At 46.3% G+C, this 69,744-nt stretch overlaps 6 protein-coding genes and 3 long non-coding RNA genes across 11 annotated transcripts in view; 4 read left to right on the top strand and 5 right to left on the bottom strand.

Moving 5' to 3' along the window:
- LOC133926391 (serine/arginine-rich splicing factor RSZ21A) overlaps positions 1-1,765 on the bottom strand; it is a 3,686-nt gene extending 1,921 nt beyond the window's left edge. For both annotated transcript variants that reach the window (XR_009911090.1, XM_062372320.1), the window contains exons 1-4: positions 1,615-1,765; positions 1,246-1,347; positions 532-620; positions 1-108 (exon numbers count right to left, since the gene is read on the bottom strand). The exon at positions 1-108 is cut by the window's left edge and continues 133 nt beyond it. Coding sequence is in view for 1 of the 2 variants with exons in the window: in XM_062372320.1 (XP_062228304.1) it covers positions 1-108; positions 532-620; positions 1,246-1,334 (286 nt within the window). In the remaining variant the exon portion in view is untranslated. The remainder of the gene's footprint in view (positions 109-531; positions 621-1,245; positions 1,348-1,614) is intronic.
- A 5,834-nt stretch (positions 1,766-7,599) lies between these two features.
- Positions 7,600-9,428, top strand: LOC133926390 (UDP-glycosyltransferase 73B4-like). Its single transcript, XM_062372319.1, has one exon. The coding sequence runs from the start codon at positions 7,703-7,705 to the stop codon at positions 9,182-9,184; it is 1,482 nt and encodes a 493-aa protein (XP_062228303.1). The 5' UTR covers positions 7,600-7,702; the 3' UTR covers positions 9,185-9,428.
- Positions 9,429-21,761: 12,333 nt separating this feature from the next.
- On the top strand, positions 21,762-22,766 carry LOC133926047 (uncharacterized). The gene is made up of 2 exons (XM_062371782.1): positions 21,762-22,085; positions 22,197-22,766. Exons 1-2 carry the CDS (start codon positions 21,780-21,782, stop codon positions 22,764-22,766), a joined length of 876 nt encoding a protein of 291 aa, XP_062227766.1. The 5' UTR covers positions 21,762-21,779.
- A 2,510-nt stretch (positions 22,767-25,276) lies between these two features.
- On the top strand, positions 25,277-28,977 carry LOC133926389 (uncharacterized). 2 transcript variants are annotated; one of them, XR_009911089.1, is made up of 3 exons: positions 25,277-25,962; positions 27,975-28,186; positions 28,258-28,977. It is a non-coding gene; the product is annotated as an uncharacterized LOC133926389 (long non-coding RNA). The 2 variants fall into 2 exon arrangements; XR_009911088.1 differs by having other exon boundaries at positions 25,281-25,962; positions 28,261-28,977.
- A 4,458-nt stretch (positions 28,978-33,435) lies between these two features.
- LOC133925791 (putative RING-H2 finger protein ATL49) lies at positions 33,436-35,052 on the bottom strand. Its single transcript, XM_062371543.1, has one exon. It carries the CDS (start codon positions 34,877-34,879, stop codon positions 33,611-33,613), a length of 1,269 nt encoding a protein of 422 aa, XP_062227527.1. The 5' UTR covers positions 34,880-35,052; the 3' UTR covers positions 33,436-33,610.
- A 16,968-nt stretch (positions 35,053-52,020) lies between these two features.
- LOC133926387 (UDP-glucuronate 4-epimerase 1-like) lies at positions 52,021-53,711 on the top strand. Its single transcript, XM_062372316.1, has one exon. The coding sequence runs from the start codon at positions 52,377-52,379 to the stop codon at positions 53,697-53,699; it is 1,323 nt and encodes a 440-aa protein (XP_062228300.1). The 5' UTR covers positions 52,021-52,376; the 3' UTR covers positions 53,700-53,711.
- A 272-nt stretch (positions 53,712-53,983) lies between these two features.
- LOC133926388 (uncharacterized) lies at positions 53,984-55,814 on the bottom strand. The gene is made up of 5 exons (XM_062372318.1): positions 55,324-55,814; positions 55,075-55,210; positions 54,806-54,897; positions 54,366-54,489; positions 53,984-54,277 (listed from the first exon to the last, which is right to left on the bottom strand). Exons 1-5 carry the CDS (start codon positions 55,773-55,775, stop codon positions 54,182-54,184), a joined length of 900 nt encoding a protein of 299 aa, XP_062228302.1. The 5' UTR covers positions 55,776-55,814; the 3' UTR covers positions 53,984-54,181.
- A 418-nt stretch (positions 55,815-56,232) lies between these two features.
- On the bottom strand, positions 56,233-57,117 carry LOC133925790 (uncharacterized). The gene is made up of 3 exons (XR_009911012.1): positions 56,921-57,117; positions 56,699-56,845; positions 56,233-56,567 (listed from the first exon to the last, which is right to left on the bottom strand). It is a non-coding gene; the product is annotated as an uncharacterized LOC133925790 (long non-coding RNA).
- Positions 57,118-57,876: 759 nt separating this feature from the next.
- On the bottom strand, positions 57,877-59,866 carry LOC133925862 (uncharacterized). Its single transcript, XR_009911021.1, has 4 exons — positions 59,618-59,866; positions 59,243-59,408; positions 59,056-59,151; positions 57,877-57,969 (listed from the first exon to the last, which is right to left on the bottom strand). It is a non-coding gene; the product is annotated as an uncharacterized LOC133925862 (long non-coding RNA).
- Positions 59,867-69,744: the final 9,878 nt, after the last annotated feature.

Below are 69,744 nucleotides of genomic sequence, written 5' to 3'. Positions count from 1 at the left end.
CAGTCTCTCCACACTCATAACACTTTGACTCCGACCCACCATACCGATCACGACCACCACGGCCACTGCTGGCAGTACGAGATAGCTCAACTCTCCATCCATTCTTGCCTACAAAAATATAATGCAAAACATTACAATTAGATTTACAATGACTAAAACACCTATACAGGACTGTAGACATGCCAGTATAGAAGGTGACAATACACTAAGGACGGCAGGAATGTAATCCCAAAAGGTAGAAAAGATGCTACCACAGAAGATCCAAGTAAATTGAATTAAACAGCCATAATTTTAATGTTTCCAATTTCCCTACAGCTACAATGAGCAGCATCTGTTGGCAAAATATAGGCAACTGTGACCTAAACCCAAAATGATATTTCTATATATCATAAACTCTGAATGTAACTTAATAGCAATTCAGATATATTGTCCCAATTTCTTTACCCAAAAAAAAGTGAGACTGAAGAGAATGCCATATACATCTGATACAACATGCTGAGAAAGCCAGAACGGTTTAACATGTTCACATACCATCTAGATCACGGATTGCATCCTGAGCATCCCTCTTGTCATCAAAATCAATGAATGCAAAACCAGGTGGTTTCCGAGCAACCCAAACACTGCTTCCACGAAATATAAGAAAACTTGTCAGAATCATCAGCATCAAGCAGCATACATCGATGCCAAAGGTAAACATATGCACTCAATGATGACTCCATTGTTTAGAACATAACAATGACTAAGCATTCTGGAGACACTTCAGAGCCCAGGACAGCAAATCATTTGGTGTTCAGAAAATTCCCATGCCTTTTGCAATTGACATCCAAATCATTTGAACCTAAGCTAATATAAGATGTATCCTCAGTGCATTTGACAAGACTGTCATGCAAGGTCCATCGAAAAAGAAAGTCACACAACCAAAGGATGGCAGGATTATGGGAAATACTGCATAAGCAGAGCTGATATTCACATGAGTACATTAATGAAGCGATATAGTACAAAACAGCATCAATACCAAGGCAATAGAAGTGGGGATGTGCAACACACTCTGTAACTCGCTCGCTACTGAAATGCTGAGCAGTGCTCATATATAACCAAAACATGGCACGCACAAGTTCAATCATAAAATCAGTTACATTTTACTTTGCCCTTTTGCTTCTCACCCAAAAGGACGCGCATGCACATACACACATGAAGTTCTGCAAAAAGCAGACGCAATCACACAGAATCGATACCAGCACTGACCTCCGAAGAACTCCGAACGTGCGGAACTCGTCCTCGAGCTCCCGAGCCGTCACACGGGGATCCAGGTTGCCAACGTACAACCGAGCCATCGCAGGCGATCACCTACAAATCATTCGCAACATAGCGACACCGACACCAATCAGATTTCCGCGAAGCCAGCGAGAACGTTCAGATCAACGAGAGCGACACGCAAAATCACGCGACGAATCGCTCTAACCCAGTCGAAAACCAGCAGATCTAAAGCTCGAAACCAAGCCAGCACGCGAAACTCGACGCGGCGGGCACGAACCCACCAGATCTAGGGTTTACGAACAGATCAAAAAGATGAGGGGCCCGGGGGCGGAGGCCGAGAGGAGATCGGTCGCTCACCTTCTCCGATCCGCCGCCTCCAGGGGCTCGACGGCGGTGAGGTGCGAAGTGGTGGAGGATACGGCGGCGATGGGTGAACCGATCGGGAGGAGGCGCAGCGCTACACGGAGGGCGAGAGGGTGAGACGAGATCACGATAATATATCGGGTTGGGGTTGGAAACTAGAAGACGTTGAGGTGGGGCCGGTTGTTCTAGAAACCGCGCGGTTTTTGTGGGCTGGGCTCATAGTAGGCCCATTGAGTTGGGCTATCGATCCAAGAAGTTTTACATTTTTATATTTTAATTTTTTAAATTAATAATTTTAGACGGTCGTTTGAAAAATAGTAACTATATGTGTTATGTTTATTTTTTAAAACATGTGCCCATTGAAACGGTAATAATAATACATCACCTTTTTAACCAGCGACAGACATCTATTCATACTATTTTTCAAATAGACGTTTAAAATTATTAAATTTGAAATTTTAAAATATAAAAAAAAAAATCTCAATCTAGCAGAGGGCTGCACTTGGGCCCGTAGTTGGACTATTTAGTTCGGCTATTGTTGGAGGGTGAACTTCTCAAACGGGAATTCGGAGGGACTCTTTTTGAGATTCGATCAGGGATGGTTCTGAATCTACCTCGTACGTGAATTAATGAGAGTAAATGAGATGCAGGCGGGATGGATGATCGGATGCTAGAGAAAATAAATGTTCGAGGGATTCAGACAGGTTTGGACCGCACGGAGCGTAATACCCTACTCATGTGTGTGTGCTATTATTGCTCTGAAAATGCCTCTCTCTGGATCTTCGTGTGTCCTGACTTCGTTAGCTTGTCTGAGCCTGTTGAACTTCTTCAACTTGTTTTCCTCTTCTTGAACTTGTTCAACCTGTTCTCCTCCGGGGTGCGCTCCCCTTCTTATATCCCGTCGGGACGGCCTGACGTGCTCAGAAAGGAGGGCATGAGTCTCAAGACGCCATAAATGGAAAGCAACCATCATGGGCTGCAGCTTGATGTTACGGGGGTTGAAAATACGTCCCCGACCGGTCTTGTCGTCATCATGCCACTTTTTAGCGGGTGCAGCAGGGGGGCCCACCGGGTAGCCACCGAGCAACCCCGCGTGCCCAGTAGGGCGGCAGGCGATATGCCTCGAGCCTAGCGACGATATCCCCAAGCCGCGCCGGATGACACGCGATGGGACCCGTCGCATTAAATGCCCCACGCGCCCCTGACGAGAGTTGGCAGGGACTGACAACAGGCGTGGGGGAGTAGTTGGAAGTGACAGGCTGTGCCCCCTCTTAAATGCAGCATCGGGCCTTTAACCAATTGACACCTCACCGCTGGGCCCTTCTAGGGTCTACCGACAAAGGTCTTCTCAAGTCCTCGGGGAACTGTGGGTGTTCGGGGACCACTGTTTATAGCCCCGAGCGCCCTCTCCCGGATATGCCTTCACTCGGATCATCGGAGAACTGTGGGTGCTCGGGAACCACTGTTCATGACCCCAAGCGCCCTCTCCCGGATATGCCTTCGCTCGGATCATCAGGGAACTATGGGTGCTCGGGGACCACTGTTCATGGCCCCGAGCGCCCTCTCCCGGAATTGTGTCTTCTCGGCCCTTCGGGGAATTCGGGTACTCGGGGACCACTGTTTATGACCCCGAGAGCCCTCTCCCGGAACTTGTACTTCTTGGATCCTCAGGGAACTCGGGTACTCAGGGACCACTGTTCATGGCCCCGAGCGCCCTCTTCCAGAACTTGTACTTCTTGGGTACTCGGGGACCAGTGTTCATGGCCCCGAACGCTCTCTCCCGGAACTTGTACTTCTTGGGTCCTCGGGGAACTCGGGTACTCGGGGACCACTATTCATGACCCCGAGCACCCCTCCCGGAACTGGGTCTTCTCGAACCTCGGGGAGATATTCCCCGAGGGATAGTGCCACGTGGCATTCTGCTGTCCTGGCCTCGGAACTCGAGGACCCCTGGTTCCTATGTCACCGACAGCTATCCTTCCAGCTGAGCGCTGGACGTTCCGGGCTAGGCTGGTGGGCCCAATTTTCAATTGGGTGGTAAGTAGTTTGTTTGGTTTTTTTTTTTTTGAGAAGTTCATTTTGTCTTTCTTAACTGTTACTTGAGTCTATTTTTTTTTCTTTTCAACCACAAAACTAGATATTGTTGCTGTCTCAACTATCTAAATAGGATTCTTTTCCTCCTCACGTGATTTTGATCATGGGTTTGTCCTATGTGGCTCACGTGTGACAGTAGCCGTCCACATGTTAGATGATACATGGCATGAGTACGGGGGGCAATGGGCATAGGCCTGAGAGCACCATGGATTGGGTGCGCGTGCCCACATGCTAGCGATTCGACTCCTATGCATCACGCGCACGGTGAGTTGACCAATGGCTCGGATGGGCGCATGAGCAGCCGATGGAGGTCGACAGCGATGGCGCACTTGTTTCAGCCACTGATACCCATTCGGCGAGGGAAGGCACTCAGGCTCAATTGCTCTGGGTTAGGGCATCTCTAGGGCAAGGCAACGAGCATGGAGGTAGGAAGAGCGCGCGTGGTTGCTAGAGATGGGCCATCGACGGTGCATAGAGGTGAAGAGAAAGGCGGCTCGGCATAGAAGCTATTCGGTGAGCTAGGGTTCAAATTGAAGATATGGGGAGCGAGTTAGTGTCTACTAGATGGTGTATTCTAAGTGGATTGGAGTAAGAAAGGCCAGCGGTGGCGGCAAAGTCTGTCGGGTGTCTGACGTGGCTGTGGCAAAGGAAAGGGATCGAGTTCAATTGGGCTCGATTCGAGCTAAAGCTAGGTGCGCGAGTAAGTGGCTCGGGGATCGATGCTTGCTAGGGTTGAGCTCGCGGTGGCGCATGGTTGGCAGCGGAGGTGGTGACACAACGCCGGCGTAGCTCGATGAATGATGGCATAAATTGGAGATGCAACAAGCTAGATAGAGCCTAGGAGATGGTGGAGAAGAGGGGAATTGGATGGAGCCCTTACCGATGAGAAGAAATCGGGCTCAGTGACAGCAGCAGCCAGATTTAGGCATCTCGGCTTCGGCCAAAATTAGGCTCGGGGAAGGAAAAAAACGGGACCGGTGAGTTACTAGGAGCACGACAGTGTGCTTGGTTAGGGCAACGGAGCATCGGGGAGGGAGTGACAATGGTAGTCGAAGGTAGAGAAGAAGAAGTAGAGGCATAGGTTGTGGCAGGTGGCGATGAGCTGGGCGTCGACGGAGGCGTTGAACGGGCTTGCGAGGTGCGCGCCACTCTGGCGGAGGAAGGGGAAGTTGAGGCACACAGAGGCATATGACGAGGAGGAGGGCGGTAGAGGCGAGAACTGCAAGAAGGAGGTGGTGGTGGCTCAGTGGATCCACGCCGCCTTTGCTCTCTACCTGCCACGCCGATTTCGCACTGCATTGCCACTATCAAGTTGCCCGCTAACCGCTCTAGCGCCCTTGTCCTCGCTCCCCAACTATCGAAGCACCGTCGTCATTGAAGTCTCGAGGTCACCGCCACCCTCACTCGTCGAGAGCCACCTTGCCCTCTCTTCGACCTCCCTGTTGCTCGAGATGAGATCCTCGTCCGGCCCTGATGCTCCCCGCCACTTGCTGTCGACTTTCAAGGCCAGGGATGATGTCTCCGCCCAACTCCGGCGACGCTATCGTCATGTTCGAGCCCCTTCGCCGTCTCAGTGGTCGCCGTATGTCTTAATCAATCCGAGCTGTTAGATCAAAAACCCGTGGGCAAGATTAGATTTAGAACTTACACTTTTAGCAACCAATCATGAGTCATCACATGTCCTTCATAATTCCAGTCAGCTGGTTGTTCAGTCATTATCCACCTCGGTCTCACATGGCTGCCACGTGTTAGGCACCTCAGGCTCAGAACCCAGTCGGTATTACACAATTGTCGTCATGTAGGACCAAATCATCATCAAAACTAGTTAATGAGGTAAAATTACACCGATTTGAATAGTTAAAAAAGGTGAGATATATGTTTTTACGATTTAGTGAGATAAATAGACTCGAACAATAGTTAAGAAAGACAATATGAACTTTTTTCTTTTTTTTTTCTGATCACTCAATTTTTCAAAACTTGATCTTGCATGATCAAAAGTTTCAGCCATGATAAAGCAGATTTTCTCCGTGCCAACGAAGTCTGACGTTGAAATTCGATGGATGTACGGTACAAAAATATAAAGGACATGACTCTTCGATGGATGTACGGTACAAAATTTTCTAGGGCATGACTTTACTCAGTCGTATGGAAGTAAAAAAAAATCAGTCGACAACAACAGCCGTGCAGGATGGAAATCGCACGTACGGACTTCCTCGCGACACGTTCTGTCTTCGCCTAGCTGCGACGCACGCCTCTCGTCAAATTCATTTCCCCGCACCGCCCTCCTCCAAGTCTCCGGCGCTGGCTTCCGCCGCCAGATCTGCCACCGACAGCTGCCTCGCTAACTCGGCAGTGCTAAGCCGTCTATTTGATGTCCCCACCTGGCCCCTGCCCACCGCCGGTCCCTCGTAGCTGCGGAGCCAACCTACCGCCACGGCCGTCCCTCCAAGGTAACGTTTGTTTTTTATTCTAAGTAGTAAGTGATCCACGTTAATAGGATAGGTAGTCTAGCTGTAATATTTTATTATAATAATTTTGATTAAAAATTAGTCGAGGTTAGTATCATTTACTTAAAAACATATCAAATAAAAAATAAAAATTATGTTAGTGAAAAAAAATTATTTATGTTCTAAATTTATATCGAATTGTATACACGTATTAATTCAATTTGTATACGTTTTGATCAATCGACAAAATCACATGTCAGGTATAGTCATTCCAATCAAAATCCGAACAAATTTATCTTACTTGTGTGTTATGTTTTGCATGCTGTCTGCTTGATGTGACGAACTTAAGCTACACGATGCTTCTTAATCTATTATTTTTGTAATTTTTTTGAAAAATTTCATTATTTTTATTATGAATTTTATCTATTAATTAATTGTATTCTACATGAACTCTTTATTTAGGTATTTAATTTTTATAATAATTTGATTTTTTATAAAACTATATTTGATATGGATTCTTATTTTTCTATTCTAACCCAATTATAATAATTATTAATTATATTTTATTTGGACTCTTTATTTAGATATTTTGCATCCTAAACCGTATGAAAATAGAATTGCTAAATTTTCATAATTAGGTGTTTATTAATCGTATTTGATATAAGACTCTCTGGATTAATTTAAACCATTAGATGTTCGTAATAATGAGTAATCTAGATTATTTTTTTTTTGAATAAAATAATAATTTTGTGACCTTGAGAACGAACATAGTGACTTATTTTTTCCCTAAATAATAATATAATAGATAAATTTTATATTCTAGCCCCAAAAGCAAAAGAAAAAACAAACTATCACAATCTAAAAATTGATCCTTACAATACAAAGCTAAATTATACTACAAAATCCTCCAACCCATAATATAATGTGAAAAAACTTCTTCACATAATCCAAATTATAACAATCTATAAAAAAAAAAAACAACAATCTATAGAAAAACAAACCGAGGCTAAGCTCTACACCCACCCAAACCCCAAAATATAACCTCCTCGTCGGTGGGTTGCTTACAAAGTCGTGGTTCAACTGACCATAAGGCATTCCGAAATATCTAGCGTTGTTCATCTGATAACCATGTTATAGAAGTTCACCTGCTAATTCACGTGCGCGAGCTGATAAACTCACATCCTCTTCTGGCAGACCCTCTTTTCCTTTTTTAAATTTCTTTCCCTCCATTGCCTTTCAATTTTTGAAAACTTTTTAACAAACTTTTCTGTTAAAACTTTTGAGAAAACGTTTAACTTAAATTTTTGAGAAACATATTTTTTTTAGAAAATAATTAGCTCAAATATTTTAAGAAAAAAATAAGGAGAAAAAGCTAACGACGTCTCGTCATTATTACAGCAAACTGCCGGACAGGGCAGTACACCTAACTACCTGTGTGGCTATAACCCGCACACAGAACACCGTACAAGCCACGTGATCCACGAGCGCGCACGGTCATAGCAAGTCTCGTCACCGCACCAGCTCTCGCCTCCTCGATCGCCATGGCCGTCGCCGCAGCCGACGCGCGCGAGGTGCTTCCTGGCGCGGGGCGCGACCACGTGGTGGTCTTCCCGCTCATGGCCAAGGGCCACACGCTCCCGCTCCTCCACTTCGCCGCGGCGCTCGCCGTGCACCATGGGGACGAACTCCGCGTTACGGTCCTCACCACCCCGGGAAACGTCGCCTTCGTGCGCCGCCGCCTCCCGGCGCCCGTCCGCATCGTCGCGCTCCCGTTCCCCGCGCACCCGGAGCTGCCGGCTGGCGTCGAGTCCACCGACGCGCTCCCCTCGCGGTCGCTATTACCGGCGTTCCTGCGCGCCACGGCGCTGCTCCGGGAGCCCTTCGCGGGGTACCTGGCCTCCCTCCCCTCTCCGCCGCTCGCACTCGTCTCCGACTTCTTCCTCGGGTTCACGCAGCGCGTGGCGAGCGAGGCCGGCGTCCGCCGAATCACGTTCCACGGCATGTCGGCCTTCTCCCTGGCCCTCTGCTTCTCCCTCGCGATCAAAACGCCTCCGGCCGCGAGCGTCCACGACGGCGTCCCCTTCCGCGTGCCGGGATTCCCGGAGAGCGTCACGATCACAGCGGACGAGGTCCCGCAAGCTGTGGCGCAGGCGGCCGACGTCGACGACCCGGTGACCCGGTTCTTGGCCGACGAGGTCCGCGACTGGGACTACCGCAGCTGGGGCGTCCTGGTGAACAGCTTCGCAGCGCTAGACGCGGACTACGCCGCGATCCTCGAGTCGTTCTATCTCCCCGGGGCGCGCGCCTGGCTCGTCGGCCCGCTGTTCCTCGCCGCCGCCGAGTCGTCCGAGGGCGACGACGACCCGGAAGGCTGCCTCCCGTGGCTCGACGAGCGGGCGGGGCGTCCCGGGTCGGTGGTGTACGTATCCTTCGGCACGGAGGTCCACGTCAGCGCCGCGCAGCTCGACGAGCTCGCGCGAGGGCTGGTGGACTCCGGCCACGCCTTCCTCTGGGGCGTGCGGTCCAACGCGTGGGCGCCACCGGTGGACCCGGGGTCCGACGGTAAGATTGTCAGGGGGTGGGTCCCGCAGCGCCGCGTGCTGGCGCACCCGGCTGTGGGAGGGTTTGTGAGCCACTGCGGCTGGAACTCAGTGCTGGAGAGCCTCGCCGCCGGCCGGCCGATGCTGGAGTGGCCCGTGATGGCCGAGCAGGCCGCGAACGCGAAGCACGTGGCTGACATCATCGGCGCCGGCTTCCGCGTGGGGACGAAGACCAGCGGCTCAACGGCCGCGGCGGAGGCGCTAGTCGGCAGGGCGCAGGTGGCGGAGAAGGTCCGGGAGCTCATGGACGGCGGCGAGGCGGGGCGGAGGATGCGCGCCAGGGCCGAGCACGTCCGGCAGGCGGCGCGGGCAGCTGTTGGCGAGGGCGGGACGTCGCGGCTGGCGCTGCGGCAGCTGGTGGATGAGCTGCAGAGCAGCCACGACGGCGGCGACGGCCGGCGGAGCGATCAACAGTACGAGTAATGCCAGTAGCAATCGTCAAACGTGTCGATGGCGCGGCAGGGCCCATGCATGGGCGAGGGCGATGGAGATTTCGCATGAGCCCACAGGCCACAGCCACAGATCACTGGCGCAGTTCAAATCGTTTGTTGTTTTTTTCCATGGGCGTAGCCGGGCAGAGGGTTACCTATTTATATTAAAATAAGTGAGTTGCTAATTTTCCATGGAAACAAGTATATATTTTACTCGATAACAACAACAGTTAAATAAAGATCTAGCGACTGACAAAAAAATTGATTTATAAGTGAATAATATTTTTCTCAGTAGGAATATATATAATTTCGTAATGTATGACAAAAAAATTGATTTATAAGTGAATAATATTTTTCTCAGTAGGAATATATATAATTTCGTAATGTATAACATAAAAAAACCTCTGACTGAGTATAAATAAAACGATAGACACACGATCGGATGAATAACACGTCGAGTGAAACAAAACTATGATTTTAATCAATTGAAACATAGTAAATCTGTAAAAATAAAAAGTAAAGCCTAGACAAGCGAAATACAAACGACAACAAGGTTTTGGGAAAAAAATCTCTCAGGATGAAGTGAGCAAAATGCCAAGCTCCCCATTGCAGCATCCTCCACTTTTCTCTTGGCCATCGGCTGTTGTGGCGACATCTTCAAGGATGGATCCATAACAAAATTTTCGTTATGATGGTGACGATGAAGACGATGATGGACGGTATGATGGCGACGAGAGATAGCATAACGCGTCAATTTTCGTCTTCGTCCACTTCCTTCTCGGTCACATCCCGTCTCGCGCCGTTGTCGTCGACAACACCGAGGTCGCCCACATCATCCACCTCTGCGCACTCCGCTGAAGCAGCCCAGACTGCTCCTATCAACCCCTATGGCGAAGGCGTCCCCATTCTCCTCTATATCTACCAGGCCGTTCACCTCCTCAACAGTGCCGCTCCAAGCTTCGATGGCGTCTGCGGTCGTGCGTGCCACGTCGCTGGCGCCGACGCCAACCGCTGCCTCCACACCGAACCACGGTGTGGCGGACATCGACTACGCGAAGGGCGACCGCGCGGCCATCTCGCCAACCACTGCCTTGAGCGTATCACAGTCCCTACCGTCATGGTTGGGCGTTGTGAAGCACGACGACATCAAAGTCGAGGCGCCCGCCAACCGTTTGACGAAACGCTCCGACTCCGACTTCTCTGTCTCGGTCGGCGACAGCGAGCAGGATGCAGCGCATCTCGTCGTGGAACTCCACGCGGTCGACAGCGCCGCTGTGGTCGGGGTCGAACTGCTTGAAGTCAGCATCGTGGTGTGCGACGACCTCGGCAGGGAGCGAGAGGAACTCGGCGCGGAACATGACGATGTCGCCGTTGGCGTCCAGCGCCGCAAAGCGCGCGTCCACGTCGTCAAGGCGTGGGATCTCCCCGCAGTGTTCCCCATCGGCACCACGACGGCGGTGAAGCGGTTGCAGAAGGCCATGGGAGTGGCATGTCCACCGGCACTGCGGGCACGAGCCGCGGTGCAGCTGCACGCGGAGGAGCGGTGGGTCGTGTCCGTGGGGCCCTACGAGCACCACTCCAAGCAATCCGGCAAGATGGACGGCTATGGCGTGGTCTTCCGCAGCCCACTCGCGCACGCGCGGCCTGATCGGTGGCCTCCACCACGACGGCCTGCTCAGCCAGTTGTAGTGCGCGTGCCGCTTGGCACCGGGGGAAACTCGTCTCATGATGATGCGGTGCGGGGGAACCTCGTCGACTGGGTCTTTCTTCCACCGGTGATCTACTCGACAATGCCGTTCGACGTCAACGACAGCTGGTCGGGCTCCGCGACCGTGTTCCTGGACAGCACGCCGGCCATCATGTACACCAACATCAACAACTAGGATCGGCAGGTGCAGAACATGGCGTACAAGGACCTCTATAACCGAAAGCAAATTCTATAGAACTGAGTTTTATGAAAGACCTTATTCTTTATGATGACATGTGTATTCACTCTATTTCTCAGCCCAACTGTTAGATCAAAAGATGTTTAGCTGAATGAGGATCTTACGGAGATATTTCGTAAGAATGTCCTATATACTTTGCTTCTTACGGAGATATTTCGTAAGAATGTCCTATATAATATAATTTGCTTCCTCTCTGACCCTTACCTCCGGGAGTGGGTCAAGCCGGACTACAACCTCATCATCGCGTCGGGGCCTAGGATGAACACCGCGTTCAAGAACGGTAACGATGACAACAGTGACTACGCCAATCAGAACTCTCTCCATGCTATGCTAGATATCTCAGTATCTAGTAGCATGGACTCCGATGATAGCTCCTCAGTTGAGCTGCCAGTAGAGTCAGACCACAATGTGGAGTGGAGGAATCTGATCAGATGGCTAATATCTAGGAGAAAGAAGTCCATGTATAGAGCAGTTACATCCCCTCGAAGATCCAAGAGCAGAGGGCTTAAAGGCTATCTGGAGACGATCTGGAGCAGTAAGATTACTTCCAACGGTTTCTCTTCGGGGACAAAGATCCTGTCGTGAAGGGATTTTCGTTCTCTTCAACGTTCCAACAGTTTCCCTTCACGATTCCCGTTACGAAGGGATTCTCAAGATCATTTCCTTCAGAACGGGATTCTCTCTCCTTTCCTTTCGCGATTCCCCTCGAAGGGAAGCTATTGGAGATGAGAGAAAATAAAAGGAATGGGAACGGAGAAGTGAACCGAGAAAAGAACGAAATGAAGGGAATATGGTTGGAGATGGTCTAAGAACCAAATGGACTATAGTGCCATTGCTCTAGAGATCCTTCTTGAGATCAGTAAGTGGAGACCACCATGGAGAAGCTTTGACTACGATTAGCTTTGTGCTGCAACTGACAGATTCAGTTCAGAAAATTTGATCGCGAAGGGAGGGCATGATGAGGCATACAAAGGACAGCTTGCTGATGGACTCTTTGTGGCAGTGAAGAGGTTAACAAAAGGCGGTAACAAAGAGGGCATGATTAGTGATTTCTTATCTGAGTTTGGAATAATAGCCCATGTTAACCACCCAAACACAACACAACTCTTGGGGTTCAATGTGGAAAAGGGCTTGCACTTGGGGTCCGTTTGGATTCTTTGCCAGGCCAGGCTATTGCCTAGCTAGCCTTGATGGGCAAGGATAGCTATTTGGTAGCAGTCTGCAAAACTTGCTTTGCCAGACAAACTTTCCTCCGTGGGCAAGGAAAAGGTTGCTAGGCCCGGTGAGCAATTCGGCTCTCCCGCGTTGGCAAGGCAAGCACGCGGGCGAGCGAAAAGCGAGCGAGCGATGGGGAAAAAATGGCGCGAGCGCCCAGCTCACCACCCTCAAGTCCTGTTTACCACCAGCAGTGACCGTGCATCCAATCCAACCCAATCCACTCGAGGAGAAGGCTACTCTGTTCATCACTCAATGCTGGTAACTTTCCCCTCAACATGCTCTCTCCCATCTGTTCTCCCTTTCTTCCTCTCTAAATTATCTCTCCGAATACAGATATGGTCCTCTTCACTTCCCCTTCTAAGCTCCTGATCTCTGTGCTTGCTGCTCCATTGAAGGTAATTTCAATTCCTATTTTTCCTTGCAATTATCTATGGAATTGATACAAAGATTCATTTCTTTTTCTACAACTGATTCGTTCCTTTGGATCAATTTCTATTTTCCCTCGCGATTGGCTATTTCTGTTTGCTACGGCTTTATGATTGGTCCCTCCTTTTCTTCATGGTGGAGTGATGCTTATATAATTTGGGAGTTCCTGTGTTCAAAAATTATAATTGCTTATTTGAGGTAGCAATTGAAATCTTGTTGGATGCTAATCGTAATTGATTGCACTTATTAATTTTGGTAGTTTGATTTCCTTAGTAGAGTTCATAAGCTGTTTGGTAGTTTGATTTCCTTCATAGAATGCAATTGATTTTCACCGATCAGAATGTGTAAAAGAGGTCCAGCTAGGCTCTGCACTTACACATCACGCTGTTGGAGTACTCGGTTGCATCCTTTCAACTCTTGCGCGTGTAGTATGTTGACTGCACTTGTTTTTTTTGTTTCAATTCATGCACCGGTAAGTTAGTTTCAATTCATACTAGACAAACAATTGAAAATAGTTGTTATCACGAGCTTTGTTCCTAGATCAGTGATTGGGGAAATTGTTGTAGTTGTTTGCAAGTAACTTCAATTTGAGACTTTTCTTTCCTCTTGACTGTTTATTGTTCATCTAGATGGACAACACATTGGAATTGAACAGAAAATTGGCTTTTATGGTTGCATGTATGGTGGCATATTGGGCAGTAATCACTTATCTGCATAATAAAAGTAGTCCAGTAAGGTACTCTATTTTGGAGAGGAATAGACACCGAATGAAATACCTTGAGAGATTGTACTATGGTCAGGATTCAGATTGTGTTAATCTTCTTAGAATGAGCAAACATGTATTCTTCAAACTATGCACCAAGTTTCATTCTATGGATGCATTTCGGGATACATGGCATTGCACGGTTGAGGAACAAGTTGCCATGTTTCTTCAAACGGTAGGCCATAAGAAAAAGAACAGGGACATAAAGTTTCATTTCACAAGGTTCGCTGAAACTGTTAGTAGATATTTCAATGAAGTTTTGTATGCTATTGGCCAACTTGGACCTGAGATGTTGAGACATAAATCAACAGATGTACCCTCCAAAATTAGAAACAACCCAAGATTCTACCCATATTTTGAGGTATGCTTCACCCTTTCTAAAGAGAACATGCATAACTGATTTAGTAATAAATAAATTTATAAGCCTTGTTGATTTGTACAATCTAGGATTTTATTGGTGCTATTGATGGAACCGATATACCCTGCAATGTTCCAACAAGAATGGCAGATCGTTTCCATGGTAGAAAGCCCTTCACAACCCAAAATATGCTAGTAGATGTGGACTTTGATTTAATGTTTACTTATGTGAGTGCTGGTTAGGAAGGATCAGCACTACCAATCCATTCACGTAAATGGTAACGAACTTGACTGTATGGTGGCAAAAACCCCGGCATTGCTGCATATCCAGCATCCGCAAGATAATACTTACCTAGCATAAGTTTTAAAAACATCAATCATGATTTGTTGTATCATGAAAATGCATCAAAAGGTGTAGGCAAACCTTCTGGAACACGGAGCCCCATACCCCACAAGAACTTTTCAACTTGTGAGAGAGCATTTGGTACTTTGAAGAACCGATTCAAGGTCCTCATGAGTAGACCCTTGTCGGTGACACAGGAACCAGGGGTCCCCGAGTCCCGAGGCCAGATCAGCAGGTTGCCACGTGGCGCCCTCCTGCGGGGGTCATCTCCGCGAGGTACGAGAAGACAACGTGGAACATTGAGCATCTGCGCTAGTTCTATCCCTAGGTGGACATGTTTGTGCTCGGCCCAACCAGACCGGGGGTCCCCCCGCCTAAGTTGGCCGGGGACTACCACCAACCATATAAGTCACCCAATCTTGTACAAAATTATCAATACATATTCTCATTTTCCAGTTCTTATTTCAAATTTTATTTCAAATCTTTTCTCTGGAATCCATATGTTTAATCTGTCTGGTGAGATGCTCGATTGCGCGAGAAAAACACGCTCTCTCATTTTTCCCGTTGATAAAAGAATCCCGACGGTATGCGCGCAGGCAGTTGCCGCTGACCTAAGTCTGTTGTGGTAGGCTGTGGTGTCCGGTGCCATGGCAGTACCCCGAGCATCACCGAGCCTCTGGGATTCTCCGATAATCCTACCGCTTGAGCAAAGAGTGGTCGGGACCGCCTAGACCCCAGGGGTGGGCTGTCGGTGCTCGGTCTGGTCAGTCCTTCTAGGGCGCCACCGAACTATATGACCTCTTGGTTATGTCTCTGTCTGTATACTTCACCGGTCCGGGTATTCGAGAGGTATCGGGAAAAAATGAGAGCAGTCTATAATGAGTACCGCACTAACAGAGCGCACCAAACAAAGAATCTTTTCCTATTTTCTAAAGCTTACAGATCAACAATCAAGAATAAAGTAGCCCGACTGCAAGGGCCTCAGTGCCCAGGGCGCTGCTCGAGCCTATGGGGTCCTCGGGCAGTCCTACCACTCGGGCATGAGTGGTCAGGACCGCCTAGCCCCTGGCTCCCTCTCATACTTTCCAGTGCTCGGGCATTCCGTACGAGGGAACCAAGTTCCCGGATACCCCGAGCTCGGAGCGCGCACCCCTCCTGGATCGGTCGGCCGAAGGCTGACAGCTGTCCGGTGAGTGGCTAAAGTCATACAAACTTACATTCTTACTTACTCCGTAAACTATTGTCCCCGAGTTATCCTCGGGACCCTCGCATTCTAATCTGTTCGGCGAGATGGTCTCCTCACGCACAAAACCCTGCCCACATGCTCGCTTTTTCCGGAACGACAGAAACAAACAGTAGTCAGGTGTACCGTACGAACAACGATATTTGACCGAAGTCCTTCATGGTGATCGTGGTGTTCGGCCAGATTGGCAGTACCCTGGGCACTACCGAGCCTCTGGGGTTCTCGGGTAATCCTACCACTTGAGCAAAAAATGGTCGGGACCACCTAGACCCTGGGGGCGAGCTGTCGGTGCTCGGTCTGGTCCGTCCTAGCCTAGACACCACCAAACTGTGGGGACTCTTGGTCGTATTTCCGCCCGCACGTGTCTCCGATCTGCTTGTTTGAGAGGTCACAAAGTGAAAAAATGTTCACTGGTCGTGGCGTGCTCCGTACTGGATCGACCTATCTCCCGAGCAAGGAAGTTCGTACCTTTGTCTCTTGACTTAGCAGTTGCGGACTCGCGAGGGCTCGGGGGCTGAACGCTTGGATTGGTCCGACTACTCGTGCGATGAGTGGTCGGGGCGACTACACTCTCGGGAAGGAAGGTCGGGCTTGGTCCGGCTAAGTACTTCTCGGGGCATCAAGTGAAAAACAAAAGACAACATAAAAACCAACATCAAGACAAACATTGGAGTTGCGATCCCGAAGAAAGGATTCTATTTTATTAAAAAAGAACCATTCGGAGGGGATCACTCCCATATTTACACAGTCAAAAAAACAAAAGCCTAATCTAAGTCAGTGAGCTATGAAGGCGGCGAGGAGGCTTCGCTGTTGCTGTCGCTGCTCGGTTCCATCGGCGGATCCCGCGTGAAGCATGCCGCCACCTCGGCGGCGACGCCCTGGATAGCCTCCCGGGCGGCCCCTTCCTCGGCCTCGACCACCCCCTGCCGGACCGGCTCCAGCGAGAAGGTGGGGTCTCGGCTTCGGTAGCAGGCAAGGACGTGCTCGGCCACCGCTTGGGTCAGAGCACGCCCCTCCCAGGATGCCAACTCCCGCACAGCCCGGGGAAGAGCCTTCAGGCGCCGGCTGATCTCCTCGAAGCCAAGGGCGAGGTGGCCGATGGTCTCTTGGTCCATCCCCTTCTCGCCCATGTTGACTCGCCCGAGCCCGGCCACTCTCACGGACCTCCGTGCTTGACGAAGGATGTCTCGCATCATCAGCTTCACGTTGGCCCGCTCGGCGATGACGGTCTCGAGCTCGTCCTTCGCGATCTGCAGCCGCTCCTCAAGGCTAATACCCTCGATCGCGCTGGTCGCCGGGGCTTCGGCTTGTCCCCGCTTCACCTACTCAGCAAGGGCAGCAAGGGCCCGCTCCCGGGCGACCAGCTCGGCCTCCCATTTGGCGATCTGCTCCTCCTGAGCAGTAAGGGCCACTGACGCCGAGGCAGCCTCCGCTTCAGGCCGAGTAATCTGCTCCTCCCGGGCGTCCTGAGCCGTCGCTGTGATTTCGACGCCAGTCTCGTGGATCGTGACCTCTTCCTCCCGACGGTGGACTTCGGTGCGACCCCGCTCGAGCTCGTCGTTCCGGCGGGCTAAGTCTGCCCGGGCGGTCTCCGTAGACTTCTCGCGCTGGCCGATGGCCTCCTCCCGAGCACGGACCAACCGCTCCCGAGCAAGGAGCTCCGCGGCCCGTCGCCGCGACGCCTGCTCCAAGCAGCTGGCCTCCTCCTGCGCGGCGACAGCCTCGTCGCGCACCTCCTCCAGGGCCTCCCGTTCCTCAGCCACGCGCGCATTGCCCTCTCGTGGGTTGCGCGGGCTGAGGCAATGCGGGCCTCCAGGAGCCGGCCAACCTCTTCTAGGCGCCCCCTCTCCTCGACGAGGGCGGCACGGTCCCTCTCGAGCTCTGCTCGCTCCGCCGCCACGGCCGCCTCCAGTCGCTCTATCACCTCCCAGGCGCTTCCAAGCACGTCCGGGAGGGGTTCTGCGGCCTGGTTGGACGACGGTCGGGCGCTGGGTCCCCTACGAGCCCTCTTAGCAGAGGCGCTAGGGTCTCCGATGGTTGCCACATCGGCACCGCCCTCGCTGTGGCCACTTGGCCCGCCCTCGAAGTGCTCGGGGCGGGCTCTGCCGGCGTCGGCTGCTCGGGCACGGCCGCTGCCCTCGGCTCAGGGCAGGGCGGCGCCTGCAACTCCGGTTCGGCCGGCGCGCTTGGCTCAGGCGTGAGCGCGCTCGGCTCGGGGGCGGGAGCCAGCCTCGGCACGTCTGGTCGCCTCTGGTCTCCAGCGGGGTCCTTGGGCAGCCTAAAAACAGAAAATGTTAGTACCCTAACTTACATCCGGGCAAACACTCTCGGAGATGAAAAGGCTTACGTAGATTTCGGTCCGCGGTATTGCCATCGGGACTCTGGAATCTTGAATTCCAGGCCCTGCGGCTTCGGCCCGGGGTCCGCTTTCCTCCTCTTTGGCGGGGGGCTCTATCCCTCGGGCCGTTGAGGGGTCGCCGTGGAGCCTGCCTCCGGCGGCAGGTCGTCCCGGGCGCTCGCTGTGGCGCCGCCGGCCCGACCTTGGTCTTCGGGCTCCCGCGCCCTGGACATGGCCTCCATCGCGGACTCCGCGCCCGACGACTGGCCGCCCCGGCCTCCCTCCTTCGCACCGCCCACCGCCGGCCGCTGCTGTGGAGGCGACGACGATGACGAGGACGACGGTTGGGGCACGAACGACTGGGGGCGTTTTCCTTTGTCCCCCGGGGCAACCGCTCCGCTACCGGTGGTGCCTCTCCCGCCGGCCTGATGGCTGCTGCCTGCGACAGCCCCACGGCCGGCCTGCGGCCTGCTGCCCGCGGTGTCCCTGCCGCCAGCCTGCGGCCTACCCCCCGTGGCGTCCCCGCCGCCGGTCCTCTACGCGCCACCCGTCTCCTCATCTACCCCGGGAATCTGGATAGTCCCGGGGTTCCGACGCTCCGGACCGTCGACCAGACCCTGGGTGTCGAACTCGGGCAGCGTCGCTTGCAGCGCCACCCGGCCCGGGTCCGCGCAGAGCGCCAACTGCTCCCGGGGCAGGACCGCCCGGGTGAGGTCTTCCACACCGGTCACCACCCGTAGCAGGGCCTTTAGCGCTCCCTCATCCAGGTTCTCGTCCTCGCCGATCTAGGTCCTAGTAATGTCGTTGGGGCCCGTGTACATCCAGGCGAACCGGACCCGTTCCCACAGGGGCGCCAGGCGGCGGCGCAGATAGTCCGCCACCACCATCACCGACGTTAGCCTCGCCCAGCGCAGGTCATCGATGCGGTTCAGTACCGCCCGCATCCTCACGTCCTTCGCCGGGGCCGCCTCCCAGATCGGCCTGTGGGGCTTCGCCGCCATCTCCGGTAGCGTAAGGCGGTCGTAGGGGCTGACGTCGACGTAGACCCAGTCGCGCCGCCAGTCCTCCCACTTGCTCTGCAGTATCTACAGGATGTATAGCTCCGTCAGCCCGTCCCGCAGCCGGAAGTTGCAGCAGCCGATGACGTGCACGTCGGATGATCCCCGCTTCTTCACGGCCGGCCGCAGGACGAAGAAGTGGCGGAACAACGCCACCGACGGCGGCACTCCCACGAATATTTTGCAGAAGTGCGCGAAGATGGCCAGAATGACCACTGAGTCTGGACTCAGATGGACCAACTGGATGCCGAACGTGTCCAGGACTTGGAGGAAGAACGTCGAGAACGGCGGCACCAGCCCGGCCGCGATGAAAGAAACGAAGACGACGATGCGCTCCGGCCGGTCCATGATGGGCGGGAAGCTTGCCGGCCTCACCACCGATGCCTCCCGCTGGCCTTCGGGCACCATCAGTTTACGGACCTTCTCCGCCCCCTCCTCGTTGACAATCCTTGACTCCGGCAGCACGCTGTCGGGCCCCTTGTCACAGCGGCTGCTTCCTGCCTTCGGCATTTTGTCGAGTGTGGGGAGTGTGCTGGAATAGGTTGGGAAGGAGAGCGCTGCGGGCCGAATGGAGGGCGAGATCTCTCGAGCGCAAGGAAGAAGAAGGAAGCAAGAGTATTGATCACAAGAATGGCGTAAAGGGGCAACGGTTCACTCCCCTCTCCTTTTTATAGCCTGGGGATTACAAACGACGCCTGCCGCGGCGCATTCGGCGAGACGAATTTCCTTATTCGGCATGGGCGCTAGGCAAATCTCCCTCGATCCGTGCGGTTGCCAGACGCACTATCCTCGATCTACGCGGTTGCCACGGGCGCCGCCCGCCTCGTTATCACGCGCCTCAGGAGTTGGATGGACACGCGTCCGCTCGGTTCCCCACTGGGCCGTACCAGAAGCCTGGGCCAGAAAGACCAGCGCCTAAAAACAGGCCACGTAGCTTCGGTGCTGGGATCGGCCTCGATGAAGATGAGGGTCCCATCCGCAGTCTCTGAGCCATCGCGTGCTAATGGGCCTGGGGGCTACTGTCGGTGACACAGGAACTAGGGGTCCCCGAGTCCTGAGGCCAGATCAGCAGGTTGCCACGTGGCGCCCTCCTGCGGGGATCATCTTCGCGAGGTACAAGAAGACTAAGTCCTGGGAGAGGGTGCTTGGGGCCATGAACAGTGGTCCTCGAGTACCCGAGTTCTCCGATGACCCGAGAAGACTAAGTGCTGGGAAGAGAGTGCTCGGGGCTACGAACAGTGGCCCCCGAGCACTCAAGTTCCCCGACAACGAGACAAGCCGAGTACCGGGAAGAGGGAGCTCGGAGCTACGAACAGTGGCCCCCGAGCACCCGAGACCCCCGAGGACCCAAGGGAAGTCAGTTCCGGGAGAGAGTGCTCGGGGCTGTGAACAGTGGCCCCCGAGCACTCGGTTCCCCGAGGACCCAAACAGTCAGTTCCGGGAGAGAGTTCTCGGGGCCGCGAACAGTAGCCCCCGAGCACTCGGTTCCCCGAGGACCAAGAAAGGGTATATCCGAGAGAGAGTGCTCGGTGCTGTGAACAGTGCCCCCCGAGCACTCAGTTCCCCGAGGGCCTAAGAAGTCCTTCGCCAGTGGCCCCCACAGAGGTCCAGCGGTGAGGTGTCAACCAGTGAAAGGCCCGATGCTGAATTTAAGAGAGCGCGTGGCCTGTCACCTCCAACTGCTCCTCCACGCTTGCTGTTAGTCCCTGCCATGGCCTGGCAGGGAGGCGTGGAGATATTTAATGCATGGGTCCCATCGCGGGACATCCGGTGCGCCTCGGGATAACATCGCGAAGCCCAAGGCGCCCTGCCTGCCGCCCTGCTGTGTCAGGCCTGCTCTGACCGGGTGGGCGCGCCGGGCTGCTCGGTGGCTGCCCGGTGGGCCCTCCCCGCGACACCCGTTGAAGAACGGCATGATGACCTACAAGACCGGACGAGGGAGCGCGTTTTCAGTCCTCCCCGTCACCTCGCGCAGCAGCCCATGATGGTTGCTTTCCATTTATGGCGCCTTGGAGCTCGCGCCATCCCTTTCTGGGTACGCTACCGTCCCGGCGACTATAAAGGCGGGGTGGGCTCCCCGGAGAAGACAAGTGGGTTGAAGTGAGGCAAGACAGAGGTTCAGTACAAGCACAGAAACTCAGATCGTCAAAGAACAAGGAGCACAAAGCTCTAGACTAGACAAATATTCTTGTAACCCAGCAAGTACTTAGAGAGACATTCTCAGAGCATTTATAGCATACACACAGGAGTAGGGTGTTACGCTTAGTGCGGCCCGAACCTGTCTAAAAACCTCCTGAGCATTTACTCCTTTCTGCATCCGATCCTTCCATTCCACCTGCATCGCATTTACGCCTATTTATTTCACCCGCAAAACGGATTCAAAATCATCCCCCCGGCCGAATCTCAAAGGGGATCCCTCTGGATCCCTGCTTGAGGAGTTCACCCTTCGACAACCCTACTACCCTTTTCCAACACAAGTCAAGGTTGTCATAGTATGCTGCATACTTCACAATTGGATTTTGCAAAATGGGGGACCTGATCGGTTTGTATACTCTGAGGAACTATGGAGGCAGCTATATCCCCGCTCAAACCATTTTTGTCAAGACACTAGAACAGAACAAAGGCAGATGGCTCAACTTAGGGATAGTATTGCAAATAGAATGTTTGACAATAGGCACTTGGTTATTAGAGATAATGCCTAAGATTTTTCTTGTTTGGGCTGTACGTGTCTTTATTGTATCAGCAACGTAAGACTATTATTGTGGTACTATTTGACTTGTAACAGTTTTGAGACCAATGTATGCCTTTTATTCATTGAAATTTGATGATGTTTAACTATGAGTCATTGTACTGTTCTTATTATTCAAGCAATTTTTGATTGGTCGAGTGCAAAAGATGGCTGGGAACAATGTGATATGGCAGCCCCAAGAAGTGGAAGATCTCCTTCTCTACTACAAAGAGAAAATCCAAGTGTCAGGGAAGGCTCTGGTGTTAAGGGAGGTGCATCATGAGGAGCGTGCTCGAAGAGTTAATCAAAAGTATGCTACAAACTTCACAGGGAAACAAGTTTACTACAAGTACCAGAAGTTGAAGGGAGAATGGAATGTTATTTTGGAGGCAAAGTCTGCTAGCGGTACTAGTTTTGATGATGTCCAGAAGAAGATAATCCATGATGAAATAGAGGTTGTGAAGATGAAATCTGTAAGTATGCATGCCTAAAATGTTTTCTTAGCTATAAGTTTTTTAATATACTGTTTATGTGTCCTAATATATTGTTCTTACCATAATCTGTAAGTTTTTTTTCTAATGTAGAAAGGTGACAAGAGAGCTAGGTTCTACAATGTTCCAATTCCCTTGTATGATGAGATGGAGTTTGTCTTCATGGGAAAACATGCAACTGGAGAGTTTAGTGTGCTTCAAGCACCTTTTGATCACCCACCAAGACATGATGATGATGATCTCATTGGCAATGGAAGACCAACTCAAGAACAAGTGCATCTGGACATTGATCCTTCTCAGCACTATGATTCTGATACTCTCCCAGATTCTGATAGTCCTAGCTCAGTTGGTTCTAAGCGCCAGTCTGAAGATAAGGAGAGAAAAGGAAAACGTGGCAAGCATGATTATGCAATGATTCAAGACATCACTGGTGCTATGAACAACATGTTGGATACTATGCGCTTCACTCATGTCACAGACCCAAATGAGCGTATATACAAGGCCATTGATGACAAGCAGGAGTATCCTTTGCTAGTGCGACTTGATTTGCAGACTTACCTTGCTCAAAATGGTAACATTGCTAGCATGTTGAAGGGGCGGCCAGAGGAAGTTATCAAGCAGTGGTTGGCACAGTGGGTCATGGATCGTTATCCTACTAACTAGTTTAAGCCCTTCGTATAAGTAGTGACTAACTAATTTATGCTTTAAGCAGTCCATGGAAGCATGGTTTGAAGAGCCATGCATGGTATTTGTGTATTTTGGCTATATGAAAATGTGTAGGCATTTTGCATATTTTGACCATACAAAACTATACATGGCATACTGTGTATTTTGGTCGTATGAAACTTATATATGGCATACTATGTATTTTGGCCGGATGAAACCATATAGGGTACACCGTGTATTTTGGCACAAATCTATCTGTCATAAAGCTTGTCATGGTTCTTAAGGTTATCTTTTTTTTTTCAATTTGAAGCGTTTATAGCATGTATCTATGGCTTGGTATGGTACAATTTTCAAGCTTATACTTCAGTTAAATGGATGGAGGGTAATCTCACCCATAAGGCAAAGTGGTGAGTGTATCTCTCTGGGCAAGGGTTCCAAACAACCAGTTCATCAATCTTGCTAGCAAAAGCAAATTTTCAGCAAGGATACCAAACGTCTCCTTGCTCATATTAGCAAAAGAACCAAACGAACACCTTGCTATACCTAGCCTTGCCTGATAAGGCTAGTTTGCCTGTATAATCAAGGCAAGAGGGAGCAAAGGATCCAAACGGACCATTAGTTCTGCAGTTCTCACCTTATGGAAGCCTGGCTTCTGTGCTGCATGGTACGAAGGAACCCCCGGAAGTGGAAAGTCAGGTTCTACATTGCACTTGGAATTGTTGAAGGGATGCTTTATCTACACGAAGGCTGTCATCGCCATATAATTCACAAAGACATCAAGGCTTCTAATATCCGTTTAACTGAAGACTCCAATCTTATTCCTAATGAGTACATGGCAAATGGTAGCTCAGCTTAGTGGAAAGGCGTCTCCGACGACGTCATCCAGTGGCACTCCATCGCCCAGCACGGCTGCAACTGGGTCGGCATTGACTACCTCATCTTTAACATGGGATCCTGGTGCAATAGGAGCTTCATGATTGCTGAGTTGCAAGACGTTCCATGGGATCCGAGCGGCGTAGCGACGACGGCTTGGGGGGTAAGGCGCGATTCAAGGGGAGGGGAATGTCAAGGGCTGCCCCTACTGGGCTAGCACCTTCTCGCACAGGCTGGCACCCATCGGGCTGACTGGGCTCAGGAGTACATAAGGGGTAGCACGACAAGCGAAAAGGAATCGAACAACAAAATAGACTTGAACCGGCTTCTTCTCCTACCTTGGCTCTTCTTCTACCTTGGATACTCCGACTCCCTTCCGAGTTTCTTCTCCTCTGCTCCTCTTCTTCTAGTAGACCAGACCACTTAGTCTCCTTTGTTCTATTCTCTCCTTACCACTTCTATCCAGTTGTCTAGGCTTGATTTGGTGGAGGCGGTATTCGTACTGAGCTTGAGTAATTTACTGTTCATGCGTTGGATTATTGTTTGATCGAGTGAAGTTTGTGACACATCCATAGTAAAAATTACTCAATTGTTACTATTTAGCGAATTTGAGTGGGGCATGTGTCCCCAGTCAGCCCTTACCTGGACCCGCCCTAGACATCTCTTTATCATGCTTGCATTCTTTCAACATTCCCCATCTAGCAAGGAACTAAAGATCGATAATGGCTTCATTCCAAAGAAGTAGAGTGCCTCCCTGTATCTATTAGTCAAGTGATGCACGAAACTATTTAGATGAGAGCCCCTCATGTAAATTGTTATTGCTCCCTGCTTGCTGATTGATAAGAACACTTGAAACGCCTTGAGTCAGCTAGGTCACCATTGGAGCAGCCACAACCTTCAAGTCCACGACACCTTCGCTAGCTAGATCATTAAGGGTTTGTCCATCTGGAGGTGGTGGTTGTTGGTGTTGTAGTATAGGACGCGCCGTGGTGGTGAAGAGGTCCTCCACCCCTCACACTTTAGTGATTGCGGAGAGGGAGTGGTCGACATGATCTGAACCAGGTCAGCATCCGCTCGCGCTTGCCCTAGCTTTGGGGTCAGGTCAGGTGACACTTGGGCCAACGCGCTCTCTGAAGTGTGTATGACACCTTCATCTACCGTAAGGGTAGAAGTAGCTTCCAAGGGTGGCGTGATGCAACCTATCGATGTCAAAGAGTTGGCCATAGCGGATGCTACAATCCCAACTGTTAATCTTGGTAGGTGCTGCTACCTAGCATGGGAGGATGCTGACAGGTGCCGATGGTGATGACGATCCCACGAGTTTAGATTTGGGAGAGGATGATGGGGAACGACCCATGGCGATACATTGATAAGTTCTAATGAATCCTTGAGCCAACAAGGATATGGAAGAAGATGTTAAGAGGCAAGGGAAATTTTGTGATATTGAAGGATGCGGAATGGAATCTTCTATATCTAAATGCCGTCGCATTGGGAGCTTCCCAGGATATCCACATCATCAATTGCCTTGGTAACCGTTCGATCTGAGCAACGGTAGCTAAATGCCGTCCGATTTAGAGCTATCGCGCTCAGGGCTCAGCCCTTTCTAGAAATCGCCCACTAATAGAAGATCCATCCTCGCTCGCTCGCTCGCAAGTAGATATCCTGATCTCTCTTCCGTCCGCCTGAAACACCATTTATTGGCCTCTGCACACCTCACCGCAACCGCCACCACCGCCTGTTGGTGAAGCCCATCGCCTTCCTTGAGCACCATACATCCGGCTCTACGCACCTCGCCGCCACTGCCGCTGTCATCGATTGGTGAAGCCCGGGAAGCCTCTCCATGGAGGAATACTGGCCATCGGATCTGCTCCATGCGCCGGGTCCTTCGAGAGGCGTCGAGTCCCCCGCTCGCCCCCTCCTCCCGCTCCTCCACCACGGCCTTGCCCGCTCCACCATCCATCAGTCTCTCACCTCCATCCCCGTCCATCCCGACGGGATCCCATCCACCTCCTTCCTGTGGCTGCCCCACTCTCCGCCGCCACTGCTGGCCCCTGATCCCGTCGGGCGTTGGACGGCATCCTGGTCGCCCACGGTGCCGGTGCTCTCATGTCCTCGCTCGACACGGAGCACATGGCACTAAGCACCCGCGACAACGGACACCGGGTTGTTTTGTTAACCATCTTCGACAAGACTCCCATCTCTAGGGTCACGCATCTGCCCCTGACTCTCAGCTCTGATGTCGGGTTGTCGAGCTGCAGCCTCCCCGGCCTTCCCACGAGCTCATCGAGCACGTGCAGAGGAGCAACAGAGTGCCACTGAGGTATATTTTGAGGATTTTCAGTTTCTCTCTACAATCTTTGCTTCAAATTGGTGTTCTTCTTTGTCAAGTCCAAATCTTTCTTTCTCTCCATTCAATTCATAATAGATTTCCACTTGATCTTCTTTGTTCCAGTCCTATTTTCATTCTGTATCCTCGATAAATTAATTAATCTATGTGCCCATTCAGCTAGCACCTTCACACATGCATCACAAACAGAACATTTTGTTTTAATCATATATGCTATTCCCGCCGCATCGTGCGGGGATTTGGAGGGCCCTGCGCGGTCGCAGACTCTGAACATGCTCATATACGAGGCATGCTCTGTATCTCTTTGCCCCATGGAGGGCAGCGGAAGCTTGCGGGTGGCGTCCAACGCTTGGTTATAGAAGATTCAACACTAGGATATATATCCTTAGGCCCTGTTTGTTTCAGCTTCGGATTCTGACTTTCAGCTTTTATAATCCGAAGCTGAAACAAACAGGCAGCTTTTGGTTATAGCTTTTTAAAATCTGCTGGTTGGATTGTGATAATCTGAGAAGCTGGTTTTTCTCAGCTTTTGATAGATTGTGAAAGTCCATTTTACTAAACTGTCCATTAAATTTTTTTAGAATCTACAGTCTAAAAGCTTTTCACAATCCAGCTTTTCACAATCCAGCTTTTAACAATTCAGCTTTTATAAGCTGCTTTTCAGAATCTCTAGCTGAAACAAACAGGCCCTTACAGCGTCCGATGTTTATACCTGAATTCTCCTAGGCACAATATAATATATCATATTACCACCAAAAAATTATTGATAATTGAGTATCGTTTGTTCTTTTGGCCCTTATGCTCTAGCTCTGTGGGGTCATCAATTTTTTATTAGCCACTTGTAATTTCATAATATATAATTACTTTGTTGACACTCATCTAATTTTTATTTAATTTTATCCCTTTTTCTTCTTTCTCTTGCTCATGTTAATATCTAGCTACCTCACTTCTCCCGTTCTTCAAACACATTACACCTCCACGGTAATCTAACTATGGTAGATTGCGCTATTGTTTGTCTTTGTCAGCTGCCTCCATATGTTGTCCTACCTCCATTGTCTGTTTTTCTCCTCTGGATTATCTCCTTGTGTTTAGGTGAAACTCTAGCTTGGTTTACACCAAGCTCTCGTCGTAGCACTTCTATCTGGACATCATGCATCCGAATTTTGGCTCTTCCAACTTTATTATTAATTTTCACCATGGAATATGTAGAATATACCAGTGACATGACTTTATTAAAAATTAAATTCAAAATTTTATTTAAATTTGGTCACCTTAAAGTTTTCTTTTTTCTTTCTTTTGTTTGTACGCATGATAATTATGCACGCCAACAGATAGGAGAAGTGCCATATTCATTTGCTCCATATTTACAATCTATATATATGTGTGTCTCAGTACGTCATAGGTTCATGTTTAGTTTCCCATGTTCTTAATTTCAGCTCATTTTATATCAATCTAATGCGTTCTTAGAATGTGTAGCTCTCCCTATCTCTAACTTGTAACATAGCAAGACTGCAAAATGAAATTGAGATATTACTTTGCTAGATGATCTTTATTGTTAGTTTGTTACTATCTAAGTATATGTTTTAGGCTTTCATGCATCTTTCAGACTAGAAACAACAAATTCGTACCTCTACCCATTTTTGTTGTGCATATAATTTTCTATTGTTCCTTTTGTAAATCAGCTTTGGTAAAGTTGCCTTTTAGGGAATGGGATCATGTTTGTTAGGATAGGCTAGATGGAGGCTTTAAGTGCTGATCTTCTTCTCTTGACAATTGGATTGGAAGGTTTATTCTTCTGAACTATTCATATAGCTCTACGATAAGATACAACAAATTAAGTTGCTGTTTCTATATCAGCCATCAACCGGTACGACGTAAATGTTCAAGAACATTTCTATAAGCTGTTGATAATCGATTGTTTTGTTCCTGACCTTTAATGTTACAGAGAAAATAAGTGTGTACTTATCATGCCATTCTGATTGCAGTATATCTAATGGTATAGTCGAGTTGTCCATCGTCAGGAGGCTTCACACCATATCCGATCTCCTCTCACACACAGATGCTCCGTCCATCCTTGCAACGGGATGTTATCCCAAGCGCACGGCGCAGCTACCCCCTATGGTAGCCGTCTCCAAGCTAGAGCCCTTTGTCAGGCTTCCATTTGACAGAAGACATCGTATAGCCTTCACCAAAAGAGGTAGTTTGTTTCCCCTAGCAGATTGACTAATGGAAGTCTACTACTCTTTAACTCTAATCTTTCTCGGACAGTAGCCTCGGATTGGAGCTCTCCATTATGCCCGACTGCCTGCTGCACCTCCTGCTTTGTGCTACCTATTAGTAGGTTTGTTATTATCTTCCATTCAGTTAAATGCTTGATGATATCCAGATAAAATGGGGTGTGCTTCTTTGAGATGTTTGATGTAGGCAAAATCAGCAAGCTGCCTTTCCCAAGAATCAAACAGATGTCTCAACTATGACCGAGCCAAGATATGAATCAGAATCATTCCAAAGCATTAATTTATAGTCAACATGGAGACAAACTAAAATATGGATCAACTCTATTTCTGTTTACATCATCACTAAATTTTCGTCTGTCTCAATTTTCTTCTTCGTTTATGTTGTGTTTTTCATAGCATGGACACCTGATCAATCCTACAAACATATCGTTCCAACTCGGATTGCATTCACGACTTTGGTTTTTGTTCAAAAGCCTACAATTATCTTGGATTATATGTATACAGAGATATTCAGTTCAGACTTGCAGGTGTGCAATCCACAGACTATTGTCTGGACTAATCTACAATGTTATTTCCGTCTCGGTGATCTTAGCATAAATCTATTGGTACATTAAGAGATTGTGTGCAAAGGGTACATTACAGTATTTATTTGGGATGTATGATTCTTCAGAAATTGTAGGACATTACATTACGGTATTTAGAATTCCTGTAATTCCTACGATCTCCAATATTATGAGAACTGTACTTAGAATTACGGTAATGTCCCTTGATAACTTTCTATCCGGCTTGCTCTCCTTGGATTGATGCATTTTTACTTTTGTATTTATTCCATTGGGGTTACAATGCAGTAGCCGAGCTAATAAAAAATTCACCCTGTACACTATTACCTTATGCTTTTTTATATAAATATGTTACACGTATCCTTCAGAAAAGGAAATATAGGTTAATTGATGCCAAAGGTTGTAAGTTTTCATAGTACTTTATCTTGATCACCATTATATAATACAGTACAAATGAAACGAAAGCCATAAAAAATAAAGTTTGCTAGACTATCTCCAACCTCACAGTTGGAAGGGATTAACGGATTCAGGTTGTAAACTTTGAACCAACATATTTCTATCCTGCAAATTGATAGGGTTGAGAGGAAACATATAGCTTAACATAATGATATCCTTTTTTTTAATTGTGTAATTTAACATTCTCACAAGTCACAAGCGTACATAAATTATCATATCACGTCACACTAAATCGATGGTTTTCCCCTCTGATATAAGCTTCATGTTAAGTTTCAGTTCTGTTTGTAGAGTACACTTCTACAAGAAGATCAACATAAAATCACGGTCACAAGGGACATGTTTGGATCCATCTCTCACCTAAAGCTGCCAGGCAAATAAAAAGTAGCTCACTTCGGCAACATCTCATGGATACAAGTTAGCAAGGAAAACATTTACTTCATTATCCTTGACAATGTCAAACAAGGGTTACATAATCCTTGCATATGACACTCCAAGGGTTACACAATACAAGAGAAAAGTGTAGAAAATGGGTTATCTGAAATATTAACATTCTCACAAATAGATTATAGACTTATTACACACTCCTGTCTCAGTGATTGGTCATACGGCACATCAATGATGCGCTATTTTCTAGTATACATCTAGACGTGGCATGGCAACGGTTGGCGACCAAGGATTGTTGAGTGTTAGAGCTAGGAGTGGGGAGGATGACGATATATATGGCAGCATGGAGGGAGAGGATGACCAGTTTTTAACTGTCAGATCTTGATCCAACGCTCACAATTGTGACCAGTTTTCAACTCAAAATCCGGTAATAAGTGGGTTAACTTGGATCACTCAACTCTGAACATTGGGTGATTCAGTCTGAACCGCGGCCAAAGGTGCAGATCGAGAGCAAAAGGCGTAAGCCTCCACGCCGACACAAATTGTTCATGTGTGATGCCTGCGATTCTGCCCTGCCATTTGGGGATTTGGTCAAAGGGGTGGTTAGTTAGGCAGCGCATGCACAGATCAGAAGGAACTGAGCTAGCTAGTGAGCTGAGATGAAGTGAGATTGCCTGGGTGGGGACAGCATGCACGGGGCAGTCCACAGGGTTGGTTGCTGCAGATAAACTACCTGCAAAAAAGAACAGTAGCCATGAGTTGCAGACCCATGCGACCATGAGTTCATCATCACTGTTACGATTCAGATCCAAAAACGAGTGTCGATCATTTGCTTCGTTTCTTTTGAGATCTTCTGGAAAGGAGCTGAATTGCAAGGTCATGGAGCAACTCTCCAGAAGAAAAGATCAAGCAGCGATTGATGGGATCTTGGAGAGAAAAAAACTATATCCTTCTGAAAAGCTTGTGTGCATGGCTTTTTCCAATGAAATTGAAGACTAATAGTATTTCACTGTTTTGGCTGTTAGAAACTAGCACAGACAGATTAAAGTTGAACTCTCTGACTTATCATTGCATTTGTTGATTATTATTCCCCAACTACTCATATGCTACTAACAGGACTAGTTTCCAATCTTTTAAGCTACTACTGTGTGACTAATTTTCTGCTTGGCCCAGACCCTTTTCTTTCCTCCTCCACCTGTCTCCATGAACTTCCTCTGCTATTTGCATGGAGCATGCTTGCTCGCCTGCCTGCCTACCTTTCTCAACCTTGCCATCTACTCAAGATGATGTTGCTTGCTCCTAAACACGGTCAATTCTTATCCAACTTTTGTGCCGCTTGACCGGTCGCATTCACCTTTTACTCGCCGGATTTGTGAACCTAATGATGCATGCAGCATGGGCACTCCTGAACCCAGGTTAAAAAGAAGAACAAAAACTAGAGGAAAGAACTAAAAAAATGTCAGCTTTTCTATAGCTGCGTGGTCCTATACTCGGTCAAAAATTGACTCACCAGTTTCCAGCGTGCATTTTTCTCCTTTTCTGTTCATAAGAAATACAGTGCATGCTCAAATACCTCATCTGTTGCACACTTCACTTGAAAAGATCGGACGCATCGTTTTTAACTTGTCAGTTATTCACAATACGTAAGCATTGGTGTAAGGTCATGAAATTGCTGTCACATAAATCTAGTTCGATGGAGTGCGCGTGAAAATTTTCATATTCCTACTGAAACTGAACTGTTTCGTCTGCGGTTCCTAAATCTAAGAGCCTGTTTATTTTTTATTATGATTCTAACAATCCAGATTATGATTCTCTCAACTTAAAATCTAGATTTTTAAAATTTAAATTGTACAATCTAAAATAAACAACACTAAATTATTATAATCTCCCTTCTCTTTCCCCCTACCCTATAGACTCTCTCACCACGCGAACGGCGGCATGACTATGAGGGCTTAGTAGCAAAATGGATTCGCAGCATCTTACTGTGCAAACAGTCGGTGACAGCGCTACTTGGACTGGCCGGACTCCATGGACTGCGGCGAGGGTGACCTCGAGCTACAAGTTACGGGAAACGGCGGGATCAAGCTCTACGACATCGCGACAAGATAAGGAAACTATCTACGGTGGTCACGGTGTTGATTGACGGTCAGAGAGGGCAGGCGACGGCGACCGGCATTAATGAAAAGGAGGCCCATGGTGTGGCGGTGGTACAACGGCTAATCGTCGACATGAAGCTAACTTACATCTTCCCTAGGACCTACTAGTGCTCAATTAACATAGAGGAAGGGAGCTCTAACCTCGGATGCGAAGGACCAACAACAATGGTTGATGATGGCGGCGCGATGAGGGACTCTGAAATCCGACGAGCTCATGGCTTCACTGCACATACAGATGGAACAAGGAGAATGAGAGGAACACATAGAAGCGTCGAGCGCGAGGAATTGGACAGAGACATGATGCTTATCGGGATTGATTGGGAGATGACACAAATGAGAAAAATTGAAGAAGTGCTCGAGTTTAAGGAGAGGGCGACAAGGAGAACTCTCCCAGGTGGATCTTGGCGGCCGGCGGCCAGTGGAGTAGCACCGGCAATGGCAATGGCGGGCGGTGGCGCCTGGTTTCGACCTCTGCTATGACGGCTCGACCGAGTGGCAGCAAGAGCGAACGAAGAGAGCGGAGAGAGAGAGAAGAGAAAAGAAGTGAAACGGTACGTTTATAATGTCTTTGGTGGGTAAATATAAGCCATAATCTATAATCTAGAATTCAGAATCACCTTCTCCTTGATTATGGCATAATCTGCCTTCAGATTGTGGAATCTGGATTGTAGAATCGGTCTGTTTGTTTTTGATTTTGATTCATAATAAAAAACAAGCATGAGACCCAAAAGAGTTTATATATTTTTCCCCAAAATTGCATGTGATTTTGGTAATTTGCAAGATTTATGGCGGCACAAATGCTAAACATTCTAGCAGTTGCACACTGTACATTGTCCACATTATAGATTACTGGTACAACAGATGTAGACAAAGTGCAACTACTATTGCAACGGCATGTAAAACAAAATGGGTAGTATAAGCCTGCAGAGTCCACTCCACTACCAAGATTTTTGCTGCTGCTGCCAGAAGAACAGCTCATGAATGGAACAAAGCAACGTGGGGAGATGAGGATTTGAGACGCCCATCCGGCTTCCTCTCACCTTCTCATCACATGCATCAGCAGTTCAGGCACGGCAGCACCTGAGGCAGGCAGTTGCAAGTCAAACCACAAATGTGCCAGCACCACTAAAATGCTAATTATGCCGATGATCCATGGCCCAGTGATTAACCTCACTTTCTTACCAGGGACATGACATCTTTGTTTCTCTTATGGGACAGGCCTGCACTTTGTTTGTCTGCATTCACCAGTCTTTGCAAGAGTTTGAGAGTTGGGCTGTTCATTTGTCCTTCCTCTCTAAAAGAAAAAAAAATTGTCCTTCCTCTCTAAAAGAAAAAACTGCCCACTGTCCTAATTTTCATCAGTACCATTTTGAAATGATGAGTAAGACCCTTTTTTTTTTCTTAAATAACTCATTTGACTCTGATTATTTCGATCAGGGGGTAGCTCCATTTTTCCTTTTTTTTTAACTGAACCGACAGGAGAGTTGCAATTTTTCCTTTTTAAAACAGACAAGGTTTGTAGTTTTGTATTGTTTCAAATCCATCACTATCTGCCTGACAAATCTAAAAAACCACGCTTCTTTTGCTCATGAGTGGCTTCCAAGTTCCTCCAACTCTGCTGAAATTGCAAAGCAAATCAACCGAAAACGAGGGTTCCTCTGCAAAGTGTGGTGTGGATCACACCAATGAAATTCATGTCACTTCCTTCACACAAATTTCTTGATTTGAAATCACTATAATCAATCTGAGAAATAAAACGAAAAGAGAGGAGAGATCAAACAAGAAAAAAAAAACAATCTTGTGTGTTCAGTGTGCAAACTATATGCGATCAAGAATGGCCTCCCTGCCTCCCGCCGGCATCCCATTGCAGCGCCGCCCTCGCGAACGACGGCCGCTCCTCCGCGACAGACGGCACGCCGTTGTCGCCGCAGCTTCCTGCCACCTCTACGTCCCAGCTCTCCTCGCTCCCGCGGTGCTTCTTGCACCCGGCGGCCATCGACGGCCACCGGAACGACAGCGCGCGCCTCTCGGCGGCCAATTCTGCTGTCCGGCGACCATTATCCTCTCTCTTGGAGGCCGAGACCATCCAGATCTTGGACGTGGAGAAGCTGTCCTTGTTCAGGCTCGCGGCGCCGTCGCTGCACCGTCCGGCGTCCGCTGACGCGGCGGCCTCCGTCACCGCCGTCTCCCACGCGCCCTTGTTGGAGCCCCCGAAGTCGCACGCCGACAGCGCGAGGCGGCGGCGCGACCTCGAGCTCGCGGGCCTCCTCTTGGGCGTCGTCTTGACGGCGACGCGGAGCGCGGCGTGCTCGTCCATGACGTATTCGTAGGATCCCATGGACAGGCACCTCCTCTGTCCAAGACTTCCCCTGTCATTGCCATTGCTGCTACTTGTGCAATGGACTGCAAGGTCCCCAGCATTAACATTGCCGTCCACGCACCTGAGCTTGCCAAGCTTCACCTCGACGATCTCCTCTGCCTTCGGTGACTCCTCGTTGTCTCTATCTCCCGGATCACTGCCGTCCCCGACGACCGTCTCGGGAAGGCTCTCGGACTCGAGCATGAGCAGGATCGGGCTGGACGCCATCTTGTGGTCGGCCTCGGCGAGGATGCTGCCGCGGCAGAGCGGGCAGGTGGAGTGCGACAGCAGCCAGGCGTCGATGCAGGCCACGTGGAACGCGTGGCCGCACGTCGGCAGAAGCCGGAGCTTGTCGTCCATGGTGAACTCGCAGAGGCACACCGCGCAGTCGAACGGGTCCTTGCGTCGCCCCGCGACGGCGCGGTAGGGGAAGACGGGCAGCGCGTCGATGAAGGCCTGGTCGACGCCGGCGTCGTGGAGGTGGAACAGCTGACCGAGCTGGCCCTGAAACGGCGTCGGGCTGCCGTCGCCGGCCGCGTCCCCGACGCGGCGCCGGCGCCGCCGGGCCCGCCGCAGCCGCAGGAGGTACTGCACCAGCAGGTTGAGCAGGCCGGAGATGAAGAAGACCATCGCCAGGATGGCGATGAGGAGGATCCCCGGGCTTAGCTTCCTCTCGATGGTGCTTGCTATGGAACCCCCGTGCGGCGGCGGCGGCGGCGCTGCACCAGAAGCGTTCATTCTTGTGGCCCCAATTGCTAACACCTCCACCAACGCGACGGCAACAACGACGACCAAGAAAGAAGAAAAGGAGGCATTTTTATGTGTGAGGCCGGCGACGGTGTGGAATGGAGAGGGCGTTTCGGCCTTTGTTTGGAAGGGTTGGTGATGGCGAATGCAACTCTGCACGTCGTTTGCACGTACGGCTTACTTGTCTTATGATTTTTTTTCGTCGACTCTTTTAATATTTTTGATATAAATAAATAAATCAAATATTCATATAAACTTATTTAATTGTAGTCAATAGTCATTGACGGGCGATATGATGCAACAGAGTGGCAGAACGGTGACGGTTAAGGTTTAGGAGATCCAACGATGAGGTCAGTGGAAGTCTCGAACGGCGCCAGAAAATGTAGCGAGGTACCAGAATTAAGAAAGGCATGGCCCTCCAACCTACCGGCTAGTAGCATGGGAGCAGTGAATGGTTGTTGACCTCGGAATAGCTATGCTGGACCGCCGGAGCTAGCAAAAAGTAGCCATTCCGGCGAAAATGGATGATGGGCTCCGGCCTTTCGTGGGTCAGTCACCCTGTTGGCCTGTTCTATCATGTCCTGTGGGAGTGAACAAAGCTAACTGACGCTCGAGATGTTGTTCCATGGTCGCCGGCCTCGCCGCCGTCGCGCGTCGCGCTACCAACCAGCCACCGCTGTCTTTAACGCACCAACTAACCTTTGTGATAGAATTTTCGTTCTCTTTAACATATCAACGACTTTCCTTTGTAACAAAGGATTCTCAAAGTTATTCCCTCTAAAATGAGATTTTCTCTTCTTTCGTTTTACAAATTCCTTAAAAAATTTGTTAAAGATGATAAAAAATAAAAAAAATAAGAACAGAAAAAAGAATCAGGAAAGAAACAAAACGACGAGAAAATATTTAGGGATGACATAAAACACCAGCCACTACCCTACATAAAGGTAGAGGTGGGTCTAGTGGCGGATCCGGAGCAAGAAGGGGCTCTCTTTTCTTCTTTTCCTCCTTTTTTTTTTACTCTTTTCTTCTTACTCTTCCATGCATTTTTAGGAGGGGGGAGGAGCGGCCTCCCTCCTGAATCCGCCGCTGGGTGGATCTCTAGCAAAATTTATCTCGATGGATCTTATAGATTGATTCAAGTGCTGCCATGGGCTGAGAGCATCAAGACAACACCAAAACATCATTCCAAGGACATTACTTTCACAAATAATAGCACCAAAATAGGAAAAACAAGGGGAAAAAAAACTGAGCAATGTTGTGCTCATTGTATTTTGTGTTTTGATTAGTAACATTACATAATTTAAACAGCCTGTTTATACAGAAGACATAAATTATTTGAGGGGATTGTTCTCTACTGGAAAACAACACAGAATTGAAGCATGCAATTGCTTGTTCGCACACTTGTTTTGTGTTGTCCCTCCCAGCAAAGCATTACCAGCTTTCTCTGGTGCTTTTATCCCTTCAGCCAATTTTTGGTTGTTGACAAGTGCTAGGCCGAGCATGTAATGTGCCCGCCAGCAAAGTAAATAAGCTATCATCTACAGACAAGATATTAAAGAGTACTAACTAGTCTTACGATTTCTATAAGGTTACAGATTAAAAGAGAGACAGATCCTACATCCTATTATTTCTGAACACCCTCCCTGGAATGTTTCCTCACATGCTTACACTTCTGCGGTGTGGGCGATTCATTTGCAAAATTAAGCATGTGTTGCAACTCAAATGGCAACAGCAATTTGTGATTTAGTGCGAGCATGGAACCTAGCCATGAGAAATGGGGTTCCTCTAGCCCATTATTTTGAGGCAAAACCAAGGGAAAAAAGAAGATTCACAACAGCAACACTATACTCTATCCATTATTCAGTCCAAACCTTGAATTTGATCAAGTTTAATCACAATATATTATGTCACACCACCAGCAATGGATCATATCAACATATAAATATGCAAAAAAGTTAATTGATCTGTAAAATTGGAAAACTATAACCTTCAGACGTTCAAATTGATACTCTGAATTTCTGATGGACAGATTATATGGGCTCCAATATAAAGATTTATGTCTGTAGTGCCTTCACTGAAGATAAAGACGTCATTCTCGATCAAGAAGCAAAGACTTTCTGGCACATGTTAAAGGCTATGCTTGAACCTATTTCTCTCCAATATAAAGATCACTTCTCAGCCATAGGTTTCTTGAAGCATAGACAGCTTCAAGAATACACAATTCTGAATAGCATGTGCCCATATGACATATACTACCTAGTTGATCAATAATCTGTTATTACCTTAGGAAAACATCTTTAGCTCATTGAACTCAACACGCACATAGTAAATTTAATTGACTGTTGCAAAGAAGTCGTCTCAGAACTCTGTACAACTGCTTCTCAGGCAGCTACTGAAGAGCACTAGTAGCATTCAATTGCAAGAAAGTTCTGAAAAGAATTTTTCTGAGTTCAAGGCCAAAACTGAACACTCTAACATGTACATGAGCAGTTTGGTCACCGAAACATGTGAGGAATTCACAGTACAAGAGATGCCGCTTCATTGAACAATCTATCTTCCCTCTGAGCTACATGGCATGAATTGATCGAAACCATGACCAAAAGACACGTTTTTGGAGGAAAAAAAAAACCATGACCAAAGATATGTTCTGAATGTGTAAGAGTAAATATAATACCATTTCTTAACACTACATGAATGTAGCAACAAAGAGAATTAGTGGGCAAGAGGATGCGCCCATCCACCCTTGTAGCAGCAGAAGTGTAGTGAAGAAAATTACAGCACTAAGAGAAATTTCAGAAGCAAATACTCGAAAATTCATAAAGCATAGATTGGATTGGACGGATATTGTACTGAAACTGATAAGATCACAAACTCAAATACAAGCTAAAATACAAGCTACACTCATAGTAGTACACTAGCTAAGGTCCGAGCAAGAAATGCAGGACCTAATGTCCTAATCACCAGACTAGAGAGAACCATCCAATTCTCTAATTAGGTATACCTACTAACAAGCCGGTGCGGTAAGTAACAATTTTAGCAACAGATGGAGCAAACAATATGCAAAAGTGTACCAATGCTTGAGCACATCTAATCTAACAAGATGAAAAATTTCACAATCCCCAAGAGGGGCGTGACATCTAGTGATTTCACAAGCATAAACTTGCCTGAAGGGGGAACCTCGCCTAAGATCGTCAGCGAATCCGGGTGGGCGGGATCCTCATCGCCGTTGGCTGTGGGCTCGTCGTCATCCACGGAGCTCTTGGCGTTCGTCTCCTTCTTCGCCTTGTTCACTGCAGGGAACGGCTCCACGGAGCTCTTGCTGCTTTGATCATCGTTGGAGGATGCCGCCGCCGGCAGAGGGGCGGCTCCTTTGCCTTGCGCGCGGCGTTGGACGATGGCATGATGGATGGGGCGCCGCCGGCCGCCGCAACAAGGGTGTCGAAGGGAAGCTGGGTGAGGCGGGTCGATCCACTTGACCTCTGTCAATCCATTGCCCCTCAATCTAAACTCACGTTAAATATTGAGCGTCTAGTATGCAAAATGAATGAAACTTCTAGTTTAGATCGGATGTTTCCATCGGGATGATTGAAAGTTTCCATCATAGTACCTGATGAGCAGCACTTAAGAAATCTAGTTGTGACGCTACAGTCACCTATTCTCATGAGAAACTTTATCAGAGCATAGGAAGATAGTGGCTTATTCTTGATCGTCGAGATAAAAAATAGAGAGTGATAGAGATTGAAAAATATAATTAAGGAAAAAGAGAATAAAAATGTGAGAAAATTAAATTGTATTTGTTCGATTGGATGTTGGATGATTTCAATTAGGCATGTTCATTTATATTTATAAGGAGGGATAGTCTTACCTCGTCTTAAATCCGACTCAATCTCTTTCCAAAATCTCGAGCTAATTTGAATTGAAAATTCCTATTCCCCCATCGGATGTTCCGATCATGTCGAAGAATCCAATTTTCCCAAGCATGAGCCTCTCGAGTTGAAAAAAAATATTTAATTGGAAGTTCCAATTAGAACATAGGAAGTTCCGATATAGCCGGAATGTTCGATTTTTCAAACTATGGGGTTCTCGAGTTGGACAAAAATAAATAATCGGATATTCTAATCCTTTAATCGGATGGTCCGATATGACCAAAATGTCTAAAATTCCAAAACATCGACCTCTCAGTTTAGATTAAATATTTAACCGGATGTTCCGATGATAACATCGGATGTTCTGATATGCTAAAACTTCCAACTATGAGACTGAACACTAGATGTTCCAGTGAGGAAAAATTTCTAAACACCAGACTAATTTCCAAGAGCTACAAAACTCTCTCAAAAACATCTTGAACTCATCGGACGGTCCGATGCTTCTGCCGGAGACCTCATCGGACCAATTTCTAAGGGAATATCTGCAAATCATCGCACTAACCTATTCTACGCACCAGATATTTCAGCGATCACACAACCTTAGCACCGTAACATCCGGTGTTAAAAAAAACTTAACCATGCTATTTTTTTTTATCAACACATGCCCTTTCTTAGAGCGATGAATAAAACATTGGCCATGAATACTCCTTAGGCCCATGTTTCTTTAAGCATCTTGCCACACAATAGAATAGTATCTCTTCAAGTATCGTCCGTTAATAGCTTTGGGTAATTTCTCGCCTTACAAAGTTTTTAACAAATAGAATTTCTAAAGATGATACTTACAACTTTGTACGGACCCTCCCAACTTGGAGACCATTTGTTGAACTTGTTGTCCTCCGACCCAATAGGCAAGATAGTCTTCCACACAAGATCCTTAATCTGAAATGATATTGCTTTTACCTTCTTGTTGTAAGCTTTAGCTACTCTTAATTTGTCTTTCTCGGTCTCCATCAAGCCTTCAACCTTTCATCTGTCACTTCATCAATCCTGATGTGACATGAATGAAGTACATTGATCTGTAGTTAAAGTCTGCGGAATATCGAATCTATGAACAATATGCTCCAATATAAAATCAATCACCTCCTTGTGGGCTATGTTCTTCAGAGGAACAGCTTCAGCCCATTTAGTAAAATAATTCGTAGCAACCAAAATGAAGCGATGTCACTTAGATGATGGAGAATGTATTTGACCGATGAAATCCATTCCTCAACCTCGGAACGGCCATAATTTAATAATAGGATGCATCATAGCAGCATGAACCAATTGAATATCACCAAACTTCTGACATGCATCACATCCTCTATAGTATCTAAAGCAATCATCAAGCATAGTAGACCAATAAAATCCACCTCTTTTCAATAACCATTTCATCTTGCGTGCTAATTAATGTGTACCACATATGTTTGTATGTAATTCACCTATAGTAACTCTTACTTGATCCGAACCCAAGCACTTAAGAAACAAATCATCCACAGTTCGGCGATATAAATCATCGTTCAACAATGTATATTTGAAGGCTTGCCGCCGAATCTTTCTATTAACACTTTTACTCGGATCCTTCAAGTAATCAATTAAAGGCCTTCTTCAGTCTTCAGATTTAGCCACTTCAACCTTTTCTCCCACTAGAGAAGACACAACAGAACCCAAAAATTCATGTTCAACTACACAATGATTAACACTTTCAAGCATTGGTCTTTTAATTACAAATAACTTGCCTCTATTAACTTGATAGCCAGATGCTTATTGTGCTAAATCATTTGCTATAAAGTTATCATCTCTAGACACATGATCAATAGCAAAATCATTTAAAACAACAATGATGTCTAAACACTTATCAAGGTAGCTATTTAGCTATCCGTCAAAACATTGATAATTATCAAAAACTTGCTGTACAACTAACAACAAATCACTAAAAATTTCTATGTTCTTCACACCCATAGAACTTAAAATTTCTAATCCTAACAAGAGAGCTTCATATTTGGGTTGATTATTATTACAAAAATAATCTAAATGATAAGATATTTAAAAAACACCACCTCTACATGACATAAAAACAAGACTAACACCTTGTCCAACCCTACAAGTCGAACCATCAAAATAAAGTTTCCATGGTTTAATAGACATATAGTCAACTTCTAAATCATGCTTATCATCAATTCGATAGTCAACAAAAAAATTAGCTACAATTTAGCCTTTCATAGATTTCAAATATTTATAAGCCAAATCATACTCTATAAGTGCATAAGCCTATTTACCAATTCTACCACTCAAAATTGGCCTTTGCAACATATACTTAATAATATCGGCTTGACATGCTACTATGCAAGTACTAGATAGCAAATAATATCTTATCATTGTACAAGCATAACAGAATGATAAGCATACTTCTTCATGTAAGTGATTGCATACTCCTTGCCATCAATTTCTTGTATCAACACAGCACCAATCACATCATCTCCTACATCAATATACTACCGAAAACACAACATGGCTTTAGGCGCCCGAAGCACCGGAGGAGTAGACACATATCTTTTGATTCTATCAAATGCAAACTGTTGTTCTACCCCCATAAAGTAAATTCGGTCTCATTCTTTAACCGAAGTATAGGCGTTGTGAGATTATGTGATGAAAAATTGGTTTGAATGTTGAAATTGATAGAGCAAAGTGATTTAGCATAATAACATTAAGATTATGTTCATGAGTTACTAAGATATTGCTTAGATATGCTTCGATAGTATAGATAGTTTGAAGCGCTATCAATAGTTAGGTTTGCTTATGTTAGCGTGTTGACTTTGCTTGAAGTTTGCGTGGTGTTGCGTGAACTGATCTTGGGTCAAGTCGGAAAGGACTTGTGCTCGTACTCGTTTGTTGATTCATGTGCATCTGTTGCTTGAAGGTGAACGTGGTTGATGACAGATCGACAAACTAAGTTCAGAGAGAAACTGAGGTTCAACAACTAGGTTCATGAGGAACTGAGGTCATAGTGATCAAGAATGTCATGCCAGACGTTTGAGCTAGAGAACAGTGTACATGAAGACAAGGTTACATGCATGTGACTAGGTGCGTTGCGGAGAAGGCAGACGTACGTGAGGTCGTGGGCAACCAGATTGTGTGTTCAAATAATGGAGTCATTTGAGTACATGGAAAGGTCAGGCTAGTTTGATTGGTCAAAGAGTCCAATGCCATAAGGAATCCAGTGCTAGTCTAAGGTGGACTCAAGCATGAATTGGATTCAGTTATGGGTCGACATGTTTTGGTATGGTTTGTGTCCAGGTAGGATATGACTAGGTTGTTTACAAACAAAGGTCAGTTTGGGAGGCTATATATTGAGAGGGTCTTGGTTAAGGCGAGGTGTGCCAGCGTCAAGAACGAGGTTAGATTTAGACTTTTGATCTAGAGAGTAGATTTGTCTAGGGTTTGGGATTTCATGAAAATCCTTGTTGGATGCTATGAAGAGGCATCTTGTAAACTCATCTATGCAATAAAAAACCAACTTTTGTAAGTTGATGAGTTGCTGATTCAGAATTTTTTTTTATGTTTATATTATGCGTACTTGGTTTTGATTTTTGATTAATTTTGTGATTATATAAGGTTTCATATCTATTTAATCCATCCAAAACCTTACCAGAATATTTGGTGTTTGATCTGTGAAAATTTTGAGTGGATTTGGTTTGATCTCGAGTAGCTTTTCAGTCAACTCGATTCTGGTTTTGTTCTGTTCTACTCGATTCTGGTTGACACAACCTATTTCGACCAGGCATAATTCTTGATCCACATATTTGTTTGACTCGATTCTTATTTGGTTAGTTTCGTATTTGAATCTAGTTTCAGTTGTTCAAATTTGAGAGCAGTCAGACCAACAGATTTTTCTCTACATTATTTTTACTAGATCTTGTACAATCTGTTTTGAGTGGAATACCGAGTTTAAATCAATTTTTGATTTGGGTGAATTAATTCTTGAATTTGGTTTACACAATAATTCATCCCTTGATTATCTTATTAGAGTGTAATCAACCCTACAGGCGTAAAAGCACTAAATTTCCCAAACAAGTTTGATATAAATCTTCTCAAATAATTCACCTTACCTAAGAATTTCTACATATCTCTTTTACATATAGGTGCTTAAACTTTTTGTATAGCTTCTATTTTAGTAGGATCTATCTCTATGCTCTTCTCATGTATTATAAAATCTAAAAATTTCTCAGTTGATACACCAAAAGCACATTTGAGTGGATTCATTTTCAGACCATACTGACGCATCCTTTCAAAGACTAAACATAAATCGGCTAAATGAGAATCATTGCCATCCGATTTAACAACTATGTCATCAATATATACCTCTAGTATAACACAAAATAAATCATGAAAAATTAGATTCATAGCCCTTTCATAAGTAGCACTGATATTTTTCAACTCAAATGTCATAACCATCCACTTAAATAAACTAACAAAACCAAAACAACGAAAACCCGTTTTAGACGTATCATCTTCGGCCATAAAAATTTGATTATAAACAGCATTACCATCAAGAAAACAAATTATTCTATGTCCTAACGCATCATTGATTAATATGTCGGCTATAGGCATAGGATATTCATCATTAGGAGTAGCTTTATTCAAATCTCTAAAATAAAGGCAAACTTGCAACTTACCGCTACTCTTATTCTCAACCGAGACAATATTAGATATCCAATCTGCATACCTTCATGGCCTAATAAATCTAGTCTTCAATAATCGTTCTATCTCTTCTTTAATCTGATCATACATATTAGGATTAAAACTTCTAGGTAGTTGTTTATAAAGTCTAAATCATGCTTTAATAGGTAACCAATGTTCTACCAACTTTCAGTTAAGTCTTGCATCTCGTGATACTCCCAAGAAAAGTAATCAACGTACTCTTTAAGCAACTCGATTACTTTAGCCTTGTAATTGGCTTTCATATTTTTATTTACAAACGTTGGGCTTGACATAATACCATCACCTATATCAACCTCTTCTAATGGATCAGTCGATGAGAAATCTTAACCTAACTTACCTAACTCATCTAAGTCTTAAATGGCCTCACAAATATCGTTCTTATTTGACCAATACTCCATACGCTTTTGAAGCCACTTTAAATTTTTGTACCTACTCATTGATACATTACATCGTTGGCCTCAAATCCAATTGATCCAGTTCACCTTCATCCATAGCAAGAAATTCCGAAGGTAACATAAAAACCATATTGACTACCATACCTTCAGTCGATGAGGCATTATTAACATGCATCGACGAATCACCATAATCAAGTAGCTCTTCATCTTCCAAGTCATCTTGCATAGCCACCGATGTCGTTGTTGGTAAAAAAGATATCATAGGAGCTGTTATAACATCTAGCTTTGGTCGCCATACTTGCTTTCTGGGTTGCATTGGTTTAACCTCATTGAAAGTAGCATCCCGTAAATTTTCAGCTTGTTGCTTCATCAATTCTTACTTGTGTAGCAGCTACAATCTTTTCTTTTTTGTGTGAGACAAGCCTTAGGGACAACACCTCGGCTGTAGGTATTTAGAAAGTGACTTACTACTACTTGCTTCATGATCTTTGTGCGTTGAATCAACTTGGACAACAGTAGGCATATGTTTAGGGTTGACTGGATTATTACTAAAGACAATCGGTCCTTTGACAAGCTCTTCGACGACCACTTTCATCGAACCAATTTCAATAATATCAGCAGCAGTGGTCCTTACCTATCTAAATTTTAAACAGAAATACTATTTTCCCTGACCCGGTATACTTTCTTTACAACTTTAGCATGTTGAACATCACCAGACCGATTTGTATGCTCCAATCGGTCATGGACATGATGTGATATTCTATCAAATACCAATCTCTATGGTGCTGCTCATCCTAGATGAAAAGGAGGAAATTGCATAGGAGGAGGAGGCATCCACATACCGTTATAACCCCACATTGGGCAATAAGGGAATGACATCGGAGAGGGTGCCCATAACCATGGTGTCGATGGACCAAGCGACAGGTTGATGTTAGGAGCATGATTCTCCCTTGGTTGATGATTATTGTGTAATCCTTGCCTTGGAGGTGATCTTAGTCACTTAATTCCACTTGGTTGGCTTATATTTGCTTGGGCGGCCTTGTCTTTCTCATATTTAGACAATAGTTGCTTGAAAGTGAGCTTGAACTTTTCAACATTGTCATGTTTCTTTGCTTCATTGATCTTCCACTTACTAACCTCCGGGCTTTTTGGTTTGATCATTCTTAACTTAGCATTGACATGCCCCCTGGGAATTGAAGTGTTCACTACGATCTCAATTGATTCTTTACCTTCGGGAGACTTCTCAAGTATCACCTCTCTCAATAAGTTTTTGTTCTCCCTTAAAGGTTTAGGCATTTCTTCACCAACGATTACATTCTTCACTTTAGTTGATTTAACTTGAGTTGGCCAAATTAGGATGTCTTTGTCTTGGAGATCAACCACATTAACCGGAAATTGTTGTTTGTCTACTTGAAAGGATCGAATGGCCCAAGAGGGGGGGTGAATTGGGCGCTAATTAAAACTTCTACTGCTTTCTAAAATAAATAACAACCTTAGCCTAGATAAAAGAGAATGTAACTACGTGATTTAAACTAGAACAAGGCAACTAAACAAGCAAGATAACTAAGAGAGAGACCGGTAAAAAGAAAGACTTGCAAGAACCAAGATACTCAAAGTAAAATGCGGGAATGTAAATAGTTGGAGAAGAGAACACCAATTTTTTCCCGAGGTTTCGAGAAGTTGGCACTTCCCCCTAGTCCTCGTTGGAGCATCCACCAAGGATGTAGCTCCCCCTTGAGTCACCAAGACTCAAGTGCTCCCTCTTGATTGCCCCTTCTCCATCTCCAGATTGGCGGGCATCAAACCAAGTACATCATCTCTTTCCGGGGCTCCCACAAGTCTTCCAAGAGCTCACCGAGAACACCTTCGATCACCAAGACCGTCTAGGTGTTGCCAACCACCAAGAGTAACAAGCTTCAAGCTTCACTTGACAAAGACAAAGCCTAGACAACAGCTAGATGCACACTTGTTACTCTCCAAGCACTTAAGATGTCCTTAATCTTCAACTAAGAACTTGAAATTAAACACAAGTGCTCTCTCTTGCTTCTAAATAACACACCAAGTGTATGAGCTGCTACAGGGTCGCAAGAGCAACTTATGAGTCCAAATGAGTGGGTATTTATAGGCTAAGGATCAAGAATTAGTCGTTGCCTAACAACCTAGAATTTTTCTTAACGCCGGAAGGTCCGGTGTGAATAACTCTCTCCACATCGGAATATCCGGTGCTAATACCCCTGACAGAATAGCCGTTAACTGTTTCATTAGCCGTTAAAGCTCCGGTGTTTCATCCGGACTAACGCCGGATCATCCGGCGCATTGAAACCGGCCAGATGATAGTTTGCAACCTCTCTGTATAAAATCATCCGGCGTTTACTCTTCACTACGCCGGACCATCCGACGTGTAGAATCAAGCCAAGACTGCACTGCAAATATTGCTCCGGTGATCTCACCACTCGAACGCCGGACCATCCGACGTGGACTTCAACAATTTTACAACTCAGAACTCTTAGGAAATTGCTCCGGTGAGTACACTCTTCATATAGAGGATCATCCGGTGAGTTGAATTTTCGCTGAATTTATCTAATTCAAACAATCTTGAGTTCTAACTTCTTGGACACTGAACCGAAAGCTTGTATGACCAACCTAGCTCTAGAAATTCACAAGTGTGCATCAACTATGTCTAGACTCACCTAGGTCAAGCTACAACTCTTAACCCCCCTTTATAGTACGGTCAAAAGACTAAAAAGAAATAGAACCTATACTACTCTAAGTGTCCTTCATCTCCTTGTGACACTTAGAACTAGAAGATCCTTAATCTTCATGTACCGGTCCTTTGATCGTCCATATAAGCGCTTAAAGGGCCAAGAGTATCAAAGCATCATTGTGAACTAAGTTTTTCTTTTTCTTTGATACTGTTCAAAACGCATACGTTAGTCACAATGATACGATTGTCATTAATCACCGAAACTCTTACCTCTTACCTAGGGGCCTAGATGCTACACTACTTTCATTTCCATAAATTCTAATCATACTTCATTAATGCAATCGTTAGTAGTATGAGAATAAGACTTATGCCATTCACAATAAGCTCACTTCTTTAATTCTTCTGATGGCGGAATCACATGACCATGAGATAACTTAATATGTCTCTATTGTAACAAGTAATTAAAAATTCTATCACACTTAGCTACATCAAAAGTAAACTTATTTTCTTCTTGCCGATTCTTGGGAGGTATCGGCTTAAGAGTTGACCAAAAAAAGAAGACCAAGCCCATTTGGCCACACCCACACCCACATCATCATCATCTAAATTTTCAGATTCATACTCAAGCATGTGAACATTAGGACGATCAACTTACATTTTATCATTTGACATCTGAAAATTTCTAGATTCTTTAGCTCGACTTTCTTATGCCAGAGCTGTTTGCAAGACTTAACTAACATCCTAAAAATTATAACCTTCTAACTTTTCCTTAAGATGAGATAGTAAGCCCGAATAAACTAATTCAGCCAAGCCTTTTTTAAAAAGTATCAAGTTAAAACATCGATTCTTTGTATCTCTAAACCTCCTAATAAAATTAGCAATGGGTTCATTGTATTTTTATTCAACCGATGTTAAGTGTGAAAGTCTCAACTTAGTATCAGCACTATAAAAATATAAATGAAACTTCTATTCTAATTGAGACCACACATGTATAGAATTGGGAGCAAGAGATATAAACCATGTAAAAATAGTTTCAGACAATGACAAATGAAACAATCTAATTTTTAGCACATCATTAGAACTAGCTTCACCCAATTGCGCAAGAAATTGACATGTATGCTCTCTCGTTGTTCTATTATCTTCCCAGATAAATTTTATAAAATCAATAATTTTAAAACCACGGGGGTAAAGAATTGTGTCATAGTGCTTGTGATATGGCTTTTAGTATACACGAGATTTTCTTCTAACCTCCACACCGAATTGTTCCCTTAGCATGGTAGCTACTTGTTCTCATATAATTTCATCATAATCGGCCATGGGCCAAACATGATTAACTACCGGCTCAAGTTGTGGTGCAGGCGCATTTGACACATAAGATGTAATAGAAGGTGGTGTTGTGAAGTTTTCTTTAGGTATCGTCCGTAAGGGATTCCCGATCCTTGTAGCGGTATATGTGGGGTACCTTATACTACGGTTTGGTAAAAGGGTGTTTGCACATTGGGATAATTTTTGGCTCTATAAATTTGAGCCAAAATTGGAGCATGATGCCTAGCATATGGGGTTTGATATGGGTTTTGTTTCCTGTCAGTTTTAATAGCATGAGAAGTAATATGATTAGATGCAACACTACTCATATAATTTTAACCATCATGAGGATTATTCAAATAATGATAAGAAACATTATGTAATGCCTTATCAACAATAGGAGAAATTAAATCACTAGCATTACTAGTAACCAGCTTCTTCAAATTTTGTTCCTCATGTATTTGTAAAACTAAAGGCCGAAGCTTATCAACCAATATATCATCAACTATCTTTTGAATACTATTAGTCATAGTTGCACCAAAAAATTAATCAATCATATTAGCAACATCTTCATATGATGGATAGGGTTGAGTACTCATATTGGTTGGTACCTTTGGTTTTTGGTCGGCGGGCGGTGGAGAATCTTCTTTCTTGAACACGCCTTGCCGAGTCTTCACGTAGCGCGAGAGGAGCTGCTGCTGACATTGTTCCAAGTCGGCCTCGATCATCGTGCACGCTTCTTCCAGCAACTCGTCGTAGGATGCTATGATGATGTTGTCCTTGTCAATTTTCGAAGAATACATATCTAGGGCTTCAAAATTCGGCTAGAGGATAGCCGGAAACTTCTTCCCCAGTGGAGTCGCTAAAAAATGTGTTGACGCGAAAAAGTATCGCGCCAAACACTGAGCATCTCGAGTGCAAAATGAATCAAAACTTCTAGCCCAGGCCAGATGTTCCGATCAGGATGATCGGAAGTTCCAATGAACAATACCCGATGAGCAGCACCTGGAAAATCCCAGTCGTGGTGCCACACCTATGGACCTTCATCGTCACCCACGCTCGGGAGGGATCTCGTCAGAGTGTAGATGGCCGACGGCTTGTCCTTAGTCATCGAGATCAAGAATGGAGAGCAATGGAGATTGGAAAAGATAACTAGGGAACGAGAGAAAAGTAAATTGTATTTGTTCAATTGGATGTTGCATGATCTCAATCGACCATGTCCCTTTATATTTATAAGGAGGGATGGTTTTACCCCGTCGTGAGTCGTAATATACCAAAACATGTTTTAAATCCGACTCAATCTCTTTCCAAAATCCCAAGCTGATTTGAATTGGAAGTTCCAATTCCCTTGATCGGATGCTCCGATCATGTCGGAAAATCCAATTTTCCCAAACATGGGCCTCTCGGGTTGACCCAAAAAATATTTAATCGACCGGAATGTTTGAAATTCCAAATCATCGACCTCTCGGTTTGGATTAAATATTTAACCGGATGTTCCGATGATAACATCGGATGTTTCAATGTGCTGAAACTTCCAACTTTGAGACTGAACGGTAGATGTTCCAATGAGGAAAAATTTCTAAACACCGGACTAATTTCTAGGAGCTACAAAACTCTCTCAAAAATGCTATGAACTCATCGGATGGTCCAATGCTTTTGCCGGAGATCTCATCAGACCAATTTCCAAGGGAATATCTACAAATCATCGCACTAACCTATTCTACGTACCAGATATTCCGGCGATTATACAACCTTAGCACCGGAATATTCGGTGTCAAAAAAACTTAGTTGTGCCATTTTTTTTGTCATCAACAGGTTCCTAACCCATAAGGTGTGTTTTTATGGAGTGGATCCATAATCAAATGGGCCGAACCGGCTCATGCCCATATTTAGATCAGCATTTTTTTTCTTATATTAAAAAATTATGAAAATAGGTGTCTATTTTTATGACTATTTCGATAGTGTTTTGATTTGAGAGTAATAGAATACAATATTTTTTATTTTTAAATATGTTGTCAGTTGGAGGGACATCGGGTTTATTTTTTAAAACCTGACACTTGTTGGAAGGTCGATAGGCACTTACCATCCTTCCAAAATGCAACAGTGGTCTAGATGTATGATTTTTTAAAATGGGCATATATTATTGTCGCCTTTTCAACCAGTCGACAGTGATCTAGATGCGTGATTTTTTAAAAGGGATAACTATTTTTGCTTTTTTATTTAAAAATATAAAATAAAAAATCCGTTAGCTCAAACTCCTGCAGAATCTTTACCTACCAGTTCCATGCTTTGCTCGTTGAGAGCATGTGCAGGTTGTACAGCTGATTGGCAATGTCAGCTGGCCAGAGGACTACCAGATCCATCACATGGATACAGACAGGATCATGGTCCACGCACAGAAACTGCCACCAATTTTTCAGTCCGGTGCACAAAATAGTTTGCACCCAGGAAAAAGCACATGAAGAGATCCATATTGGATAAAGCTGGATCCATTAGCTGAAAGCATAGCTTGGCCAAGGTGTCTGCTCACCGACAGAAGGACGCCTAGTGGTAGGGCCTGTTAACGCTGTCAACGACCCGAGCCTGAACGTGGTAGAGGCTCTGTTAACGAGCTCCCTGTTAGGTTCGAGCTTGACAAGCTGTCAACGAGCTCCCTGTCGAGCTCGACCAAAAAATCGAGCTGAGCTCAAGCAAGACTACGATTTCAACCGAGGATGGAAATAGGCTCGAGTCAATCTTGAGTAGGCTGAGTTCAGCTCGTCTAAGGTTCTTTCATTTGCTGTTTTGTTTGGTTGTTATGATATGATTATCTAAGTAGGTTTGAGAATGGCCTTCTATTTTCTGTCCTTATAACGCCTCATTAGATCTCAGAGAAGTATAAGTAATGTATAAGTAACGTTAAGATCATATAAACTTAGTAGAGTAATAAACTTAATAAAAAGTGTAATATTCATTAACTCGATACTTATCGAGCTCAAACTCATGAGACTTGCGAGCTTTGGCTCATATTCAAGTTTAGCTTATTTTAAAATCAAGTGGAGCACAAATCAAATCTAGAACTAAGTCGAACTCAATTAATTCTCAAGCTTCGAGTTTTTTTTACAGCCTAGTCCCGTCATCTGGTCTTGCTCTTGCAGAAGCTGACAACAACTGCATAGGATGGTGTTGGATAAACATAAATCGTGTCCAATAATGCAGTGGCACGCCAAAGGTTCTTAAGCGAATGACACGAGGACACAGCGAGAGCAGGTGAAAAGGAGTACGGAAACGACCGGTGCAAGGATGGTTCAAGCATCGTGTGAGTTATTCTTTCTGCTGTGCTTGTCATTGAATGTGGTAAACTGCAATCGTAGAAGATTTTCACTTGTCAAGCTTTTTACGTGCTAACGATTAATCGAGTTCAGTAAAGTCGGGCCGGTTTTAAGACACGGTATCCTCTTAATAAAATACTAGAGGAACTCCTCCCCTCGGTGCTATTTTTTTAAGAAGATTTTCACTTAGCTGCTGGCAGAATAGAGCTCCAAAATTCGTTTCGCTTCGTGTTGACTGTTCCTTACTTTTGTTAGTCTTGTCCACTGAAGTTCTTGTGAAATGCTGAATTGCAGTGTCCACTGAAGCTCTTGGGTGGGAGAGATCCTACATCCTTAGAGGATTTTATTGCTCACTGGCTTAATCAGTCTAGCAGACTAATAAACTTGTTCTGTTTGGATTGGGTGTTTTATATTGGTCTTTTTGGTGTGTGCGTAATAAGATGGCCATTGAGAACAAACTTATTTGCAAGTCTCTTTCACCCCGATTAAGTATGTTTTGCGCAACCCTCTTATTCTATTCAAGAATTTAACAATGTATATGTTTAATTGAGGAATGAAGAAAAATATTGTATATTTTGACTGTTAATAAGTCTACTTGAATCAAGCTTGAGCATCGACCTTGTCTCTGGCCTCGCTCAAGCTCGGCTTGTTGAAAGTCCTACTTGTGAGGTTTACACGTTCAAGCATGCTCTTGGTTTTCCAACTATCCGCCCTCGCGGGACTCCATTTCTATGCAGTTTTTTTTTGCAAATTACAAGAGAGAATATCTCTCTCCCCATGCTCGCGCCACTTTCAAACTTGCTGCTCAAAACCTGCAACCACCATTGCCGGAAGGAAGAAAGGCCCTACGACGAGCACAGAAAAGCAGAACACTCGTGTCTTCTAAAAATAAACCGGGCTAAATTACAGGGGCCTCCACCAACATCGCCGAGCCCCGAAAACACAACACAAAGCCATGCCTATTTGGCGCCGGCTCCACCCATGGCCATGCCATTTCCAAACCAAAACCAAGGATTTTTTTGTAAGAGAAGTGCAAGCAAGAACGTAATTACATAGCGGTTGAAGGAAAGATTTGATCTTTGCAAGGAAGGAAGCGTGGTCAGAGGAGGAGTTTGTGCGGTGGAGTTACGTTGTTCGCATGCGTGGAGGATGCGGGTGCTGGAGGAGGAGCTGTACCCATCGACGCCGGGGAAGGTGAAGGTGGAGCGGGCGGGGACGATGAGCCGGCAGCTGCACCGGTGCTTCGCGTCGACGGGGACCATGTTCCTGTGGGCGCTGTTCCTGGTGGCCATGATGGCGACGTACATCAGCGTCCACTCCTTCGTGGACACGTCGTCGCGGTACTTCGCGGCGTCGTGGGGCGGGCTCCACTGGGAGCGGCAGATCCGAGCGTCGGCGTCGCCGCGCCGGCCGCCGGGGTCGGCGGAGGGGGCGGGGCTGTCCGTGCTGGTGACCGGCGCCGCGGGGTTCGTGGGCACGCACTGCTCGCTGGCGCTGCGCAAGCGCGGGGACGGCGTCGTGGGGCTCGACAACTTCAACTCCTACTACGACCCGTCTCTCAAGAAGGCGCGCCGCGCGCTGCTGGGCTCCCACGGCGTGTTCGTCGTCGAGGGCGACATCAACGACGGCCGCCTCCTGGCGAGGCTCTTCGACGTCGTGCCCTTCACCCACGTGCTCCACCTCGCCGCGCAGGCCGGCGTCCGCTACGCCATGGAGAACCCGGCGTCGTACGTGCACTCCAACATCGCCGGCCTCGTCTCCCTCCTCGAGGCCTGCAAGGACGCCGACCCGCAGCCGGCCATCGTCTGGGCGTCCTCCTCCTCGGTGTACGGCCTCAACGACCGCGTCCCCTTCTCGGAGGCGCACCGCACCGACCGGCCGGCGTCGCTCTACGCCGCCACCAAGAAAGCCGGCGAGGAGATCACCCACACGTACAACCACATCTACGGCCTCTCCATCACCGGCCTCCGCTTCTTCACCGTCTACGGGCCATGGGGCCGCCCCGACATGGCTTACTTCTCCTTCACCCGCAACATCCTCCAGGGGAAGCCCATCACGGTGTACCGCGGCAGAGACCACGTCGACCTCGCCCGCGACTTCACCTACATCGACGACATCGTGCGCGGGTGCCTGGCGTCGCTCGACACGGCCGGACGGAGCACCGGCACGGGCGGCAAGAAGCGTGGGCTGGCACCTTACAGGATCTTCAACCTGGGGAACACGTCGCCGGTGACCGTGCCGAGGCTGGTGTCCATCCTGGAGAGGTACCTGGGGACGAAGGCCAAGAAGAACGTGATCGAGATGCCCGGCAATGGCGACGTGCCGTTTACGCACGCCAACATCAGCCTGGCGCGGGAGCAGCTCGGGTACAAGCCGACCACGAGCCTCCAGATGGGGTTGAAGAAGTTTGTGAGGTGGTACCTCTCCTACTACGGCTACAACCGGGGAACACACAGCTTCAAGAACTTGTGATTAGTGTCTGATTAGTAAATATGAATTTCCTTTTTTATGTGGCCTGGGTCTTCCACTCTCTGATCAAAGATTGACTCGGTTATTTCTGCTTTGAGGAAAAGGAAATACGAAGAAGAATTCTTTAGTAGGTGAGGAGAGGAGGGAATGGCAAAAGAGCAATGGAATGGAGGGGTTCTTTTTGTATTTCTTCTGCAAACTGTATAACTTATAGATTTGTAGCAGTGCTTGAACAGAGGATATGTAGCATTGTGGGAGTGGTGGACCTTAGAGCTCTTGGTTGCTAATTTGGGCTTACAAATCCTCTCTGTTCTTACACCATCTGTGCCTCCTTTGCACGGAAATTTGGCAAAAATCTTACAGATATATTTCGAGCTCAGCATGAATCAGGAAAAACTCCTGTGTTCTAAGTCTGTCTTAAAAGTCTGTATACCTTTCTTCTTCTCAATAGAGAGGTTCTAATGAGCTCATCAGCATGTTGTTCCTCATCCCAATTTCGACGATGAGCTCGGTGATCCCGCCGTTTTTCCGAAGTAGGCAGTGATTCCTTTGACTCTGTGGTGTACATAGTTCTCTTCACTCTGAAATGATCGAAGTTCAGAGAATGCTGATCTTACAATAGATGGATGCCCTCAAGAAACTGAAAGTTAGAGAAGAGCAGTAACGTACCTCGAAATATAAGGGAGGGGAAGCCAACCAGGAAAGTTCCTCTACTTGGCTCATGTCCACGGTCCGTGGCAAGAACATGATGATATTAGGAGCTATTTTCTGAGCAGCTTGGAATATGGCGTACCTACATGCAAAGACGTAAGGTTAAGACGCAAGTGTCTGTGAGCTCTTGAATGCTATGTTTTCATCCTGATGCACTAGCGATACTGAAATGTTAGCAGTTATACAAGAACAATGTAAAGGTCCAGTTTCACTTGGAACTTTCAGTTTCAGAGCAAACTTTGATAGCCATAGATATGGAATTACAGACTAACAACTGCAAACTGCTCCTCGAGATGCAGTTTTACTAAAAGGAATTGGATGTAAAGCTGAAACCTATATGAATTGGTTGTTTCCATATATTATGGCAAAGGGCAACTAAAGTTTAACAAGCGGCATACCCGTCTTTTGGCTTCAGCATATCAAGGGTGTAAACTGGAGCTTGAATGTACGATGGGCCTCCCCATGGTGGCGAAAGGAACACCAAATCTGCCTGTTGCGACAACAGCAATCAGCAAACCATTTGACGGAAGAAAAGGAATGTAGTTAGAGTCTTTGAAGTGTTAATATAGCGCCTTTCAAAATTGTAACTTCGAATAATTCAGAAGGCGCAGAAATTGTGATATTTTTCTCTCTCTGTCTCTGCGCGCTACTGAATAACGGAACATACCCGAAGGAAAGGCGCGAGGCGGAAGAAATCGCCGACGACGAACTCGATCCTGTCCTCCACGCCGTAGACCATCGCGTTGTGCGCCGCGAGCGCCACCTTGTGGGGGTCGATCTCCACGGCGACCACGTAGCAACCCCTGCAGCACGAGACGCGGAGGCGACGGAGTTAGTTACTGTATCAGGCACGAAGAAAAACGGAGGCCGGCGCCGGCGTCCGGGAGATGAAATGGCGCGGCGCGTAGTCGCGTACCTGGCGGCGAACTGGATGGAGTTGCCGCCGACGCCAGCGAATGCGTCGACGACGAGGTCTCCAGGCGCGGCGCGGGCGGCCTGCGACGCCGCGACGGCCTCCGGGGTGACGGAGTACCAGCCCTCGGCGTCCATGCGCACGCCGCGGTCGTACAGGGAGAAAAGGCTGTGGCGGTGCGCCCAGTACTTGCCCGCCACGTCCGCGGCGGCGGTGTCGGGGGTTCGCGCCTCGACGCCCAGCTCCCGCGTCTCATCCGCCGCCTCCGGGCGCTTCGGCTCCCTCCGTCTCGCGACCTCGCGGGTGGATTTGGCCGTGAGGCGGCGGCGGGCGGCTTTTAGGGCAGTGGCACCGAGGAGGCGGAGGAAGCGGTGAGGGGTCCTGTGGAGGAGCGGGACGGCGTGGGCGCGGCAGCGGCGTCTCGGGGCCGGTGGCGCGGCGCTTCTTTTCGCCATGTCTTGTTAGTTTCTTCACCGCTGGGTTGAGTGCTCGTCTGCTGAGTGCTGACACCGGCGGGAGGAAGGTCTTTAATGCGTCAAAAATGAATTTGGAAGGTTGCCACTAGGGACTTTAATTTCGTTACAATTTTTTTTAACCAACGAAAAGACAAAAAAATCGCAAAATTTCACTAATATTTTGGCCATTTTTCGTCCTATATCCTATGGTTCCTATATGTTAATAAAAGAAAATTTTAAAATTAAATATTCCATTGTCCTCCGAAATTTCCAAGATTCACAAAATTTTAGCAAAATTTTAATCGCTGTCGCCACCACTTACGCAGTTTTACTCTTCCGATACAGAGAAGTACCAGTACCAACAAGGGAACGAGAGATTCCGATAGCCGTCTCGTCTGAACCAGCTAGAGTACATCTTTGATTTCTCAATGTTTTTTTTCAAAAGAAATATCACAATGTTCTTACAACACCGGCGATAGTACATCTTTGATTTCTCAATGTTTTTTTTCCAAAAGAAATCTCACAATGTTCTTACAATACAGAGTTCATAGTTTCAAATAGTGGAGCTACAAATCCGTTGGATCAGCTCAGACGAGGAGATTCAATGCAACATACTTCAAATGTGGCGAAATTCCAGGCGTACAAGTTTATCCACATCTTACAGTTCTGGTGTGCAACTGAAGAAACGCATGTGATTCGTTCGGTGCAACGGCATCCTTCGCCGGTTCCTTCGCAGATCGGAGGCTAGAATACCCATGAGATCGACCATGGGATCTGTGTGATTGCAAGGCACTGCAGAAGATGTGTGATAAGCTCTTTAGTTTAGCATGTGCCCAAAAACCTAGAAAGGCTACGATTATGATATGAAAACAAGACGGACATCAAAACATCAACAATGCAAGAAACAGGGCACGTGAACTTACTGCAGATAAAATTGTCAGAGTTGTTGCTCCCCAAAAGGACAGATATGCAACGCTAGGAAAATACGATCACAGCAGTATGAGCTTCACAAGTACTTGGGCAACCAAGGAAGATCTGGGGATTCCTTGAGGGCAAAGGTTACATCATCACTGCCAACCAAGAAAATGAAGTATTAATCGCTTTTGCTTTGAATTGAAATTCTTAATGCAGTTCCGCAAGCTGACCTTGGATAGTTAAGCTGCAGCTTCTGCAACTTGTGCTTGCAACCTTCTTCACAGAGGATGATCTTGCTTTCACCAAGCTTGCAGCTGCGAGTGGAACATGTAGAAACTTATTGCTATAGATCACCAAATCAAGTCAAAGGAAGCATAAATAAAAGTAGCCGAATTCAGAAGTGAAGGGAACAAGTTGCAGTAGCTGGTGGGAAAGGGTTTTATCTCATCAGAAAAGGGTGAAGTGTCACAAATGAAGAAATTGTCCAAGAATAATACAGAATGTACGCAAACAATTCTCAGCTAACTAAAAACGGTAACTGCACAAAGTACAGCAAAAATTCAAGCCTAACGGGCCACCTTGAATAATTATCTACATGGCTATACTAAAGGATAAAAAAAATCCAAAGTATGGCAAAAACTCAAGCCTAACTAGACCAACTTCAACCACCTTGAATGATTATCTACATAGCTATAATAAAGCATAAAAAATCTAAGTACTCAAAAGAAGCATAGCAATAATGTGATTATCCTCATGCTCATCTAACATTTAGCACAAAAGTTGCATGATCCATTTTTAGGAATTTCACACAAAAGTTTTCACTTGCTCGAATTTTAAAACATGAGAGATGGAAGGAAGCAAGAATAATTCAATTGGAAGACTGGCTAATGTTTTCACTTCACTTTATATCAGAACATGCACTAGTCCATATATTCTCTGCTTTCAATAACATTTACTCCAAAATTATAAGGAAATGACATCTCCAGTGATACAGATTCTAAATGAAATCCCCCTGCTAAATATTCTGCATGACTCCTCTTGGAATTTGGAACAAGAACATAGCAATGCAACTACATCACCAAAGCAAAGGCAATACACATGGATAAGACGTGTACATGAACTCATGGAGCCAACCATATGTAAAAGCAATTTTAGCACAGTTTCATGTGTTGCAGAATACACATTAGATTGGATTAGAGTACGAGATTTTCAGGAGAGTGTCGTATCCAGGCAGTAGTTCTCTATTGACATGGCACCAGGAGAGAACTGTCGCTGCTAGCTACAGAATAAGAAAAATCCCATTATATTTCTTCTTCAGAGGCACCCGTGCTATTTATGGGCAATTGTAATAATTTGCAGATAGGAATGACATAAAGAAGAGCGGCATTGTTAACATCTTGCCACCATGAAACTTGCAAACCAAGCATGGAACTGCTCGTTTTCAGCCTCAAGTCACATGGAAACTCAATCAGAGATGAAGCTGTTGAGGGAAAAAATATAGCATTAAGACTGAATGACTAACAACTCGCATGATTTATACCTGCAGGCTACCACACTGATCCAGGGAAATAGGCCGTACATATTATAGTACGTGTAAACACCACCAGGAGTATAGCCAGACGGCAGTGGCTGCTTGAGATGGGAGGGACTATAGACAAGGGAGAAAGGCTTGAGAGTTGAGAGTTGAGATACGGGACAAGAGCTTCATTCTTCTTGCTTAATGAATGATACTATGCCAGCTGCTTTTATAGGCTTCACATGGCATTAACAAATCTAATCCAATCTCATCTCGAATTGATAACAAATATAATCCTATCTCTAATTGATTATATCTGTAAACAAACCAAATAACTAATGGATAGATAAGGAGGCTTATCTCTAAGCCACCAGTACAGTACTGGCACCACTGAACATAAGATCTAAAGTTTTACTACTTCGCTATGTTTGAAAGATTTTGGTTGACTGCATTCTTGCAGTGAACACAAGTAGTGTACAACATGGAAGACCAATTTGATCAATTACCTACAGGAGACTAGGAGAGTAAACAACCAAGATCACATTTGAATATTACAAGATGACAAATTACCTATTGGATTCATTATCAATATGCACAAGGGGCAGTACCGGACGCAACTGGCCCGTCAAATTAATGGCCCAAGATAAGAGGCTTCATCCCTAAGTATTAGATTTGGGTTAAGTTAGCGGCACCTGGGCACCGAGGCCTTAAGCCTCGGCCACCATGGCACAGTAGTCACTCGTACTGTCATACACCCTTCCATGCCTAGGCTCTACCGGGTAACTTTTTATTTATACCTACGATGTTAAAAACCAATATAGGAGCTAGAAACACCAAAATGCTGCTCACCTTATCAAACATTACTTCACCTAGCCCACTTCTGTACAATTCATGAACCATAGCAACCAATATAATTTTTCCGAACTTTGAGCAATTCTTCATCATCTGTAATGAGGTGAATTGAAAGTTCCAAATAATGTCAGTTTGGATGGTCAACTGACATTAATAAAGGTCAACATTGTTAGCAAGGTAATACATGTGGTTACCCTGACCGAGGAAATTTCATGCTACAGAGAAAAGACAGCAAGTCGTACAAGCTCATATAAGAGGCAACAGGCAACCACTGTCCACTTGAATATGTGGTGCCTGAAAGACTTCCTGAATAGCAGCTTTTATATCACCCATGCAAAAAACACCATCTCCTACAAGTATTGGATCAATGTTCAATGAACTATATACAACATGGAATTGAGTCTAAACAAATGGAAGGATGAAGTCATAAAACCATAGCAAAGGGTGAATCTGTACTGATAGTCAAGTTGAATATAAGCATAAAAACAAAATAATCCACAGTAAACCCTGCTTTTAGTGAAATGGTGATTCCAATACATATATGGACACTGGACAGTACCTTTATTTGCAGAAAAGGAAGTCTGTCCAGACTGTTGAGACTGTTTAAAACGGTAGTCTGTGAACTCTGCCGCCCGTCTACAAATTTCCAACGCACGCCTAGCATCACCTGACATAGCAGCTACCTGCATGTAAAGGCAATCTAATCAACTAAATGGAAGTCCAACATTACATTATAAGATGGTCTAATCTTCACAGAAGAAAAGGCACTAATTTAGACTAATTAGAGTGGGATATGAACTACCAGCCATTTATAATCTCTTGTTTGCTACAGACAATTTTTTTTTCTAGAGCCAATGATACGACCCTTTTATAATACTACTTTGACTGTTAATGCCTAAGACACCTATCATGGACTTATCACCTCGTCTTTCTTATTCTGCTAGCTTACCGCCTCTTCTAGCCGGCTTGAACCGCTCGGTACAACATTTTCCTTTCTCCATAATAGTTTACTTCCTAATTCTAATAAACTATATCTACAAGCTAGACACCCTTTAGCCGAAGCCTATTCCTGGCTGAGCTCTTCTATTGCGCTTCTTCATTGCCCCCCCCCCCCTCCAGTACAAGTCCGCAACAGTCAACATTGGACTCCTTGCTGTATAGGAATTGGTGGAAAGACCAAGAGATCATAATGTTATTGGCACAAAATGGGTTTTTCGGAATAAGCAAGATGAAGATGGAATTGTTGTAAGGAATAAAGCAATATTAGTCGCACAAGGATATACTCAAGTCAAAGGTTTGGATTTTGTTGAAACTTTTGCTCCCGTAGCTAGACTTGAGGCTATTAGAATTTTGCTTGCTTTTGCTTCATCTCATAATATCAAGTTATACCAAATGGATGTGAAAAGTGCCTTTTTAAATGGTAAAATTAGTGAACTTGTCTTTGTTGAACAACCTCCCGGTTTTGAAGATCCTAAGAAGCCTAATCATGTGCATAAATTTTTTAAAGCTCTTTATGGCCTTAAACAAGCCCCACGTGCGTGGTATGAGAGACTTAGAGATTTTCTTGTTTCAAAGGGCTTTAAAATTGGGAAAGTTGACACTACTTTATTCACTAAATCCATTGCAAGTGAATTCTTTGTATGCCAAATTTATGTTGATGACATCATTTTTGGATCTACTAACAAAGATTTTTGTGAGGAATTTGGAGATATGATGTTTAGGGAATTCGAAATGTCTATGATTGGTGAATTGAGTTTCTTTCTCGGACTTCAAATCAAACAACTCAAAGATGGGACTTTCATTAGTCAATCAAAATATTTGAAGGATTTATTGAAAAAGTTTGGTATGGAAGATGCGAAGCATATTAAAACTCATATGGCAACAAATGGTTATCTTGATCTTGATGAGGGAGGTAAACCGGTAGATTTAAAGCTTTATAGATCAATGATAGGTAGTTTGCTTTATCTTACCGCATCTAGGCCCGATATCATGTTTAGTGTATGCATGTGTGTAAGGTTTCAAGCATCCCCTAAAGAATGACATTTGATGGTCGTTAAGCGCATTTTGAGATATTTAAAATTCTCTCATAGTATAGGGCTTTGGTATCCTAAAGGTGCTAAGTTTGAGCTAATCGGATATTCGGATTCCGATTACGCGGGTTGCAAAGTTGATAGAAAGAGCACCTCCGATAGTTGCTAATTTCTTGGTAGATCGCTAGTTTCATTGCCATCCAAGAAACAAAACTCTGTAGCACTTTCTACCGCCGAAGCGGAATATGTTTCCACGGGTAGTTGTTGTGCTCAATTGCTATGGATGAGGCAAACTTTGCTAGATTATGGTATTGTTTTCAAATTAGTACCTCTTTTGTGTGATAATAAGAGTGCCCTGAAAATAGCCACAAATCCGATCCAACACTCTAGAACCAAGCATATAGATATTCGCCATCATTTTCTTTGAGATCATGTAAGCAAAGACGATGTCCTAGTAGATAGTGTTCGGATCGAAGACCAACTAGCGGATATTTTTACCAAACCCTTAGATGAGAGTCGCTTTTTCAAATTGAGAAATGAGCTTAATGTCATCGACTTCTCAAATGTTGCTTGAAACAATAGACACATGATGTTTATGCATTTACATGTTCTAGTGTCTTTTTACAATGCCTTACATGTTCTTTTTGTTCATGACTACCTCTTTTTGCTATGTAAATTTATTGCTATTTAAATTCAAGTGTACATCTTCATAAATATGCTTATGTCTTTTTGCACATGTTTTTATCACATATATCATCTTAAAAGTGCATATGTTATTTCTCTCTTCGCTCCAATGCTTAAATTCTCAAATTCAGAAAAATTGGTGTACAGCGATATAACCGCCAAATGAGTCTCGGTCTGATCGCCAGATAGAAAAACTCTCTGTATACTCACGGTCTGACTGCGCCAAGTACCGGTCTGACCACCACGGTGGGGTAAGTCCAGAACGTCCTTATCTTCTTCGGTCCCCATCTCTTTCCTCTCCAAACCGAGCCTTTTTTCTCTCTCTCTCCACAAAAAGCTCTCTCGGTGAAAAACTAAAGGAACCCTAAATCTTTCGTCCCCGGTCAATCCGAGACCATCCCCGGTCTAACCGCGGACTCCTCTCTCATGGCTTCACGGTAATCTTTCGATTCCTCTTCGTTTTTCCATGGATTTCAAAGGTTTTGGATACCTAGGGTTTGAAAGATGGGTTTCATCTATTGAGGCAAGGATTTGAGGAAAATCTTATTGGAATATGTTGCTAGCATCTATATGAAGTTATTCTCAGAGATTGGTCGATTGGAAATCAAAAGGGAGATTTGAGGAGTTAAATCATTTTTAAATCGGCCAAAGGGGGGAACTGTCGTATGCTCACAGTCAGACCGCCCCCTATGCGTCGGTCTGACCGCCAGCATACAACAGAGCCATTTTCTTTCTATTTCAACATGTATCCTTTAATTATTTTATCTAAACTTTTGTGATATCCTATATGATCAAAGGAAGTGGCTTTGGAAAGAGATTGAAAAGGATGTTGACCGGTCGGGGAAAATCAAAGAGGAGATTTGAGGACTCTGACTCGGATGATGATAATCAGGGATCGGATTGGATGCCTTCACAAGGCACCATGGGTGAGGAAGCATCTTCTTATGCTGGTAATTTTAATGAGGATGATATGATGCAAAATGCTAGCGATGAGGATGATGAATTTAATTTTCAAGCATATACTGGGCATAGAAAATCTTGGACTGCAACTACATATACTAGGGCTAGAAATGTTTACCAATATTGTTTGGATAATGATGCATCTATGCCTCAATTCTATACAATGGTGCAACAAGATGTTTTCTTTGGTCATATTGTGAACAAATCAATATTTCAGCACAAATGGATTGATTAGGCTTATGTAAGAAGTCAACCTGGCATGACTGTCTTAGCAGATATCTTTCGAGAGCTAGGTCTTTATGAATTTCTTAGTCTCAAATGTCCTTGGAATGAAGGAGTTATCAGATAATTCTATGCTACTGTTGAAATATCTCATTAGAATAGGAAGATTGAGTGGATGACTGGGACTGAAAATATGAGGCTTCTTTCATGGACTTTGCTAATGCTATAGGATTCCTTATGATTATGTTTGTGGATCTATCAATATGCATGATGAAGAATATCTGACTGAAAATGTGTGGAGTACATTCTATGAGCCACAGGGGGTTGTTCCCAAAGTTACTCTTGGGACTGTCACAGGCTTAAAGGTGCTCCCTGCTGCAATCAACAAAATTGTGAGAGCCACCTTTGCCCCTAAGAGTGGAAACAATGATGCTATTAGAGATGTCTATTGGAATATCATATATTATATTATGAATAGACGCCGAATTGATGTTATCAAGTTCATTTTGAAGGAAATTGATTATGTCACTGTGAGCATTTTGCCAAATCTTTATTTTGCTCTATATATTATGTCACTTGTGCCCATGAAGACAAACTTTCAGCAATCATCTTGTAATTGCAAGCATCCGGGATATCAGCCTTTCAAGGTAAATCCAAGTATTCTGCGTAGAGGTCTGGATGATCAGGGTGCAACTCTGGGAGGACAAGGTGATGAGCATCAGCATTATGTTCCTCCTCCAACACAGCCAGCTCCAGAGGCAGCACAGGCAATTCCACCGTAGTGGGCACCTCCAGCAGGGTAGTTTGATCCATACATGGCCTCTATTCAGCAAAGCATTCAGCAGCAGTTTGCGGCCTTTCAGGGTCAGTCACTCTATCAGCCAGTCATCAGTGCCACTCAGAATGCTATAACTCTTGCTCGAGAGGACATTGCAGCACTCAACACTTAGAACCAAGAGTTGCATGACATGTTCGACAGTGTATCTCTTGGACAGAATATTCTGCAGCAACAGTTTAACAACTTCTCCAGGCGCTTCGACACCTTCTCCGAGCATTTCTATAATGTCTATCCGAGGCCTCCTCCTCCTCCTCCTCCTCAGGATGAGTAAACCTTTTTGGTATTTGATGCCAAAGGGGGAGAAGATGTGAAGAAGTTGAAAGAAGTGTCATCTATCTCTTTATCATTATGTCTTGCATGTTGCATGTTTATTTCATTGCATAAGTACTTTGAAGAACTATGTTTATTGTAATATGTAATGAACTATGTTTATTCGTGTATCTTTATATTCATCACTATCTTCTTTTGTTCTAACCTTGATTGGATATCTTGAGTAAGAATACCTTGATGATATGTTTATATTGGATATATCTTGGTTATATTTTTCTTCCCCGGATCCAAAAAAGTAAGATAAACTCCGCTAAAAATTTCATTCAAATCTATATTTTGTGCCATTTATCCTATCTTTTTATTCATATGGGCACATATATAGGGGAGCTTACCTTACGCGAGTTTTTATTAGCACGTATTTCGTTTAAAATTCATATCTTTGAAATTCTTGCTATGAAAACTCACCTTCGAGTCTTCTTTACGCCATGTGCTAAAAGTAGGCTCAAAACCTTATTCACAACACTTCTTTGAGTTATTGTCATCAATTACAAAAAAGGGAGAGATTGAAAGCATCTAGGCCCCTAATTTGAGTTTTGGTAATTAATGACAATATGTCTTTGTGGACTAACTTGTTTGATTGAGTTATAAAAGGTTTAGTCACAAAGATGTTGCGGAGCTAGAAGAATGCGTAAGTGGAAGGCATAAAAAAGGCTAGTTCAAGGCAAAGGTATATGTTAGGGCATTTTTTGTTTTGCCGGTCGAAGGAGATTAGAGAAGAAAATGACCGGATTTATAGGATAAATACCGTACTATTAAGAGGGGTTGATGTGTGTTTACTTGAGATTTCTATAGTGCCAAATTTGCTCAAACTTACATTACATATAGAGTTAAAAGAAATTAATTAAGTTCGAGAGAAACCTCTTTTGAAAAGACTGCTTTTGGAAGTCACTAAGTGTTGGCGGTCTGACCGGGCCTCAGGCCGGTCTAACCGCTGTATAAACAAGGTAGTTCTTTTTTGGTCCCGGTCTGACCGGTGGCTTGTCACGGTCTGACCGCCCCAACTCAGAGAGTTCTGGTGCATCTGGTTTAGTGGCGGTCTGACCGCCGTATCAGTCGGTCTGACCGCCAAGTGCACATGAGTCTGACCAAAGTAGCCATGCCGGTCTAACCGTGCGCGTGCAGAAAGTTTTGGGGCTGGCGGTCTGACCGAGAGGGTTGGCAGTCTGACCGCCAGCCCATGTCCAGAAGTCAAATATGACCGTTGCTGTAGTAGTTGAACCGGGCGGTCTGACCGCTGTGTAGCCTGCGGTCTGACCGCCAGTCGCGTAGAGCTGTCAGAACTCCTGTAACGGCTAATTTATGAGGGGAAGGGTATAAATAGAGCCTTGGCTAGTCCTTTTGAGCTCTCTCTTGCACTCTAGCCATTCAATACACATACTTGGAGCTCTTGCCTTCCTCCTCTCCCTCTCTTGGTTTAGTGTTGCATCTTTGAGAGGTTTGAGAGCATCTAGTGCATAATTTAAAGAGTTTGAGCAATTAGACACTAGTGATCCTTCAAGCAAGCGTCATCGGCTTATTACTCTTAGAGGTTGCCGCCTCCTAGACGGCTTGGAGGTTGTGGCACCGTCGAGCCCTTTAAGAAGATTGTGAAGGAGCCGCGGTGGTGATTGTGAGAGGTTTGAGCACGCCTTGCCGGAGCGGCGAAGTGCATCGCTAGTGGAATCGAGGTAATAAGCAGTTCTTGTTCAATTATGGCTTAAGGTCAAGTTGCTCGATGTGAGTACTTTCTCATGAGAGAATTGGATACTTGATAGAGAAGCGGATTGAAGCTAGAACTCACCTCAACGTGGATTAGGGGTGATCGGCAAATCACCGATACCACGGAAAAAATCTCTTGTGTTATCTTTGAGCAATTTACTTTCTTGCTATTTACATTAAGCAATTTATCTTCCTTGTTTCATGTCACCCTAGGATTGTAAACCTCTACATAGCTCTTAGTTGTCCTTCATATTGTTCTAGTGTTTTTTAGTTTGTTCCGCAAGTTTTCTTGATCGCTTAGCAATTAGTTTTTAAAACCGCCTATTCACCTCCCCTTTAGTTGGTGTCCTTGATCCTACAACCGCCGTGAAGCTGAAGTAGATGTACAAGAATCACCTGCTTCCGCGCCGCCTATCTTTGGGATATCGCCCTGGTGGGAGGTCCCTACTCCCCGCCAGGGAGAGATCGTAATCTTCGCCTCGTTCTTCCTGGCGGGTCTCGTCCCCTCCTTTTCCGAGTCATTTTCAGCATCTTCCCGAGGTAGATGTCTTGCGATCGATAGTTTACGAGGTCAAGGAGGTCTTCCAGGAGATTGAACGTGAGGGCCGGCAGCCCTCACCGTCGCCTATTGCTGCCCCCTACACCCATCGACATGGTCGCGACACCAACCTGTTAGGTCGGGGAGGACACCAGTCTACTCAGGGTCAGGCGGCGATCGCGGGTAGTGGCTCTACGAGCGGTGCTGGCTAGCAGGAGGCTGACCTGTAGCGCCCCGACCAGACTCACCACAACCCGGCACCCCGCGACCAGACCTAACCAGTCCCACACCAACCAGATGCACTCTGACCAGACCGTCGTGGATCGAGCGTTTGCGCAGTGTGGGAAGAGGCCGGCGGAGGACTCGTCCACCGCGGAGGCGTCCAAACGCGCTCATGGGACCCCGAGTACGGGCGGCCCCATAGCGGGGTTGCCTTCCCCGACCAGTCGGTCCGGCGGCTTTGTGAGGAACAGACTTGTGCTTAGCTCTCCGCCGCTATAGTAAGTTTCTCTGGGTAGATATAAATACCTTGATTTTCCTTTCCTTCCTGATTCAGTAACTCTGTTGTTTGCCACAGGCCTGTGGTAGCTCCCATGGCTCCTGTCATGACTCCTCCGATGGCGCCCCCGTAGGATGTTCCAGTCCCTTCGCATGCTCTGGTTTTGTCCTTCGGAGCGTCGGCGACGGCTCCAGTCCCCATGGCGCTGGTCGAGGTGCCAGTGTCGTCCCCTGACTTGCTCTCTCTGGTCAGCCATATCCCTTCTTCTGTTCGCAGACTGATCGAGGAGAAGGAAGCGGTGGCCAGCAGGTGTGCTGAGCTGGAAAAATAGTCGGCCCAAGAAAGGGAGGCTAGGCGCTTGCTGCAGCAACAATGTTGCGAGCTCCAACGGGAGAAGGCTGCGCTTTCTGCCGAGCACTCCGTGCTTTTCGCCGAGCACTCCTAGCTCAAGGAGGACAAACGCACAACCCTCAGCATTCTCCATGACTCCTTCAAGGCGCTAGTGAATCTTCTGGGGAGCCTCGGGCTGGGAGCCACCGAGCCGAAGGACAACCACATCACCTGGGCCTGGGCCTACGCCATCATGGTCTTGGCGAAAAACTTTTCTGAGCTCCCCACTACCCTGGCGCTGAGGGGGGCAGAGGACGTGACGCAGGCGGTGAGGTCGACTATGGAGTACATTTTCCGGTGCAACTGCAGCCATGACCCAAACATCAACCTGGACCTTGTCCGGGAGGGAGCCGTGGTTATCGGACCCGAAGTTGAGGAGAGACTGCAGTGGGAGTGTCAATGAGTGGTGGACTACGTGACGTCTATCTTCCGAGTGGAAGGCACCGAGGAGTAAAAACTTTTATTGTAACTTTTGTTCTGTAATATATTTGAATGAAGCCTCTCGTCCCGCTTTTCACTATCTGATGAGTTTGTGTCGTTTGTGGTCGTAGAGTTCCTGGAGTGTCTAAACCATCTGCCCATACCGAGCCCCCATTTACGCCGACCAAACCCCAAGTTCTCGGCAGACCCCCAACTATCCCCACCGACGATCCCGCTGACCGGCGTATTTTGTAGGCGGTGGCCGAATGTGAGCTGAGGTTTGCGGTCGAGTGAGTGAGTACGCCGAGCGATCTTCAAGGTGTGTTATTCCGACCACCTGAGCCATATGCTGGTCCCAAGTTACCCATGCAGGACTCAACCATCTAACTTCTGTGTGGCTTATGACCTGTTTCTTGACCAGCCTATTGGGAGGAGCTACTCGCGGTGCGGAGGGGTCTAGAGCGGGTGACCAGGGAAAGCGTCCTGCAGAGAGAGGAATTCTACGACCGCCTTCGCCATTGTCGGGAGGATCTGTTCGCGGCCTGGAAAGACCTAGAGCAGATGACCAATGAGAGCGATGAGCGGCAAGTGACATTCTATAACCAACTTAGCTGGGCCTTTACCCCTTTGACTCATTGCTTTGGTCCGCCGGTGTTTAGGTTCGCCTGACACATGGGAACACCGTGACCGGTCACATTGAGTGGTTTTTGGCGGTCTCCGAGGAGGCTGTCGGAGGGTGAACTCCTGTCGCAGGGATCCGGAGGGACCCTTTTTGAGATTCGGCCGGGGGGATGATTCTGAATATGTTTGCGGAAGAAATAAATGGGTGTAAATGGAATGGCAGGTGGAATGATCGGATGCAGGAGGCAGTAAATGCACTGGAAGGGAATTTTAGATAGGTTCGGGCCGCACTGAGCGTAATACCCTACTCCTGTGTGGATGCTATAAATGCACTGAGAATGTCTCTCAGGGATGTTGCTAGTTACAAGAATGTTTGTCTATCCTAGAGCTTCGGGCTCCTTATTCTTCGGTGGTCTCAGCTTCTGTGCTTGTACTGAGTGTTCTTCGAGTCTTGTCTTCTGTGTTCCAGAGTCCCGTCGAGCTCGATCTCCTGGATCTTTCCGTCTCCAAGAGTGTGTTCCAAAGCTCTCGGGTCCTCTTTTGTGTGTGCCCGTCGGCTCTCTTAAATACTCGCCGGCGGTAGCGTGCCCCGGAAGGGAGGGCACGAGTTCCAAGTCGCCATAAATGGAAAAGCAGCCGTTATGGGCTGCTGCGCGAAGTGATAGGGGGTTGAAAATGCGCCCCCGTCTGGTCTCAGTCGTCATGATGCGCTCTGTGACGGGCGCCGCGGAGAGGGCCCACCGGGCAGCCACCGAGCGGCCCGGCGTGCCCGTTCCGTCTTGTACGCCTGTCACAGCAGGGCGGCAGGCGGAGCTCCTCGGGCCTCGCGATGCCATCCCGAGGCGCGCCGGATGACACGGGATGGGACCCGCGCATTAAATGTCCCCACGCCCTTCTGCCATGATGTGGCAGGGACTGACACCGAGCGTGGCAGGAGCAGTTGGAAGTGACAGGCCATGCGCGCTCTTAAATGCGACATCGGGCCTTTCACTAGCTGACACCTCACCGCTGGACCCCTGTGGGGGCCACCGGTGAAGGACTTCTTGGGCCGTCGGGGAACCAAGTGCTTGGGGGTCACTGTTCACATCCCCGAGTACTCTCTCCCGGAAACGCCACTCTTGGTCCTCGGGGAACCGAGTGCTCGGGGGCCACTGCTCGTGGCCCCAAGCGCTCTCTCCCGGATTTGACTGATCAAGTCCTCGGGGAACCGAGTGCTCGGGGGCCACAGCTCGCGACCCCGAGCACTCTCTCCCGGAACTTAGATTCCTTTGGGTCTTTGGGGTACTTCGGACGCTCGGGGGCCGCCGCTCGTAGCCCCGAGTACCCCTTTCCCGGTACTCGGCTTTCCTTGGTCGTCGGGGGACTTGAGTGCTCGAGGGCCACTGCCCGCAACCCTCGAGCACTCTCTTCCCGGCACTTGGTCTTCTTGGATCATCGGGGAACCCGGGTACCCGGG

Source organism: Phragmites australis, chromosome 8, assembly GCF_958298935.1.
Source record: "Phragmites australis chromosome 8, lpPhrAust1.1, whole genome shotgun sequence".
NCBI lineage: Eukaryota > Viridiplantae > Streptophyta > Magnoliopsida > Poales > Poaceae > Phragmites > Phragmites australis.
Note: the sequence above shows the minus strand (reverse complement) of the source record. Positions and strands in the feature narration are given on the sequence as shown.

What these genes read in the sequence shown, in the direction of transcription:
- LOC133925791 (XM_062371543.1), bottom strand. Translation starts at nt 34,879, where the DNA reads ATGAACGCTTCTGGTGCAGCGCCGCCGCCGCCGCCGCACGGGGGTTCC.
- LOC133926387 (XM_062372316.1), top strand. Translation starts at nt 52,377, where the DNA reads ATGCGGGTGCTGGAGGAGGAGCTGTACCCATCGACGCCGGGGAAGGTG.
- LOC133926388 (XM_062372318.1), bottom strand. Translation starts at nt 55,775, where the DNA reads ATGGCGAAAAGAAGCGCCGCGCCACCGGCCCCGAGACGCCGCTGCCGC. An exon ending in TCCATCCAGTTCGCCGCCAG is followed by an intron (nt 55,211 to 55,323) that starts GTACGCGACTAC and finishes CTCGTGCTGCAG; the next exon opens with GGGTTGCTACGTGGTCGCCG. An exon ending in CCCCTCCCTTATATTTCGAG is followed by an intron (nt 54,278 to 54,365) that starts GTACGTTACTGC and finishes CGATCATTTCAG; the next exon opens with AGTGAAGAGAACTATGTACA.
- LOC133926390 (XM_062372319.1), top strand. Translation starts at nt 7,703, where the DNA reads ATGGCCGTCGCCGCAGCCGACGCGCGCGAGGTGCTTCCTGGCGCGGGG.
- LOC133926047 (XM_062371782.1), top strand. Translation starts at nt 21,780, where the DNA reads ATGGCTGGGAACAATGTGATATGGCAGCCCCAAGAAGTGGAAGATCTC. An exon ending in AGGTTGTGAAGATGAAATCT is followed by an intron (nt 22,086 to 22,196) that starts GTAAGTATGCAT and finishes TTTCTAATGTAG; the next exon opens with AAAGGTGACAAGAGAGCTAG.